Raw genomic sequence first — 72089 nt, forward strand, 5'->3', positions numbered from 1 at the left:
CTCTCTCTCGGAGGACCTGAGGCCTAGGACCATGCCTCAGGACTACCTGGCATGATGACTCCTTGCTGTCCCCAGTCCACCTGGCCGTGCTGCTGCTCCAGTTTCAACTGTTCTGCCTGCGGCTATGGAATCCTGACCTGTTCACTGTGATTACTATTATTTGACCATGCTGGTCATTTATGAACATTTGAACATCTTGGCCATGCATGTTCTGTTATAATCTCCACCCAGCACAGCCAGAAGAGAACTGGCCACCCCTCATAGCCTGATTCCTCTCTAGGTTTCTTCCTAGGTTTTGGCCTTTCTAGATAGTTTTTCCTAGCCACTGTGCTATATAAGAAGGGCGATAGGAGACGCACTGGAGACCAGATGCGCTGAGCCGGCTTCGTGGCACTTGGCTCGATGCCCGCTCTAGCCCGGCCGATACGAGGCGCTGCAATATACCGCACCGGGCTATGCACACGCACCGGGGACACCGTGCGCCTCACGGCATAACACGGTGCCTGCCCGGTCCGGTAAGCACGGGGAGTTGGCTCAGGTCTCCTACCTGACTTAGCCACATTCCCCGTGTGCCCCCTCAATAAAGTTTTGGGGCTGCCTCTCGGGCTTCCTTGCCAGCCGTGTTCCCTCGAAGCGCTGGTTCCCATGACCTGCTGCCTCCGCTCTCCTGGCTGCCTCCACCTGTTCCCATGGGAGGTGATCCCTTCCAGCCAGGATCTCCTTCCATGTGTAGCAACCCTTGCCGTCCAAAACGTCCTCCCATTTCCAGGAGTCCTGACATCGCTGCTGCCCGATACCACGCTGCTTAGTCCTTATTTGGTGGGTGGTTCTGTAACGCTTGTCGTCTGGGGAAGGAGAGGAGGACCAAGGTGCAGTGTGGTAAGTGTTCATATTTTAAAATATTTTAATGAACACTGAAAACAATTTTCAGCAAGTGTGTAACGCTTGTCATCTGGGGAAGGAGAGGAGGACCAAGGTGCAGTGTGGTAAGTGTTCATATTATTTAAATAAAATATGCAACACTAGACAAAACAACAAACACGACAAACAAACAGTCCTGAAAGGTGAAACAAAAACACTAAACAGGAAACAACCATCCCCAAAACACAATGGAAACAGGCTACCTAAATATGGTTCTCAATCAGGGACAACGATTGACAGCTGCCTCTGATTGAGAATCATATCAGGCCAAACACAGAAATAGAAAATCATAGACAAACTAACATAGACAACCCACCCAACTCACGCCCTGACCATACTAAAACAAAAGACAAAACAAAGGAACTAAGGTCAGAATGTGACAGCCTTGATAACAGCTTTGCACACTCTTGGCATTCTCTCAACCAGCTTCATGAGGTAGTCACCTGGAATGCATTTCAATTAACAGGTGTGCCTTGTTAAAAGATCATTTGTGGAATTTCTTTCCTTCTTAATGCGTTTGAGCCAATCATTTGTGTTATGACAAGGTAGGGGTGATATACCGAAGATAGCCCTATTTGGTAAAATACCAAGTCCATATTATTGCAAGAATAGCTCAAATAAGCAAAGAGAAACGACAGTCCATCATTACTTTAAGACATGAAGGTCAGTCAATCCAGAAAATGTCAAGAACTTTGAAAGTTAGAAAGAGGAGTGGGAGGCTCCGGTGCACAACTGAGCAAGAGGACAAGTGCATTTGAGTGTCTAGTTTGAGAAACAGACGCCTCACACGTCCTCAACTAGCAGCTTCATTAAATAGTACCCGCAAAACACCAGTCTCAACGTCAACAGTGAAGAGGCGAGTCTGGGATGCTGGCCTTCAAGGCAGAGTTCCTCTGTCCACTGTCTGTGTTCTTTTGCCCATCTTAATCTTTTATTTTTATTGGCCAGTCTGAGATATGTCTTTTTCTTTGCAACTCTGCATAAGATTCTGGAGGCATCAGAGCTTCCAAGATGGCGTAGCAGTCGGACATGTATTTGTCTTGTCCCGTGTGCATAGTCGTTTTCTTAGTATATATTTCATATATATATTTTAATCTCAATTTCCATCTACGGACTGAACATACTCTCCTACAACCCGCCTCACCCAATGTGGTACAGATCTGATATTTTTATACTTTAGAATCGGAACCCCCATCAGGAGCTAGCCAGCTAACTAGCTACTAGCTAGTAGTCTTCACTGTTAACTCGGACATCAGCCATCCTCAGCTTGGTCAATACCTGCCAGTCTGAACAGCTCGATATCAACCCAGAGCATATCGGACTGCTTTTTCTCTACCACATCTCCGGATTCCTACTGCAAGCTCTGAACCTTTACACCAGATCATCGCAGCTAGGTAGCTGCAATCTGAGTGGCTACTCTTGGCTAACGTCTCTGTCCCGAAGCAAGCACCAGTTAGCCTGGAGCTAGCCTCAAGCTAGGCCCATCTCCCAGCTAATCGAAAAGGTCTACCAGCAAATTCTTGGGCTACAATATCTCTTTTGTCAATTGGCCTGGACCGTTTATTGTCGACACGGAGCCTCGCCGATCCATCACACCTGGTCTGCCGATTTAATCGTCTGATGTGGTTTCAACAGGCTCTTCCGTTGCGACATCGACGGAGGCCCATCTGCTATCCCCGGCCCGCTGGCTGTCTGAATCGCTGTGTCTCCAGCTCGCCTAGCGTATTAGCAACTCCTGAATCAGGTCAATTGCTACTCATTGGGCCATATGATCACTTGGCTACACATGCCTCTCCCTAATGTCAATATACCTTGTCCATTGCTGTTCTGGTTAGTTATTATTGTCTTATTCCACTGTAGAGCCTCCAGCCCTGCCCAACATGCCTTAGATATCCCTTTTGTTCCACCCTCCACACATGTGGAGTCCTCACCTGGCTTAGCTGGTGCCTCTAGAGACAACCTCTCTCATCATCATTGATATGCCGTGTCTATTGCTGTTTTGGTTAGTTATTATTGTCTTATTCCACTGTAGAGCCTCCAGCCCAGCCCAACATGCCTTAGATAGCCTTTTTGTTCCACCCTCCACACATGTGGAGACCTCACCTGGCTTAGTTGGTGCCTATAGAGACAAAACCTCTCTCATCGTCACTCAATGCCAGGGTTTCCCTCCACTGTACTCACATCCTACCATACCCTTGTCTGTACATTATGCCTTGAATCTATTATTCCACGCCCAGAAACCTGTTCCTTTTACTCTCTGTCCCCAACGCACTAGACAACCAGTTCTTATAGCCTTTAGCTGTACCCTCATCCTACTCCTCCTCTGTTCCTCTGGGGATGTAGAGGTTAACCCAGCCCCCAGCACCCCTCCCATTCCCAAGGCGCTCACATTTATTGACTTCTGTAACCATAAAAACCATGCATGTTAACATTAGAAGACTCCTCCCTAAGTTTGTTTTATTCACTGCTTTAGCACACTCTGCTAAACGAGGACAGCGAGGAGAAACAATCGGAGACCGGTGCAGGGGTTTCGCACCCTGGTGCCATCGCTGGCGACACCCCCACCGCCGACATCAGTGCGAGGTGTGACTTCATTCGTGACATCTCAGATGGCGACGCGCCCAGTGACATCAGTGCTGACGTCACTCGTGACATCGTTGGTGACATCACTGGCCACGCCCTCATTGACATCGGTGCTGACGTCGTTGGTGACATCACTGGCCACGCCCTCATTGACATCAGTGGCGAAGTCCCCGGTGAAATGAGTGGTGACATCACTAGTAACATTACTTTTTGCACGTAGGAGGAGTGTTACTGGTCCAGAGTGTGTTCCTTCCTGTCTCGTGACTCCTCCCCTTCACCCTGACTGGCTGAGACACGCTGGCTTACTCCAAACCAATGTTTTTAAAGGGGGAGTGGACACAATTCAGAAAGAAGGGTTTAACCAGCCAAGGAGAGTTTGAACACAGAGGAAGAAATGTTGGTGTTGTATTTGCCATAACAATAGATTCATTATAAATAACTTTATAAATGATGTTTATAAAACACTAATGTCAAGTTTGGCATAATAATGTGATATAATTATGTTTCGTTACTATAATTACTATTGTTTTAATATTTTGTAATTAATCATTTTTGGATAACAATGCTATTTTATTGGCCGTATTTTGTCATTATCCGTTTTATTAATTTATTTAACATATATTAATACATACAACAATTCAATACTATATATATATATATATATATATATATATACACTGCAATAGACTGAACTACAGCTAATCATTATTACAGGCATGTTACAGAAGACAATACACAGCCTACTCACGCCATAGCAGACCATGCTTCTATTCAGCAGTAGGATGCCTTTGACTTGTCAGCTGATTTATTCAACGACCTTCTTCTGTTGTCTTGGTAATAAAACCATTATAAAACGTCATGGTGTCAGCTTGTCTGAATGGTGTTTACAACTTCCCCACAGTAGAATATCATGGTGTCAGCTTGTCTGAATGGTGTTTACAACTTCCCCACAGTAGAATATCATGGTGTCAGCTTGTCTGAATGGTGTTTACAACTTCCCCACAGTAGAATATCATGGTGTTAGCCTGTCTGAATGGTGTTTACAACTTCCCCACAGTAGAATATCATGGTGTTAGCCTGTCTGAATGGTGTTTACAACTTCCCCACAGTAGAATATCATGGTGTCAGCCTGTCTGAATGGTGTTTACAACTTCCCCACAGTAGAATATCATGGTGTCAGCCTGTCTGAATGGTGTTTACAACTTCCCCACAGTAGAATATCATGGTGTCAGCCTGTCTGAATGGTGTTTACAACTTCCCCACAGTAGAATATCATGGTGTCAGCCTGTCTGAATGGTGTTTACAACTTCCCCACAGTAGAATATCATGGTGTCAGCCTGTCTGAATGGTGTTTACAACTTCCCCACAGTAGAATATCATGGTGTCAGCCTGTCTGAATGGTGTTTACAACTTCCCCACAGTAGAATATCATGGTGTCAGCCTGTCTGAATGGTGTTTACAACTTCCCCATAGTAGAATATCATGGTGTTAGCCTGTCTGAATGGTGTTTACAACTTCCCCACAGTAGAATATCATGGTGTCAGCCTGTCTGAATGGTGTTTACAACTTCCCCACAGTAGAATATCATGGTGTCAGCCTGTCTGAATGGTGTTTACAACTTCCCCACAGTAGAATATCATGGTGTCAGCCTGTCTGAATGGTGTTTACAACTTCCCCACAGTAGAATATCATGGTGTTAGCCTGTCTGAATGGTGTTTACAACTTCCCCACAGTAGAATATCATGGTGTCAGCCTGTCTGAATGGTGTTTACAACTTCCCCACAGTAGAATATCATGGTGTTAGCCTGTCTGACTGGTGTTTACAACTTCCCCACAGTAGAATATCATGGTGTCAACCTGTCTGAATGGTGTTTACAACTTCTTTGATCGATAAATCGACATATTTCCAAGCAACTGGGAGAGAGTGAGCGGTCAGTTATGTACAAACAGCGAACCAATCAGCTGGTAAAGCGGCGCGGCGACATGAATCCAACGAGCCATGGAGGAAAAGGAGCAACTTGGAGAAGCAAACCAGAGTAATGAACAGCTGGAGGAGATCCAGGAAAACATCGCTAAAATGCTTTCAATGCTCACCACAACAAACTGTTACAATCGGTTGTTAAAAACATAGATTAGTTCATGTCAGTCACACACAAACAAAGAGTGCGCATGAATGAACAAGACAACAAAATTAACCTTTTGGAAACAAACTTGCAAACTTTAGAAGATGAATTGCACCGGCAAGAAAACATAATGAGACGAAACAACAAGCTAATGTAGTCCTTACCGGAAGATTAGGAAAAAAAGGCAACCTGGTCTCAGAGCATTTCGTATTGTTCTGTACGTAAATGAGACACTCCTTTTAGTATGATACGTTATGTTTGGTATGGTTACATAAGACATATAGTTACTTAAGGCAAACATTTAAGTTGGGTGGTTGGGTGTGTGTATAACACGAACGCCCCCCCCCCCCCCCCCTTAGTTGTGCCGTGGCGGAGATCTTTGTGGGCTATACTCGGCCTTGTCTCAGGATGGTAAGTTGGTGGTTGAAGTTATCCCTCTAGTGGTGTGGGGGCTGTGCTTTGGCAAAGTGGGTGGGGTTATATCCTGCCTGTTTGGCCCTGTCCGGGGGTATCATCGGATGGGGCCACAGTGTCTCCTGACCCCTCCTGTCTCAGCCTCCAGTATTTATGCTGCAGTAGTTTATGTGTCGGGGGCTAGGGTCAGTCTGTTATATCTGGAGTATTTCTCCTGTCTTATCCGGTGTCCTGTGTGAATTTAAGTATGCTCTCTCTAATTCTCTCTTTCTCTCTCTCGGAGGACCTGAGGCCTAGGACCATGCCTCAGGACTACCTGGCATGATGACTCCTTGCTGTCCCCAGTCCACCTGGCCGTGCTGCTGCTCCAGTTTCAACTGTTCTGCCTGCGGCTATGGAATCCTGACCTGTTCACTGTGATTACTATTATTTGACCATGCTGGTCATTTATGAACATTTGAACATCTTGGCCATGCATGTTCTGTTATAATCTCCACCCAGCACAGCCAGAAGAGAACTGGCCACCCCTCATAGCCTGATTCCTCTCTAGGTTTCTTCCTAGGTTTTGGCCTTTCTAGATAGTTTTTCCTAGCCACTGTGCTATATAAGAAGGGCGATAGGAGACGCACTGGAGACCAGATGCGCTGAGCCGGCTTCGTGGCACTTGGCTCGATGCCCGCTCTAGCCCGGCCGATACGAGGCGCTGCAATATACCGCACCGGGCTATGCACACGCACCGGGGACACCGTGCGCCTCACGGCATAACACGGTGCCTGCCCGGTCCGGTAAGCACGGGGAGTTGGCTCAGGTCTCCTACCTGACTTAGCCACATTCCCCGTGTGCCCCCTCAATAAAGTTTTGGGGCTGCCTCTCGGGCTTCCTTGCCAGCCGTGTTCCCTCGAAGCGCTGGTTCCCATGACCTGCTGCCTCCGCTCTCCTGGCTGCCTCCACCTGTTCCCATGGGAGGTGATCCCTTCCAGCCAGGATCTCCTTCCATGTGTAGCAACCCTTGCCGTCCAAAACGTCCTCCCATTTCCAGGAGTCCTGACATCGTTGCTGCCCGATACCACGCTGCTTAGTCCTTATTTGGTGGGTGGTTCTGTAACGCTTGTCGTCTGGGGAAGGAGAGGAGGACCAAGGTGCAGTGTGGTAAGTGTTCATATTTTAAAATATTTTAATGAACACTGAAAACAATTTTCAGCAAGTGTGTAACGCTTGTCATCTGGGGAAGGAGAGGAGGACCAAGGTGCAGTGTGGTAAGTGTTCATATTATTTAAATAAAATATGCAACACTAGACAAAACAACAAACACGACAAACAAACAGTCCTGAAAGGTGAAACAAAAACACTAAACAGGAAACAACCATCCCCAAAACACAATGGAAACAGGCTACCTAAATATGGTTCTCAATCAGGGACAACGATTGACAGCTGCCTCTGATTGAGAATCATATCAGGCCAAACACAGAAATAGAAAATCATAGACAAACTAACATAGACAACCCACCCAACTCACGCCCTGACCATACTAAAACAAAAGACAAAACAAAGGAACTAAGGTCAGAATGTGACAGCCTTGATAACAGCTTTGCACACTCTTGGCATTCTCTCAACCAGCTTCATGAGGTAGTCACCTGGAATGCATTTCAATTAACAGGTGTGCCTTGTTAAAAGATCATTTGTGGAATTTCTTTCCTTCTTAATGCGTTTGAGCCAATCATTTGTGTTATGACAAGGTAGGGGTGATATACCGAAGATAGCCCTATTTGGTAAAATACCAAGTCCATATTATTGCAAGAATAGCTCAAATAAGCAAATTGAAACGACAGTCCATCATTACTTTAAGACATGAAGGTCAGTCAATCCAGAAAATGTCAAGAACTTTGAAAGTTAGAAAGAGGAGTGGGAGGCTCCGGTGCACAACTGAGCAAGAGGACAAGTGCATTTGAGTGTCTAGTTTGAGAAACAGACGCCTCACACGTCCTCAACTAGCAGCTTCATTAAATAGTACCCGCAAAACACCAGTCTCAACGTCAACAGTGAAGAGGCGAGTCTGGGATGCTGGCCTTCAAGGCAGAGTTCCTCTGTCCACTGTCTGTGTTCTTTTGCCCATCTTAATCTTTTATTTTTATTGGCCAGTCTGAGATATGTCTTTTTCTTTGCAACTCTGCATAAGATTCTGGAGGCATCAGAGCTTCCAAGATGGCGTAGCAGTCGGACATGTATTTGTCTTGTCCCGTGTGCATAGTCGTTTTCTTAGTATATATTTCATATATATATTTTAATCTCAATTTCCATCTACGGACTGAACATACTCTCCTACAACCCGCCTCACCCAATGTGGTACAGATCTGATATTTTTATACTTTAGAATCGGAACCCCCATCAGGAGCTAGCCAGCTAACTAGCTACTAGCTAGTAGTCTTCACTGTTAACTCGGACATCAGCCATCCTCAGCTTGGTCAATACCTGCCAGTCTGAACAGCTCGATATCAACCCAGAGCATATCGGACTGCTTTTTCTCTACCACATCTCCGGATTCCTACTGCAAGCTCTGAACCTTTACACCAGATCATCGCAGCTAGGTAGCTGCAATCTGAGTGGCTACTCTTGGCTAACGTCTCTGTCCCGAAGCAAGCACCAGTTAGCCTGGAGCTAGCCTCAAGCTAGGCCCATCTCCCAGCTAATCGAAAAGGTCTACCAGCAAATTCTTGGGCTACAATATCTCTTTTGTCAATTGGCCTGGACCGTTTATTGTCGACACGGAGCCTCGCCGATCCATCACACCTGGTCTGCCGATTTAATCGTCTGATGTGGTTTCAACAGGCTCTTCCGTTGCGACATCGACGGAGGCCCATCTGCTATCCCCGGCCCGCTGGCTGTCTGAATCGCTGTGTCTCCAGCTCGCCTAGCGTATTAGCAACTCCTGAATCAGGTCAATTGCTACTCATTGGGCCATATGATCACTTGGCTACACATGCCTCTCCCTAATGTCAATATACCTTGTCCATTGCTGTTCTGGTTAGTTATTATTGTCTTATTCCACTGTAGAGCCTCCAGCCCTGCCCAACATGCCTTAGATATCCCTTTTGTTCCACCCTCCACACATGTGGAGTCCTCACCTGGCTTAGCTGGTGCCTCTAGAGACAACCTCTCTCATCATCATTGATATGCCGTGTCTATTGCTGTTTTGGTTAGTTATTATTGTCTTATTCCACTGTAGAGCCTCCAGCCCAGCCCAACATGCCTTAGATAGCCTTTTTGTTCCACCCTCCACACATGTGGAGACCTCACCTGGCTTAGTTGGTGCCTATAGAGACAAAACCTCTCTCATCGTCACTCAATGCCAGGGTTTCCCTCCACTGTACTCACATCCTACCATACCCTTGTCTGTACATTATGCCTTGAATCTATTATTCCACGCCCAGAAACCTGTTCCTTTTACTCTCTGTCCCCAACGCACTAGACAACCAGTTCTTATAGCCTTTAGCTGTACCCTCATCCTACTCCTCCTCTGTTCCTCTGGGGATGTAGAGGTTAACCCAGCCCCCAGCACCCCTCCCATTCCCAAGGCGCTCACATTTATTGACTTCTGTAACCATAAAAACCATGCATGTTAACATTAGAAGACTCCTCCCTAAGTTTGTTTTATTCACTGCTTTAGCACACTCTGCCAACCCGGATGTCCGAGCCGTGTTATAGACCACCTTCAGCCTCCAGCTGTGCCCTGGACACCAGGGTGAATTGTGAATTGATTGCCCCCCCATCTATCTTCAGAGTTCGTACTGTTAGGTGACCTAAACTGGGATATGCTTAATAACACCCCGGCCATCCTACAATCTAAGCTAGATACCCTCAATCTCACACAAATTATCAAGGAACCTACCAGGTACAACCCTATATCCGTAACCATGGGCACCCTCTTAGATACCATCCTGACCAACCTTCCCTCTAAATACACCTCTGCTGTCTTCAACCAGGATCTCTGCGATCACTGCCTCATTGCCTGCGTCCGTAATGGGTCTGCAGTCAAACAACCTCCACTCATCACTGTAAAACGCTCCCTAAAACACTTCTGCGAGCAGGCCTTTCTAATCGACCTGGCCGGGGTATCCTGGAAGCATATTGACCTTATCCTGTCAGTAGAGGATGCCTTGTTGCTCTTTAAAAGGGGTTTCCTTAAATAAGCAAAAATGTAGAACTAAGAACAGACAACACAGCCCTTGGTTTACCCCATACTTGACTGCCCTTGACCAGCACAAAAACATCCTATGGCGTTCTGCATCAGCATCGAATAGATATGCAACTTTTCAGGGAAGTCAGTAACCAATATACACAGTCAATTAGGAAAGCTAAGGCTAGCTTTTTCAAACAGAAATTTGCATCCTGTAGCACCAATTCCAAAAGGTTTTGGGACACTGTAAAGTCCATGGAGAACAAGAGCACCTCCCTACCAGCTGCCAATTGCACTGAGGCTAGGTAACACTGTCACTACCGATAAATCTACAATAATTGACCATTTAATTTATCATTTAAATAGGCATGCTTCTACGGCTGGCCATCCTTGCTTTCCACCTGGATACCCCCTACCCCGGCCAACAGCTCTGCACCCACAGCAGCAACTTGCCCAAGCCCCTCCCACTTCTCCTTCACCCAAATCCAGACAGCTGATGTACTGAAAGAGCTGCACAATCTGGATCTCTACAAATCAGCTGGGCTAGACAATCTGGACCCTCTCTTTCTAAAATTATCCGCAGAAATGGTTGCAACCCCTATTACTAGCCTATTCAACCTCTCTTTCGTATCGTCTGAGATCCCCAAAGAAAACTGACCATCCTACCGATCTTTGACTTCGGCAATGTCATTTACAAAATAGCCTCCAACACTTTACTCAGAAAACTGGATGTAGTCTAGGCTCTAGACTACATCCAGGCTCTCGTTGGCTGGCCCTTGCTACATATTCATCGCCAAACCCACTGGCTCCAGGTCATCTATAAGTCTTAGCTAGGTAAAGCCTCGCCTTATCTCAGCTCACTGGTCACCTTTGCAACACCCACCCATAGAACGCGCTCCAGCAGGTATATTGCACTGGTCATCCCCAAAATCAACACTCCCTTTGGCCGCCTTTCCTTCCAGTTCTCTGCTGCCAATGACTGGAACGAATTGCAAAAATCTGTGAAGCTGGAGACTCATATCTCCCTCACTAGCTTTAAGCACCAGCTGTCAGAGCAGATTACAGATCACTGCACCTGCACACAGCCCATCTGTAAATAGCCCACCCAACTACCTCATCCCCATATTGTTATTTATCTTCTTGCTCTTTTACACCCCAGTATCTCTACTTGCACATCATCATCTGCACCATCTATCACTCCAGTATTAATGCTAAATTGTAATTATTTCACCTCTATGGCCCATTTATGACCTTACCTCCCTATTCTTCTACATTTGCACACATGTACATACATAGTGTGGTGTACAGCAGGTCAGCCACCAGGGGGAGATTCGTCGAGACCTGGTAACAGATGAGGTAAACATCACGTGGCGATGGCTCCATCTGCTGGACGTGCCAGGTCTCGACGGGCTCTCCGGACAGGACTAATTGGGGCTGATTGGGAGCTGTAATCAAGACCCATAAACCTGCCAGAAGGGCAGCACACAGGGAGGGAAGAAAGGACTCCTGTGTTATTGTTGATGGTTGCAGAGGTAACGAGAGGGAGTTTTGTGCCTGACAGCCAGACCCGGAACCCAAAAGATGGAGAGGGTCTCATTTTCTTTTTGATCTATTATTGAAATAAACACCCTTGAAACTGAGCCTTCTCTTGTCAATTTCTGAAAACGTCTTGACCAAAACCCTGGTCTGATTTCTACTGTGTTATTGACTGTATGTTTGTTTATGTGTAACTCTCTGATGTTGTATGTGTCAAACTGCTTTGCTTTATCTTGGCCAGGTCGCAGTTGTAAATGAGAACTTGTTCTCAACTGGCCTACCTGGTTTAAATAAAGGTGAAATAAAAACACAGACACACACACAGAGTCAGACAGACAATCACACACACAGACCTCTTTGCTCTCAGAATCCTACAGTGAAACCACGAGGGGAGAGAGAGTGGTCTGGAAACTCATCTCTCATCGGACTACAAAAAAAAATAATGACGTGAAACCTGTTGTATTAAAACATTTAATGATGATTTTATTGGGATTAAAAAGTCTGTATGGAATGTCAGATATACAGTACTATAACACAGCAGTTAAACACAGGGTTGAATCCTAACTTCCACTTATTAATCAACATTGATAGTCAATGTTATAATTTGGCTTAAGAGGAAGGTAGAATTCTCCTCTTATAAAGCACCACTAGATTCTGAAATGACTAGTGGATTAGTACAGGCAGGTACACGGTTAAAAAATATATATTTGAAAAACTCTCTGATAAGTGGCTGGCTGGTGATCATCGTCCTAATTCCCGGTGGGGGAATTACCTTGTTGGTGATGTTCTGATATATATATGCCAAGTGATACAGTTGAAGTTTGAAGTTTACATACACTTAGAGTTGGAGTCATTAAAACTCGTTTTTCAATCACTCCACAAATGTCTTGTTAACAAACTATAGTTTTGGCAAGTCGGTTAGGACACCTACTTTGTGCATGACACAAGTCATTTTTCTAACAATTGTTTACAGACAGATTATTTCATTTATAATTCACTGTATCACAATTCCAGTGGGTCAGAAGTTTACATACACTAAGTTGACTGTGCCTTTAAACAGCTTGGAAAATTCCAGAAAATGATGTCATGGATTTTGAAGCTTCTGATAGGCTCATTGACATCATTTGAGTCAATTGGAGGTGTACCTGTAGATGTATTTCAAGGCCTACCTTCAAACTCAGTGCCTATTTGCTTGACATCATGGGAAAATCAAAAGAAATCAGCCAAGACCTCAGAAACAAAATTGTAGATCTCCACAAGTCTGGTTCATCATTGGGAGCAATTTCCAAACACCTGAAGGTACCACGTTCATCTGTACAAACAATAGTACGCAAGTATAAACACCATGGGACCACGTAGCTGTCATACCGCTCAGGAAGGAGACGCGTTCTGTCTCCTAGAGATGAACGTACCTTGGTGCGAAAAGTGCAAATCAATCCCAGAACAACAACAAAGGACCTTGTGAAGATGCTGGAGGAAACCGGTACAAAAGTATCTATATCCACAGTAAAACGAGTCCTATATCGACATAACCTGAAAGGCCGCTCAGCAAGGAAGAAGCCACTGCTTCAAAACCGCCATAAAAAAGCCAGACTACGGTTTGCAACTGCACATGTGGACAAAGATCGTACTTGTTGGAGAAATGTCTTCCGGTCTGATGAAACCAAAATAGAACTGTTTGGCCATAATGACCATCGTTATGTTTGGAGGAAAAAGAGGGATGCTTACAAGCCGAAGAACACCATCCCAACCGTGAAGCATGGGGGTGGCAGCATCATGTTGTTGGGATGCTTTGCTGCAGGAGGGACTGGTGCACTTCACAAAATAGATGGCATCATGAGGTAAGAAAATGATGTGGATATATTGAAGCAACATCTCAAGACATCAGTCAGAAAGTTAAAGCTTGGTAACAAATGGGTCTTCCAAATGGACAATGACCCCAAGCATACTTCCAAAGTTGTGGCAAAATGGGCTTAAGGACAACAAAGTCAAACTATTGGAGTGACCATCACAAAGCCCTGACCTCGATCTTATAGAACATTTGTGGGCTGAACTGAAAAAGCGTGTGAGAGCAAGGAGGCCTACAAACCTGACTCAGTTACACCAGCTCTGTCAGGAGGAATTGGCCAAAATTCACCCAACTTATTGTGGGAAGCTTGTGGAAGGCTACCTGAACCATTTGACCCAAGAAAATCAATTTAAAGGCAATGCTACCAAATACTAATTGAGTGTATGTAAACTTCTGACCCACTGGGAATGTGATGAAAGAAATAAAAGCTGAAATAAATAGTTCTCTCTACTATCATTCTGACATTTCACATTCTTAAAATAAAGTGGTGATCCTAACTAACCTAAAACAGGGAATTTTTACTAGGATTAAATGTCAGGAATTGTGAAAAACTGAGTTTAAATATATTTGGCTGAGGTGTATGTAAGCTTCCGACTTCAACTGTAGATTCAACAGGATTGGGTTTCAGTTCTGAAATATAATGTTTGCTCTATCTAGTAACTCCTTATCATACTCTGATGTAAACAGACAGCTTCGTCTCTCAAGATAACCACGTTGGTGAATGGTGGGTCAACACTCTCTCTCTCTTTACCCACACCAACTCAGTCTTTCTCTCTCTCTCTCTCTCACAGTCTCTCTAACACAGTCTCTCGCTCTCTCACAGTCTCTCTCTCTCTCTCTCACAGTCTCTCTCTAACACAGTCTCTCTCTCTCTAACACAATCTCTCTCTCTCTAACACAATCTCTCTCTCTCTAACACAATCTCTCTCTCTCTAACACAATCTCTCTCTCTAACACAATCTCTCTCTCTAACACACAGTGTACATCCATAGTCCTATTTGTAGGTGACAGGCAGAAGTGTCAGGTTGTTTTTGGGGACCTCGCCTCCTGCATCCCCCAGATACCACTCCTCATCTACTGCCTCCACCCGTTACCACCTCCCCCGCCTGGTAGAGAGAGGGGGGGAGATTTGGAGAAGGATTACGAGTGAGACAGAGGGAGAGAGAGAAAGAGGGGAGAGAGAGAGAGAGAGAGAGAGAGAGAAAGAGGGGAGAGAGAGAGAGAGAGAGAGAGAGAGAGAAAGAGGGGAGAGAGAGGGGGAAGAGAAAGAGGGAAGAGGGGAGAGAGAGTTTATTTTCCCTTTTGTACTTCAACTATTTGCACATCATTACAAAACTGTATATTCTATTCTATTTTACAGGCTGACTACACCGTGCGCGAGTGTTGCAAAATAAATGTAGAAATCCATGTTATTCAATTATTGCACCCACACTGCTCACACACGCCAACGAGCGTCTGCGTTGCCAAGGGCAAAAAGAGAAGTCAGTTCTATTTCTGACGCAGCGCTGCAAGTCCTGCCTCTCCCATCTCCTCATTGGTTTATAGAAGCACGTGCCATCTCCTCATTGGTTTATAGAAGCAGGTGGGTGACTGAAAGACGAACGAGGTCAGTGGCGGTAATGCACCTAATTTATGAAAGTTGCCAATCGCAATATAAAGTCAAGAGAAGAAAAGACCTGGAAGGAGGAGAGATGACTAGAAACAATTCAGGTGACTGTTTTATGTGTGGATTTGTCGGAGTAGAGGACCTTGTGCATTTCAGGTAAAAATAACAACTCAATGTTAATATCCCAGGACAAATTAGCTAGTAACAGCAAGCTCGCTAAATAAGACAAATTAACTAGCAAGTGCAAGCTAACTAGCTAACTAGCCATAAATGTTTAATGCTTTTCGATCTGTTCCCAAATTAATGTAATGAGTTAATGTAATGTAATGAGTTTGTTTTGATATTATAACCTGCGTGTCGTGATCGCGTTTGGTGTAGGGGGACAAAATACATTTACGCACGCCGCCACTTTGGGTTCCGTGTTGCCCTTGGCAACACAGACGCTCGTTGGTGCAATAATTGAATAACATAGATTTCTAAATTAATTTTGCAACACTCGCGAGGGGTGTGGTCAGCCTGTAACGGAAAAACCCTGAAACACACAGAGCTGAGCAAGCCTACCTTTAGTGAGAGTTTATCTTCACTCTGCACTGAAATCAAACAGGACCTTGGCCACGCCCTTGGCCACAGGCTGGTCCCTCATTGGCTGGGCTGCAGAGAGGAGCATGGAGCATGGTTAAACTCTGAACAACATGTGTGTGTGTGTTAGCCCAGGGTGAAGTCTCCCTTAGGTACAGATCTAGGATCAGCTTCCCCTTCTCCAATCCTAACAACCATTAGTGGGGGAAACACAAAACTGACCCAAGAGCAGTGTCTACGGGCAACTTCACCTGCGTTACAGGTGTGTGTGTAAGTAGTGGGGAACACTCCCTCCCCGTCCGTCCAGTGTTCCTCTGGTCCAGTCGACACGCTGCGTTACTCTGATCAGCGCCCTCTGCTGGAACCACAGATCCTTGTCCAGAGAAGACAAGGTGAGCGCTACCATCAGTCCTGTGTCATGCCAACAGTAAAGCATCCTGAGACCATTCATGTGTGGGGAGTGGGCTCACTCACATTTTTTGCAGGAACAATTTGGTGACGAACAATGCCTTTTCCAGTATGATGGAGCACCTTGCCATAAGGCAAAAGTGATAGCTAAGGGGCTCTGGGAACAAAATATCGATATTTTGGGTCCATGGCCAGGAAACTCCCGCGACCTTAATCCCATTGAGAACTTATGGTCAATCCTCAAGAGGCAAACAATAAGGACAAACAAAAATCCACAAATTCTGACAAACTCCAAGCATTGGAAGAATGCCATCAGTGGACTGCCATCAGTCAGGATGGGGCCCAGAAGTTAATTGACAGCATGCAGATTGCAGAGGTCTTGAAAAAGAAGGGTCAACACTGCAAATATTGTCTCTTTGCATCATCTTCATGTAATTGTCAATAAAAGCCTTTGACACTTATGAAATGCTTGTAATTATACTTCAGTATTCCATAGTTAACATCTGACAAAAAATTATAAAGACACTGAATCAGCAAATGTTGTGGAAATACATTTTTGTGTCATTCTCAAAACTTTTGGCCACGACTGTATATTTTAGCTTTGGTCAAGAAAGAAACGATTGTTGATTAAATGTCTGGAACTTAAAAGGCAAAGTCTAATCAAGGTCTTATAGTTGAGTAACTGAAGGACCGTGGGTCTAATCAAGGTCTTATAGTTGAGTAACTGAAGGACCTTGGGTCTAATCAAGGTCTTATAGTTGAGTAACTGAAGGACCTTGGGTCTAATCAAGGTCTTACAAGTGAGTAACTGAAGGACCGTGGGTATAATCAAGGTCTTATAGTTGAGTAACTGAAGGACCGTGGGTCTAATCAAGGTCTTATAGTTGAGTAACTGAAAGACCTTGGGTCTAATCAAGGTCTTATAGTTGAGTAACTGAAGGACCTTGGGTCTAATCACGGTCTTATAGTTGAGTAACTGAAGGACCTTGGGTTTAATCAAGGTCTTATAGTTGAGTAACTGAAGGACCGTGGGTCTAATCAAGGTCTTATAGTTGAGTAACTGAAGGACCTTGGGTCTAATCAAGGTCTTATAGTTGAGTAACTGAAGGACCTTGGGTCTAATCAAGGTCTTATAGTTGAGTAACTGAAGGACCTTGGGTCTAATCAAGGTCTTATAGTTGAGTAACTGAAGGACCGTGGGTCTCGCTCACCTGAGGAGTCCATCTTCGTGGTCTTCTCGACAACGGGCTGATTCCCTGCCGACGGAGGCGGTTCCTCAAGGACCTCCGTGAAGGCCAGAGGGAAGATTCCTATTCGCCCGTGGATCTGTCCCCGCCCCCACTCCTGACCAATCACCTCCGTCAGAGAGATGACATCACCCTCGTAGAAGGTCAGCTCGTCTTCCTCCTCCCCCTCGAAGTCGAACTGTGCAACACACCTCAGACCACTAGCTCACACAGAGAGGGGTCAACAATACATTACTGTCTGTCTGTCTGTCTGTCTGTCTGTCTCTGTCTGTGTGTCTCTGTCTCTCTGTCTGTGTGTCTCTCTGTCTGTCTGTGTGTCTCTCTGTGTGTCTCTCTGTCTGTCTGTGTGTCTCTCTGTCTGTCTGTCTGTCTGTCTGTCTGTCTGTCTGTCTGTCTGTCTGTCTGTCTGTCTGTCTGTCTGTCTGTCTGTCTGTGTGCCTTACCTGACAGGTGCTGTGACCAGCTGGGACTTCTCTCCACTGGGTTGAGATGGAAGGATGGGCTGAAGGAGGACAGATGATTGGCTGTTGTTATCAGAAGGAGGCTAAGATTGGCTGTTGTCCTCAGAGGTGGGATCCAAGACCCTTCAGACATGATTATATGATTATGATTATATGATTATATGATTATGATTATATTATACATTCAGACACTGATTATACCTAGCAGGCCCTTCAGACATGCTAACATTCTAACACTGATTATACCTACCAGACCCTTCAGACATGCTAACATGCTAACACTGATTACACCTACCAGACCCTTCAGACATGCTAACATGCTAACACTGATTATACCTACCAGACCCTTCATAAGAAGAAAGAAAAACCCTTGAATGAGTAGGTGTCCAAGCTTTGACTTGTACATATACAACCATATATGGTCCTAAGGTGCATTCAGAAATTTCCGTTTCCTTTTCCACATTTTGTTACCTTACAGCCTTATTCTAAAATGGATTCAATAGTTTTTTTCAATCTACACACAATACCCCATAATGACGAAGCAGAAACAGGTTTATAGAAATGTTTGTAAATGTATTAAAAGCGACCTGAAAATATCTGTTCAGCGACGCTCCCCATTCAACCTGACAGAGCTTGAGAGGATATGCAGAGAAGAATGGGAGAAACTCCCCAAATACAGGTGTGCCAAGCTTGTAGCGTCATACCCAAGAATGCTGGAGGCTGTAATCGCTGCCGAAGGTGCTTCAACAAAGTACAGGGTCTGAATACTTATGTAAATGTGATATTTACATTTTTTATTTTTTATAAATTTAAATGCTACCAGACCATTCAAATATCACACTTTGTCATTATGTGGTATTGTGATGTCATTATGAGGTAGTGTGATGTCATTGTGGGGTATTGTGATGTCATTGTGTGGTATTGTGATGTCATTGTGGGGTATTGTGATGTCATTGTGGGGTATTGTGATGTCATTGTGTGGTATTGTGATGTCATTGTGGGGTAGTGTGATGTCATTATGAGGTAGTGTGATGTCATTGTGGGGTATTGTGATGTCATTATGGGGTATTGTGATGTCATTGTGGGGTATTGTGATGTCATTATGGGGTATTGTGATGTCATTATGGGGTATTGTGATGTCATTATGGGGTATTGTGATGTCATTATGGGGTATTGTGATGTCATTATGGGGTATTGTGATGTCATTCTGGGGTATTGTGATGTCATTCTGGGGTATTGTGATGTCATTATGGGGTATTGTGATGTCATTATGGGGTATTGTGATGTCATTCTGGGGTATTGTGATGTCATTCTGGGGTATTGTGATGTCATTCTGGGGTATTGTGATGTCATTATGGGGTATTGTGATGTCATTATGGGGTATTGTGATGTCATTATGGGGTAGTGTGATGTCATTATGAGGTAGTGTGATGTCATTGTGGGGTATTGTGATGTCATTATGGGGTATTGTGATGTCATTATGGGGTATTGTGATGTCATTCTGGGGTATTGTGATGTCATTATGGGGTATTGTGATGTCATTCTGGGGTATTGTGATGTCATTATGGGGTATTGTGATGTCATTCTGGGGTATTGTGATGTCATTATGGGGTATTGTGATGTCATTATGGGGTATTGTGATGTCATTCTGGGGTATTGTGATGTCATTCTGGGGTATTGTGATGTCATTATGGGGTATTGTGATGTCATTATGGGGTATTGTGATGTCATTCTGGGGTATTGTGATGTCATTCTGGGGTATTGTGATGTCATTCTGGGGTATTGTGATGTCATTATGGGGTATTGTGATGTCATTATGGGGTATTGTGATGTCATTATGGGGTAGTGTGATGTCATTATGAGGTAGTGTGATGTCATTGTGGGGTATTGTGATGTCATTATGGGGTATTGTGATGTCATTATGGGGTATTGTGATGTCATTCTGGGGTATTGTGATGTCATTATGGGGTATTGTGATGTCATTCTGGGGTATTGTGATGTCATTATGGGGTATTGTGATGTCATTCTGGGGTATTGTGATGTCATTCTGGGGTATTGTGTGTAGATTGATGAGGGGGAAAAAAACTATTGAATACATTTTAGAATAAGGCTGTAACGTAACAAAATGTGTAAAAAGTCAAAGGGTCTGAATACTCTGTATATATTTAAAGCCAATGTATAGCCAAAGTAGATGTTTGTGATTACCATGTAACTCTTGTACAGGGGGTGTCCAGGCCTGGGTCGGAGGGGTAGAGGGGGGCCTTTCTTTGGTGCTCTCTGAACCTGCGGCTGATTGGCTGATGGAGTGGTGCAGGGGCCAGGGACAGCCTGTTGGTTGGCTGATGTAGAAGCGAGGGCGGCTACAGCCTGGGCAGGGGGTGGCTGATTGGATGATGTGGTAGAGTAGGAGGAGGAGACAGCCTGGAGAGGTGGGTGTCGACCAGGAACAGTCTTCATGGGAGGGGGGCGGAGAGGGAGCATCTTAAACACTCCCTGGGGTCTGACATACACGGAGAGGAGAGGAGAGAGTTATTATGTAAGAAATGAATGCTGACGTTCTGTACATTACCTTGGAAATAATGGACGACGCAGAGAACTACAGAGGGTCTAAGGGTATGAGGACCACAGAAGACTAGAGAGGGTATGAGGACCACAGAAGACTAGAGAGGGTATGAGGACCACAGAAGACTAGAGAGGGTATGAGGACCACAGACGACTAGAGAGGGTATGAGGACCACAGAAGACTAGAGAGGGTATGAGGACCACAGAAGACTAGAGAGGGTATGAGGACCACAGAAGACTAGAGAGGGTATGAGGACCACAGACGACTAGAGAGGGTATGAGGACCACAGAAGACTAGAGAGGGTATGAGGACCACAGAAGACTAGAGAGGGTATGAGGACCACAGAAGACTAGAGAGGGTATGAGGACCACAGAAGACTAGAGAGGGTATGAGGACCACAGAAGACTAGAGGGTATGAGGACCACAGAAGACTAGAGAGGGTATGAGGACCACAGAAGACTAGAGAGGGTATGAGGACCACAGACGACTAGAGAGGGTATGAGGACCACAGAAGACTAGAGAGGGTATGAGGACCACAGACGACTAGAGAGGGTATGAGGACCACAGAAGACTAGAGAGGGTATGAGGACCACAGACGACTAGAGAGGGTATGAGGACCACAGACGACTAGAGAGGCTCTGAGGACTACAGAAGACTAGAGAGGCTCTGAGGACTACAGAAGACTAGAGAGGGTATGAGGACCACAGACGACTAGAGAGGGTATGAGGACTACAGAAGACTAGAGAGGGTATGAGGACCACAGAAGACTAGAGAGGCTCTGAGGACCACAGACGACTAGAGAGGCTCTGAGGACCACAGACGACTAGAGAGGCTCTGAGGACCACAGACGACTAGAGAGGCTCTGAGGACTACAGAGTAGTTCATGTACAGGACGGAATTGTTTTTCCCGCTCATACCACAGTTACCAAACAAAACAACACTAAAACACACATTTACCGGTATAAATAAACATTGGTATTTTATAAGATAATTAATCATTTCTCATCTTTTGGTTGCTAATCGTTCATTCTATTAGTTCTATATTTAAGGACACCACCCAGTTGTTCATTCCATATTTAAGGACACCACCCAGTTGTTTATTCTATATTTAAGGACACCACCCAGTTGTTCATTCTATATTTAAGGACACCACCCCGTTGTTCATTCTATATTTAAGGACACCACCCCGTTGTTCATTCTATATTTAAGGACACCACCCAGTTGTTCATTCTATTAGTTCTATATTTAAGGACACCACCCAGTTGTTCATTCTATATTTAAGGACACCACCCAGTTGTTCATTCTATTAGTTCTATATTTAAGGACACCACCCAGTTGTTCATTCTATATTTAAGGACACCACCCAGTTGTTCCTTCTATTAGTTCTATATTTAAGGACACCACCCAGTTGTTCATTCTATATTTAAGGACACCACCCCGTTGTTCATTCTATATTTAAGGACACCACCCAGTTGTTCATTCTATATTTAAGGACACCACCCCGTTGTTCATTCTATATTTAAGGACACCACCCAGTTGTTCCTTCTATTAGTTCTATATTTAAGGACACCACCCAGTTGTTCATTCTATATTTAAGGACACCACCCAGTTGTTCATTCCATATTTAAGGGCACCACCCAGTTGTTTATTCTATATTTAAGGACACCACCCAGTTGTTCATTCTATATTTAAGGACACCACCCAGTTGTTCATTCTATATTTAAGGACACCACCCAGCTGTTCATTCTATATTTAAGGACACCACCCAGTTGTTCATTCTATTAGTTCTATATTTAAGGACACCACCCAGTTGTTCATTCTATATTTAAGGACACCACCCAGTTGTTCATTCTATTAGTTATATATTTAAGGACACCACCCAGTTGTTCATTCTATATTTAAGGACACCACCCAGTTGTTCATTCTATATTTAAGGACACCACCCGGTTGTTCATTCTATATTTAAGGACACCACCCAGTTGTTCCTTCTATTAGTTCTATATTTAAGGACACCACCCAGTTGTTCATTCTATATTTAAGGACACCACCCGGTTGTTCATTCTATATTTAAGGACACCACCCAGTTGTTCATTCTATTAGTTCTATATTTAAGGACACCACCCAGTTGTTCATTCTATATTTAAGGACACCACCCAGTTGTTCATTCTATTAGTTCTATATTTAAGGACACCACCCAGTTGTTCATTCTATATTTAAGGACACCACCCAGTTGTTCATTCTAGATGAACTTGTCCCGTGCTAGCCAACTAGCTACAGCTAACACATTCACGACCTCTGCAGCCAGAATAACAGCAAAGTAACTGTACTTGCATTTGTTTAAGCTGTTGTCTATTGACATTAATTTGGAAACATCCATAACAATGAGCTGATGATGCCTGATTTTGCCTGGTAGAGGGCCATCTCATCAGGACACTTGTCGACACTGACTGTTCATTACGAGGAGAACGCATTGCATATCAAACACTAGGCTAGAAGCTAGCCCAAATACACTGCTCAAAAAAATAAAGGGAACACTAAAATAACACATCCTAGATCTAAATGAATGAAATATTCTTATTAAATACTTTTTTCTTTACATAGTTGAATGTGCTGACAACAAAATCACACAAAAATTATCAATGGAAATCAAATGTATCAACCCATGGAGGTCTGGATTTGGAGTCACACTCAAAATTAAAGTGGAAAACCACACTACAGGCTGATCCAACTTTGATGTAATGTCCTTAAAACAAGTCAAAATGAGGCTCAGTAGTGTGTGTGGCCTCCACGTGCCTGTATGACCTCCCTACAACGCCTGGGCATGCTCCTGATGAGGTGGTGGATGGTCTCCTGAGGGATCTCCTCCCAGACCTGGACAAAGCATCCGCCAACTCCTGGACAGTCTGTGGTGCAATGTGGTGTTGGTGGATGGAGCGAGACATGATGTCCCAGATGTGCTCAATTGGATTCAGGTCTGGGGAACGGGCGGGCCAGTCCATAGCACCAATGCCTTCCTCTTGCAGGAACTGCTGACACACTCCAGCCACATGAGGTCTAGCATTGTCTTGTATTAGGAGGAACCCAGGGCCAACCGCACCAGCATATGGTCTCACAAGGGGTCTGAGGATCTCATCTCGGTACCTAATGACAGTCAGGCTACCTCTGGCGAGCACATGGAGGGCTGTGCGGCCCCCCAAAAAATGCCACCCCACATCATGACTGACCCACCGCCAAATCCTCCGTCATGCTGGAGGATGTTGCAGGCAGCAGAACGTTCTCCACGGCGTCTCCAGACTGCCACGTCTGTCACGTGCTCAGTGTGAACCTGCTTTCATCTGTGAAGAGCACAGGGCGTCAGTGGCGAATTTGCCAATCTTGGTGTCCTCTGGCAAATGCCAAACGTTCTGCACGGTGTTGGGCTGTAAGCACAACCCCCACCTGTGGATGTCGGGCCCTCATACCACCCTCATGGAGTCTGTTTCTGACCGTTTGAGCAGACACATGCACATTTGTGGCCTGCTGGAGGTCATTTTGCAGGAATCTGGCAGTGCTCCTCCTGCTCCTCCTTACACAAAGGCGGAGGTAGCGGTCCAGCTGCTGGGTTGTTACCCTCCTACGGCCTCCTCCACGTCTCCTGATGTACTGGCCTGTCTCCTGGTAGCGCCTCCATGCTCTGGACACTACGCTGACAGACACAGCAAACCTTCCTGGATGAGCTGCACTACCTGAGCCACTTGTGTGGGTTGTAAACTCAGTCTCATGCTACCACTAGAGTGAAAGCACCGCCAGCATTCAAAAGTGACCAAAACATCAGCCAGGAAGCATAGGAACTGAGAAGTGATCTGTGGTCACCACCTGCAGAACCACTCCTTTATTGGGGGTATCTTGCTAATTGCCTATAATTTCCACCTGTTGTCTATTCCATTATTCCACTAAACTAGAAACATGAGGGAGGATTTGACAGCATAGTGACACTAAACTAGAAACATGAGGGAGGATTTGACAGCATAGTGACACTAAACTAGAAACATGAGGGAGGATTTGACAGCATAGTGACACTAAACTAGAAACATGAGGGAGGATTTGACAGCATAGTGACACTAAACTAGAAACATGAGGGAGGATTTGACAGCATAGTGACACTAAACTAGAAACACGAGGGAGGATTTGACAGCATAGCACCACTAAACTAGAAACATGAGGGAGGATTTGACAGCATAGCACCACTAAACTAGAAACACGAGGGAGGATTTGACAGCATAGCACCGCTAAACTAGAAACATGAGGGAGGATTTGACAGCATAGCACCACTAAACTAGAAACACGAGGGAGGATTTGACAGCATAGCACCGCTAAACTAGAAACACGAGGGAGGATTTGACAGCATAGTGACACTAAACTAGAAACATGAGGGAGGATTTGACAGCATAGCACCACTAAACTAGAAACACGAGGGAGGATTTGACAGCATAGTGACACTAAACTAGAAACATGAGGGAGGATTTGACAGCATAGCACCACTAAACTAGAAACACGAGGGAGGATTTGACAGCATAGTGACACTAAACTAGAAACATGAGGGAGGATTTGACAGCATAGTGACACTAAACTAGAAACACGAGGGAGGATTTGACAGCATAGTGACACTAAACTAGAAACACGAGGGAGGATTTGACAGCATAGTGACACTAAACTAGAAACACGAGGGAGGATTTGACAGCATAGTGACACTAAACTAGAAACACGAGGGAGGATTTGACAGCATAGCACCACTAAACTAGAAACACGAGGGAGGATTTGACAGCATAGTGACACTAAACTAGAAACACGAGGGAGGATTTGACAGCATAGCAACACTAAACTAGAAACACGAGGGAGGATTTGACAGCATAGTGACACTAAACTAGAAACACGAGGGAGGATTTGACAGCATAGCAACACTAAACTAGAAACACGAGGGAGGATTTGACAGCATAGCAACACTAAACTAGAAACACGAGGGAGGATTTGACAGCATAGTGACACTAAACTAGAAACATGAGGGAGGATTTGACAGCATAGCGACACTAAACTAGAAACATGAGGGAGGATTTGACAGCATAGCGACACTAAACTAGAAACACGAGGGAGGATTTGACAGCATAGTGACACTAAACTAGAAACACGAGGGAGGATTTGACAGCATAGCAACACTAAACTAGAAACACGAGGGAGGATTTGACAGCATAGTGACACTAAACTAGAAACATGAGGGAGGATTTGACAGCATAGCGACACTAAACTAGAAACATGAGGGAGGATTTGACAGCATAGCGACACTAAACTAGAAACATGAGGGAGGATTTGACAGCATAGCGACACTAAACTAGAAACACGAGGGAGGATTTGACAGCATAGCAACACTAAACTAGAAACACGAGGGAGGATTTGACAGCATAGTGACACTAAACTAGAAACACGAGGGAGGATTTGACAGCATAGTGACACTAAACTAGAAACACGAGGGAGGATTTGACAGCATAGCAACACTAAACTAGAAACACGAGGGAGGATTTGACAGCATAGTGACACTAAACTAGAAACATGAGGGAGGATTTGACAGCATAGCGACACTAAACTAGAAACATGAGGGAGGATTTGACAGCATAGCGACACTAAACTAGAAACATGAGGGAGGATTTGACAGCATAGTGACACTAAACTAGAAACACGAGGGAGGATTTGACAGCATAGTGACACTAAACTAGAAACACGAGGGAGGATTTGACAGCATAGCACCACTAAACTAGAAACACGAGGGAGGATTTGACAGCATAGTGACACTAAACTAGAAACACGAGGGAGGATTTGACAGCATAGCAACACTAAACTAGAAACACGAGGGAGGATTTGACAGCATAGTGACACTAAACTAGAAACACGAGGGAGGATTTGACAGCATAGTGACACTAAACTAGAAACACGAGGGAGGATTTGACAGCATAGCAACACTAAACTAGAAACACGAGGGAGGATTTGACAGCATAGTGACACTAAACTAGAAACATGAGGGAGGATTTGACAGCATAGCGACACTAAACTAGAAACATGAGGGAGGATTTGACAGCATAGCGACACTAAACTAGAAACATGAGGGAGGATTTGACAGCATAGCGACACTAAACTAGAAACATGAGGGAGGATTTGACAGCATAGTGACACTAAACTAGAAACATGAGGGAGGATTTGACAGCATAGTGACACTAAACTAGAAACATGAGGGAGGATTTGACAGCATAGTGACACTAACCATTTCAGTTTGTGTGGTTGTTGGTTTATCTTTGTGTAACTTTGTAGCAAGTACGGTCTGCATGTGTAAGTGGCAGGTAGCCTAACGGTTAGAGCGTTGGGCCCGTAATTTAAAGTCGCTGGTTGAAATACCCAAGCCGAGACAAGGTGGAAAATCTGTGTGCCCTTGAGAAAGGCAGTTAACCTTAATTTGCTCCAGGGCCGGCATACTACTACGGCTGACCCTGGAAAACAACACATATCACCCATCCAAGGTGTCCCCGGTATCTTTTCCAACTGTCCCTATAGTTGGTTTTAATGTCCATTCTAGAATGCCCCTTCTAGCCAATCACAAAGGAGTATTAAAACAATGCTGTGGTATTCACCATTTTTAATAGTATTCTATGTGTCAACTGGAGAGCAGCTACAAACTCAAAGTCTATCAGGAGTCCAGGACACACACACACACACACTTACCGAGGAGGAAGAGGAGGTTCACACTCTGAGGAGACCAGTGGGGTTTTCTTTTGGGCTGGAGCTGAGGATAAGACTGGAGGTCTAGGACCCATTGGGGGTGGAGCCAGGGCCAGGGTTAGGGGTACTAGGGATGTGGGTATGGGGGTCTGGATGGAGGGTTTAGAGACCAGAGAGGGTCTCCTGTTGTCAGGTACGGCTAGTCCGGACGCAGATAGGGGCACTGGAGAGAGAAGAGGAGAAGGTTGAAAACTCTCAGTTAGTGAGAGAAAATGTATGCTTTTACAGTCACAGGTAACAGTTATGTCCATAACTTGATGTTCACACAGGAAACTGAATGACTGACTAAGACACACACACACACACACACACACACACACACGTAGTTATGTTTACACACGATCAGGCATTTTCTTGCTTTACACGGTGGGTTGCTTTACAATCACTAGTGGTTAGAGCGCTGGGCCAGTAACCGAAAGTTTGGTGGATCGAATCCCTGAGCTGACAAGGTAAAAATATGTAGTTCTGTAGCTGAACAAGGCAGTGTAGGGTGTGTTTGTGTAGGGTGTGTTTGTGTGTGCTGTGTTTGTGTAGGGTGTGGTGTGTTTGTGTTGTTTGTGTTTGTGTAGGATGTGTACAGTGCATTCAGAAAGTATTCAGACCCCTTGATTTTTTCCACATTTTGTTAAGTTACATCGTTGTTCGGCAGGTAGCCTAGTTGTTAGAGTTTTGGACTAGTAACCAAAAGGATGTAAGATCAAATCCCTGAGCTGACAAGGTAAAAAAAAAGATCTGATGTTCTGCCCCTGAACAGGAAGTTAACCCACTGTTACTAGACCAGTTAACCCCACTGTTCCTAGACCAGTTAACCCACTGTTCCTAGACCAGTTAACCCACTGTTCCTAGACCAGTTAACCCACTGTTCCTAGACCAGTTAACCCACTGTTCCTAGACCAGTTAACCCACTGTTCCTAGACCAGTTAACCCACTGTTCCTAGGCCAGTTAACCCACTGTTCCTAGACCAGTTAACCCACTGTTCCTAGACCAGTTAACCCACTGTTCCTAGACCAGTTAACCCACTGTTCCTAGGCCAGTTAACCCACTGTTCCTAGACCAGTTAACCCACTGTTCCTAGGCCAGTTAACCCACTGTTCCTAGACCAGTTAACCCACTGTTCCTAGACCAGTTAACCCACTGTTCCTAGGCCAGTTCACCCACTGTTCCTAGGCCAGTTAACCCACTGTTCCTAGACCAGTTAACCCACTGTTCCTAGACCAGTTAACCCACTGTTCCTAGACCAGTTAACCCACTGTTCCTAGACCAGTTAACCCACTGTTCCTAGGCCAGTTAACCCACTGTTCCTAGACCAGTTAACCCACTGTTCCTAGGCCAGTTAACCCACTGTTCCTAGACCAGTTAACCCACTGTTCCTAGGCCAGTTAACCCACTGTTCCTAGACCAGTTAACCCACTGTTCTCTGGTAGACCGTCATTGTAAATAATAATTAGTTCTTAACTGACTTGTTAAATAAAGGTTAAAAATAAGAAGTATCTTAAAGCAGTCTAAGGATAAGGACAGACTGAATTTATACTACGGTTGGGTTCGTAAATTCAATCTGGAGTGGGTTTACTAATGCCCAGAGCGCTGTCAGATTGTACGTTCCGTTCAGTGGATGCTCCGGCAGAGTAGGGTTGATCCGAGCGTTCTGACCTAACAATAGCTAAAGTTGGCTAACTACTTCCAGACACAAATAAGAGAACCGCTCACCCTAGCAGAGCTGGTTAAGCTGTTTTTATGATACCCAGAGTGTTGGTGACTGTAACTGTGCTGCTGGTAACAATTGAATTCATTTTTTTCCCTCCAACGTTTACTGACACCGGCCATATTCAACGTGTGTTGAGCGTTCGTAAATTCACCAGTTATCCTGCGCTCTGGCACTCTCAGACGAGAGTGCTCGGACATCAGAGTAGATAGACAGAGTGAATTCACCAGTCATTCTGTGCTCTGGCACTCTCAGACGAGAGTGCTCGGACATCAGAGTAGATAGACAGAGTGAATTCACCAGTCATTCTGTGCTCTGTCAGACTCAGACGAGAGTGCTCTGAAATCGGAGTAGATAGACAGAGTGAATTCACCAGTCATTCTGTGCTCTGTCAGACTCAGACGAGAGTGCTCTGACATCAGAGTAGATAGACAGAGTGAATTCACCAGTCATTCTGTGCTCTGTCAGACTCAGACGAGAGTGCTCTGAAATCGGAGTAGATAGCCAGAGTGAATTCACCAGCTACGTCTATCGACAGTTGTCGCAGTGACATCATGAACATTCTATTGAAATGGTTACTTGCATAGTGGAATCTTTTGTTTAGACATCTAGCTAGCTAAACAATTAACCATAATCCAAACTCATAACGTTACTACCCTGATAGCTAACTAACATATAGGCTAATAACTAGCAATGCAAATGGCTGTCTGAGATACAAATAATATTACTACACAGATCATACATGTAGCGTTAGCTAACGAGCCAGCCAGTTAACGTTAGCTAGCTAGCTAACAGTACGCTTTAACTTGAAATGAAAACAACTTTCTGACAAAATTAGAAACGTGTAGTTTCTGAAAATGTAGCTAGCTAGACTATCTTACCCGTATACATGGATGGACGCTTCTCCCTCTCTGTCACGGACGCCATTGTTGCCCTTAGTTTGAAGATGTAATCCGGAGACAGGTGTTTTAAAACAACAGCCTTCTCTGTGTGTTCTCTTTTCGACTCTGTCGGCATATTTGCAATCGAACAGCAGAATTTTCTCCATCTCCTTATATATCATACTCTGATTCCACTGATTTCAAAACTCGGTCCTCCAGAAAGTGGAGATCAACACTGATGCAGTTATACTACGTGATGTCTTTAAAAAGCTGCGTTAGATTTCCTACATATACCGACCAGCTCACATTATAGACAGAAACGTGCTACAATCCAAACTCATCTCTCGGCATGTCCAGCCCACCCATTATCTCAGCCAATCATGGCCATCGAGAAGTTTCCTGTCTTTTACTGTGGCTATGTGATTGATGTGATGGTGTGTTAGATTTAGTTGGCTAGCTTGCAAAGGAGAAGTAGCTAGCCTGCATAGAAACATGCCAAGGTTTTGTTTTGCATAGCAACCATTGTAAACAGGACGGATAGAATGAACGACTAGCCTGTTTGGTTACCAACTTCTGAATCTCAGAACTGGCTTTCCCCCGGGACTATAGCCTGTTTGGTTACCAACTTCTGAATCTCAGAACTGGCTTTCCCCCGGGACTATATTTTCTGTTGGAAGGATAAAATATAATACATTTACTACTGAAAACATGTCATTCATCTTTTGTAAATATGTCGCCAACCGTTTTATAAAAGCAGTAAGGCCTGAGAACTATTATGGTCTGTTCTAAAACCGCGTTCAAGTGCTAGTCGGAACTTGGAAAATTACAATCTAGCTAACTGGTTGAACACGGCACCTTACACCTACATTCAGTTAGCAAGTCGGAAATGTCAGAGTTTCCTAGTTGCACGTGAACGCGGCATGAGGCCCAACGCGAAGCCTATGGCTGCCTTAACTGTCTTAAGCTTAGTGCTTAACACTCACACACACACACACGGACACGGACACGGACACACACACACACACACACTTACCACTCGCTCTACGGGATGATGACATGGCATTGTGCTTCTGAGCAACACTTGGTCTAATGTTGTTGCTGTGGAGGTCTATGGAAAGTTTAAGGGGTAACGCTGGTGTTGGTAGGTCGACCACAGTGCTTCTCTCCTGGGGTACCATGGCCCCGTTGGTCCTGGGTGCTACTGGAGGTCTTGGAGGGGGACGGAGTAGGGAGGTCCCTTCTGTCTGCCTTACCTGGGGGTCTGGTCTTTGGGGTTCAGAGGGGGGCTTTCTAGGAAGCAGGGGTAGGGGTGCGAGGACTGGGACAGGGGTACTTGAGGGGGTCTTGGTAGGTTTGGGAGAGGGGTCAGTGGGTGTGGGTTGGGAGGTGGTAACTGTATCAACAGTCAAGTTCAAGTCTATCGCAAGTGAGCTTCCATCTTCCCACAATCCTTTGCGGGAGGATGTCTTGGCAGAGAGGGAGGGTTTCCGGGAGATGACTGGGGCCGGTTTGGGGAGTGCTTGTACTCGGGGGTGGGGTTCAGGTTTCCCACCCCCTAGCAACGCTCCATCTCCATGGTCACTGTCTGCATGGTTACCATGGTCCTCCTGTTGCTGCTGCAGCTCAAAGGCTTGTATCCTGGCTCTCATATCTTCTTCCTCCTCCTCCTCCTCCTCCTCTTCTTCTTCTTCTCTTCTCAAGTCGCTCTCTACTTCGTCGTTGCTATGGTGATCAGGGAAGCCCCAATCGTCGGAGCTGAAGGCGTCCAGGAGATCCTGAAGGTACTTCCCCCCCTGATGACTCACTTCTTGGTTCTCTGTGACCTCACATCCTGTCTGTCCCAGCCTCACCAGGGTCTGAACTTTGACCTCTCTCCTGATTGGTCGAAGGCTATTCTTTGTGCGAGGTCGTGGCCTGGGCTGGTTATGGGGCAGAGGAGGGTCGGAGGGCATTGTCAAGACAGTGGAATGAGGGGGGAGGACGAAGGAGGACTGCTCCCATTGGTCAGTTTGGCTGCCAGGGGCAGAGGTCAGAGGTGAGAAAGGATCAGAGGTCAAGAGGTCATAGTGAAACGCTGTCGCCTCTGTGTGTATGACGGTGTGTCTGCTGGTCTGAGTGTGTGTGCGAAGTGCTGGACTGTCTTCTAGGAAGATGAGTGAGTCATCAGCTTGCGACGTCGTGTCATCAGCTTGCGACGTCGTGTCATCAGCGTGCGACGTCGTGTCATCAGCGTGCGACGTCGTGTCATCAGCGTGCGACGTCGTGTCATCAGGGTGCAACGTTGTGTCATCAGGGTGCAACAGTTTGGCTGTAAAGGAATAGGAAGGTCTGGGAGGCCTTGGAGGTCTCCTGGCTACACAAACACAACACATGATCTAATATTAATAATCATTCTATATCGTGTCCCTTTCAGCTAATGTCTCTTGGATCACTTTCCTAATGTACGATTCCTCACCCTAAACAACCCCTCTCTTACCCACAGAGCCTCTCTGGTTGGGGGCGTGGGCCACTGCTGAGAATTCTAGTCCAGTGTCAGTCTGCGTGGCGATGGTAGTTGTGGAGACAGAGCGTTGGGGGGAGAAGGAGGGAGGCAACATCTGGACCTGTACCTGACTCGTCTCTCTAATCACCTCGTCATAAGAAGGAGGGGAATGGAGAGAGGGAGGGAAATCGTCAACACAACTATGAATGACTCACACCTGAAATAACAGAACCCAGAGTATAGCATCCCATCAGCCACAGGAATTGAAACCTTGAAAGGTACAGATAATACCGTAAGTTACCTGGTCAGGTGTGGTAGGATAGGCTATATTACCTGTATGGTCTGACTAGATAATGTACAGGTAGGTAGGTGGTAAGATACCTGGTCAGGTGTGGTAGGAAAGGGTATATTACCTGTATGGTCTGACTAGATAAGGTATAGGTAGGTAGGTGGTAAGTTACCTGGTCAGGTGTGGTAGGATAGGGTATACTATCTGTATGGTCTGACTAGATAAGGTACAGGTAGGTGGTAAGTTACCTGGTTAGGTGTGGTAAGGTATATTACCTGTATGGTCTGACTAGATAAGGTACAGGTAGGTAGGTAGGTGTTAAGTTACCTGGTCAGGTGTGGTAGGATAGGGTATATTACCTGTATGGTCTGACTAGATAAGGTACAGGTAGGTAGGTAGGTGTTAAGTTACCTGGTCAGGTGTGGTAGGAAAGGGTATATTACCTGTATGGTCTGACTAGATAAGGTATAGATAGGTAGATGGTAAGTTACCTGGTCAGGTGTGGTAGGATAGGGTATACTACCTGTATGGTCTGACTAGATAAGGTACAGGTAGGTGGTAAGTTACCTGGTTAGGTGTGGTAAGGTATATTACCTGTATGGTCTGACTAGATAAGGTACAGGTAGGTAGGTAGGTGTTAAGTTACCTGGTCAGGTGTGGTAGGATAGGGTATATTACCTGTATGGTCTGACTAGATAAGGTACAGGTAGGTGGTAAGTTACCTGGTCAGGTGTGGTATGATAGGGTATATTACCTGTATGGTCTGACTAGATAAGGTATAGGTAGGTAGGTGGTAAGATACCTGGTCAGGTGTGGTAGGATAGGGTATATTACCTGTATGGTCTGACTAGATAAGGTGCAGGTAGGTGGTAAGTTACCTGGTAAGTTACCTGGTCAGGTGTGGTATGATAGGGTATATTACCTGTATGGTCTGACTAGATAAGGTACAGGTAGGTGGTAAGTTACCTGGTCAGGTGTGGTAGGATAGGGTATATTACCTGTATGGTCTGACTAGATAAGGTACAGGTAGGTGGTAAGTTACCTGGTCAGGTGTGGTATGATAGGGTATATTACCTGTATGGTCTGACTAGATAAGGTACAGGTAGGTGGTAAGTTACCTGGTCAGGTGTGGTATGATAGGGTATATTACCTGTATGGTCTGACTAGATAAAGGTACAGGTAGGTGGTAAGTTACCTGGTCAGGTGTGGTATGATAGGGTATATTACCTGTATGGTCTGACTAGATAAGGTATAGGTAGGTAGGTGATAAGTTACCTGGTCAGGTGTGGTAGGATTGGGTATATTACCTGTATGGTCTGACTAGATAAGGTGCAAGTAGGTGGTAAGTCACCTGGTCAGGTGTGGTAGGATAGGGTATATTACCTGTATGGTCTGACTAGATAAGGTACAGGTAGGTGGTAAGTTACCTGGTCAGGTGTGGTAGGATAGGGTATATTACCTGTATGGTCTGACTAGATAAGGTACAGGTAGGTGGTAAGTTACCTGGTCAGGTGTGGTATGATAGGGTATATTACCTGTATGGTCTGACTAGATAAAGGTACAGGTAGGTGGTAAGTTACCTGGTCAGGTGTGGTATGATAGGGTATATTACCTGTATGGTCTGACTAGATAAGGTACAGGTAGGTGGTAAGTTACCTGGTCAGGTGTGGTATGATAGGGTATATTACCTGTATGGTCTGACTAGATAAAGGTACAGGTAGGTGGTAAGTTACCTGGTCAGGTGTGGTATGATAGGGTATATTACCTGTATGGTCTGACTAGATAAGGTACAGGTAGGTGGTAAGTTACCTGGTCAGGTGTGGTATGATAGGGTATATTACCTGTATGGTCTGACTAGATAAAGGTACAGGTAGGTGGTAAGTTACCTGGTCAGGTGTGGTATGATAGGGTATATTACCTGTATGGTCTGACTAGATAAAGGTACAGGTAGGTGGTAAGTTACCTGGTCAGGTGTGATATGATAGGGTATATTACCTGTATGGTCTGACTAGATAAGGTATAGGTAGGTAGGTGGTAAGATACCTGGTCAGGTGTGGTATGATAGGGTATATTACCTGTATGGTCTGACTAGATAAGGTACAGGTAGGTGGTAAGTTACCTGGTCAGGTGTGGTATGATAGGGTATATTACCTGTATGGTCTGACTAGATAAGGTATAGGTAGGTAGGTGGTAAGATACCTGGTCAGGTGTGGTATGATAGGGTATATTACCTGTATGGTCTGACTAGATAAAGGTACAGGTAGGTGGTAAGTTACCTGGTCAGGTGTGGTATGATAGGGTATATTACCTGTATGGTCTGACTAGATAAGGTATAGGTAGGTAGGTGGTAAGATACCTGGTCAGGTGTGGTATGATAGGGTATATTACCTGTATGGTCTGACTAGATAAGGTACAGGTAGGTGGTAAGTTACCTGGTCAGGTGTGGTATGATAGGGTATATTACCTGTATGGTCTGACTAGATAAAGGTACAGGTAGGTGGTAAGTTACCTGGTCAGGTGTGGTATGATAGGGTATATTACCTGTATGGTCTGACTAGATAAAGGTACAGGTAGGTGGTAAGTTACCTGGTCAGGTGTGGTATGATAGGGTATATTACCTGTATGGTCTGACTAGATAAGGTATAGGTAGGTAGGTGGTAAGTTACCTGGTCAGGTGTGGTATGATAGGGTATATTACCTGTATGGTCTGACTAGATAAGGTACAGGTAGGTGGTAAGTTACCTGGTCAGGTGTGGTATAATAGGGTATATTACCTGTATGGTCTGACTAGATAAAGGTACAGGTAGGTGGTAAGTTACCTGGTCAGGTGTAGTATGATAGGGTATATTACCTGTATGGTCTGACTAGATAAGGTATAGGTAGGTGGTAAGTTACCTGGTCAGGTGTAGTATGATAGGGTATATTACCTGTATGGTCTGACTAGATAAGGTATAGGTAGGTAGGTGGTAAGTTACCTGGTCAGGTGTAGTATGATAGGGTATATTACCTGTATGGTCTGACTAGATAAAGGTACAGGTAGGTGGTAAGTTACCTGGTCAGGTGTGGTATGATAGGGTATATTACCTGTATGGTTTGACTAGATAAGGTATAGGTAGGTAGGTGGTAAGTTACCTGGTCAGGTGTGGTAGGATAGGGTATATTACCTGTATGGTCTGACTAGATAAGGTACAGGTAGGTAGGTGGTAAGTCACCTGGTCAGGTTCTGTTGTTAGAAGTGGATTTATATGTTTTATATATTTTATACGTTTGTCTTAAAAAATATCAGTCACTTGTCAGTTGAGGCTGGTGGGAGGAGTTATAGGAGGATGGGCTCATTGTAATAGCTGGAATGGAATTAATGGAACGGTATCAAACACATCAAACGTATGGAAACCAGATGTTTGACTCCGTGAATTCCATTCCAGCCATTACAATGAGCCCATCCTCCTATAACTCCTTCCACCAGCCTCCACTGTCACTTCAGCATAAAGAGAGATATTTTGTTGGGAAAGTTACTAATAACTAATGAAGGGGATTTTCTCTCTCTCAAACCCAAGCCAGTGAGCCAGTCCCTCCTTTACAGCTCACCAAGAGATTAAAATGGAAAGAAAGACACAAACAGGCTCTTAAGGTGGACATGCCATAAATTGTACAATGATAAATTGGGTAACTAATGACTATGACCTATGATAACTAATAACCAGGCGGATGAGGCCTTAACAAAACATGCTAGTTTAAACTTTAATAACCAGCACCATACTACTATAACACAAAAAGCAACATGTATTCGGAGACAGAAGAGCAATATAAATGTGATGACAGACGACTGATATGCAATTAGTTTACCCTCGTGGTTCTCAGAGAGTGTATCTCTTCACATACAGCACCAGTCAACAGTTTGGACACACCGACTCTTTCTAGGGTTTTTCTTAATTTGAACTATTTTATACATTAAAACTCTATGAAAAAAAACACACAGGGAACCTAAAAAGTGTTAAAACAAATCAAAATATAGATTCTTCAAAGTAGCCACCCTTTGCCTTGATGACAGTTTTCCATACTCTCTGCATTCTCTCAACCAGCTTCATGAGGTAGTCACCTGGAATGCATTTCAATTAACAGGTGTGCCTTGTTACAAGTTCATTTGTGGAATTTCTTTCCTTCTTGATGCGTTTAAGCCAATCAGTTGTGTTGTGACAAGGTAGGGGTTGAATGCAGAAGAGTCCACATTATGGCAAGAACAGCTCAAATAAGTAAAGAGAAAAAGACAGTCCATATTTACTTTAAAGACATGAAGGTCAGTCAATCCGGAAAATTTCAAGAACTTTGAAAGTTTCTTCAAGTGCAGTCGCAAAAACCATCAAGCGCTATGATGAAGCTGGCTCTCATCAGGACCACCACAGGAAAGGAAGATCCAGAGTTACCTCTGCTGCAGAGGATAAGTTCATTAGAGTTAACTGGCTCTCATGAGGACCGCCACAGGAAAGGAAGACCCAGAGTTACCTCTGCTGCAGAGGATAAGTTCAGTATAGTTAACTGCACTTCAGATTGCAGCCCAAATAAATGCTTCACAGAGTTCAAGTAACAGACACATCTCAACATCAACTGTTCAGAGGAGACAGTGTGAATCAGGTCTTCATGGTCGAATTACTGCAAAGAAAACACTACTAAAAGGACACCAATAATAAGAAGAGACTTGCTTGGACCAAGAAACACAAGTAATGGACATTAGATTGGTGGAAATCTGTCCTTTGGTCTGATGAGTCCTAATTTGAGAGTTTTGGTTTTAACCGCCGTATCTTTGTGAGACGCAGAGTAGGTGAACGGATGATCTCCGCATGTGTGGGTCCCACTGTGAAGCATGGAGGAGGAGGTGTGATGGTGTGGGCGTGCTTTGCTGGTGACACTGTCTGTGATTTATTTAGAATTCAAGGCACACTTAACCAGCATGGCTACCACAGCCTTCTGCAACAATACGCCATCCCATCTGGTTTGCGCTTAGTGGAACTAGCATTTGTTTTTCAACAGGACAATGACACAAAACACACCTCCAGGCTGTGTAAGGGCTATTTGACCAAGAAGGAGAGTGATGGAGTGCTGAATCAGATGACCTGGGCTCCAAAATCACTCAACCTCAACCCAATTGAAATGGTTTGGGATGAGTTGGACTGCAGAGTGAAGGAAAAGCAGCCAACAAGTGCTCAGCATATGTGGGATCTCATTCAAGACTGTTGGAAATGCATTCCAGGTGACTACCTTACGAAGCTTGTTGAGAGAATGCCAAGAGCGTGCAAATCTGTTATCAAGGCAAAGGGTGGCTACTTTGAAGAATCTCAAATAAACTCAGCACAAAAAGAAAACGTCCCTTTTTCAGGACCCTGTCTTTCAAAGATAATTCATAAAAATCTAAATAACTTCACAGATCTTCATTGTAAAGGGTTTAAACACTGTTTCCCATGCTTGTTCAATAAACCATAAACAATTAATAAGCATGCACCTGTGGAACGGTCCTTAAGACACTAACAGCTTACAGACGGTAGGCAATTAAGGTCACAGTTACGAAAACTTAGGACACTAAAGAGGCCTTTCTACTGACTCCAAAAGAAAGATGCCCAGGGTCCCTGCTTATCTGCGTGAACGTGCCTTAGGCATGCTGCAAGGAGGCATGAGGCCTGCAGATGTGACCAGAGCAATAAATTGCAATGTTCGTACTGTGAGACGCCTAAGACAGCTCTACAGGGAGACAGGACGGACAGCTGATCGTCCTCGCAGTGGCAGACCACGTGTAACAACACCTGCACAGGATCGGTACATCCAAACATCACACCTGCGGGACAGGTACAGGATGGCAACAACAACTGCTAAAGTTACACCAGGAACGCACAATCCCTCCATCAGTGCTCAGACTGTCCGCAATAGGCTGAGAGAGGCTGGACTGAGGGCTTGTAGGCCTGTTGTAAGGCAGATCCTCACCAGACATCACCAGCAACAACGTCGCCTATGGGCACAAACCCACCGTCAGGACTGGCAGAGGGTGGTCTTCACTGAGGAGTCGTGGTTTTGTCCCACCAAGGGTGATGGTCGGATTCACGTTTATCGTAGAAGGAATGAGCGTTACACCGAGGCCTGTATCCTGGAACGGAATCGATTTGGATGTGGAGGGTCCGTCATGGTCTGGGGCGGTGTGTCACAACATCATCGGACTGAGCTTGTTGTCATTGTAGGCAATCTCAACGCTGTGCGTTACAGGGAAGACCTCCTCCCTCATGTGGTTCCCTTCCTGCAGGCTCATCCTGACATGACCCTCCAGCATGACAATGCCACCAGCCATACTGCTAGTTCTGTGCATGATTTCCTGCAAGATAGGAATGTCAGTGTTCTGCCATGGCCAGCGAAGAGCCCGGATCTCAATCCCATTGAGCACGTCTGGAACCTGTTGAATCGGAGGGTGAGGGCTAGTGCCATTCCCCCCAGAAATGTCCGGGAACTTGCAGGTGCCTTGGTGGAGGAGTGGGGTAACATTTCACAGCAAGAACGTGCAAATCTAGTGCAGTCCATGAGGAGGAGATGCACTGCAGTACTTAATGCAGCTGGTGGCCACACCAGATACTGACTGTTACTTTTGATTTTGACCCCCCCCCCATTTGTTCAGGGACACATAATTAAATTTTTGTTAGTCACATGTCTGTAGAACTTGTTCAGTTTATGTCTCAGTTGTTGAATCTTGTTATGTTCATACAAATATTTACACATGTTAAGTTTGCTGAAAATAAATGCAGTTGACAGTGAGAGGACATTTATTTTTTATAAAATATAAAATATATTTTGATTTGTTTAACACTTTTTTGGTTACTACATGATTCCATATGTGTTATTTCATAGTTTTGATGTCTTCACTATAATTCTACAACGTAGAAAATAGTAAAAATAAAGAAAAACCCTTGAATGAGTAGGTGTGTCCAAACTTTGACTGGCATTGTCCATCATCGTATTAAAGATGACGTGGGTGTCCATCATATTAATGATGACGTGGGTGTCCATCATCATACTAAAGGAGATGACGTGGGTGTCCATCATATTAATGATGACGTGGGCGTCCATCATATTAATGGTGACGTGGGTGTCCATCATATTAATGATGACGTGGGTGTCCATCATATTAATGGTGACGTGGGTGTCCATCATATTAATGGTGACGTGGGTGTCCATCATATTAATGGTGACGTGGGTGTCCATCATATTAATGGTGACGTGGGTGTCCATCATATTAATGGTGACGTGGGTGTCCATCATATTAATGATGACGTGGGTGTCCATCATATTATAGAAGATGACGTGGGTGTCGATAAGAAGATTAAATTGTTGTGGTGGGAGGAGGGGGAAGAGGAGGGTTAGTTACCTGTATAGTAAGAGGTATAGTACTGCCCCAGATCATAGTGGTGGGAGGAGGAAGAGGAGGGTTAGTTACCTGTATAGTAAGAGGTATAGTACTGCCCCAGATCATAGTGGTGGGATGAGGAAGAGGAGGGTTAGTTACCTGTATAGTATGAGGTATACTACTACCCCAGATCATAGCAGCAGGAGGAGGGGGCGGAGGGAATCCCCCAGAAGCCCCGGGGAACCAGGTGTTGGACGCCAGTGGCCCAGCTGATAGGATGGTGATCTCTGGACGGCTTTAATAACATGGAGAGGACATCAGTATGCCACAGGCCAGAGGTATGCCACCTGCCAGAGGTATGCCACCGGCCAGAGGTATGCCACCGGCCAGAGGTATGCCACAGGCCAGAGGTATGCCACAGGCCAGAGGTATGCCACAGGCCAGAGGTATGCCACAGGCCAGAGGTATGCCACAGGCCAGAGGTATGCCACCGGCCAGAGGTATGCCACAGGCCAGAGGCATGCCACCGGCCAGAGGCATGCCACCGGCCAGAGGCATGCCACCGGCCAGAGGCATGCCACCGGCCAGAGGCATGCCACAGGCCAGAGGCATGCCACAGGCCAGAGGCATGCCACCGGCCAGAGGTATGCCACCGGCCAGAGGTATGCCACAGGCCAGAGGTATACCACAGGCCAGAGGCATGCCACAGGCCAGAGGCATGCCACAGGCCAGAGGTATGCCACAGGCCAGAGGTATGTAATCAAAGCTCAATCTATAATGATGAAAACACCAGAAAGCTAAACTTGGGTGTATCGGATCTGATCTGATCTGTGAAATGCGTCACTAAACTCAGCCGTAAACTTACCTCCTGTCTCTGGGGTTGCTCTCGCACAGGGAAGTGGATCTAGTTGATGCTGAGACAGAGAAACACCGTTTTTTATTGAACCAGGAAGAACTATTAAGGTCTGAGAAACCTCTTTCACAAGGGACAGACACCTGGTCAAGAGGGGCAATTTAGCCATCACACTCATTATAAAGCTCATAACATAAGATGGCCTAGTCATAATGCCGTGTTCAAAACAACTGGGAACTTGGAAATCTCAGACTTCCAACTTCAGCGTGTTCAAGACAACTGGGAACATGGAAATATCAGACTTCCAACTTCAGCGTGTTCAAGACAACTGGGAACTCAGGAAAAAAAACTGGTACAACTGGCTAAAATGGTTTTTGAAGAGTAATCCAACTCTGGAACTCAGGCCTCTTTCTAGAGCTCTGACTTTACGACCTGCAGATCACTGACGCCACGATTTGACCTCGTATTTTTCCAGTTCCTAAGTTGTCTTGAAAGCGGCAAGTGCTAATAACACCAGGGAAGATTTCTTTATAGCTCTAACAACAGTTCCCCTAGCCTACACACTGATCTTGGGTCAGCTTTGTATTTTTCCCCACTAACGATTAAGGTTATGCTTTGTTGAAGGGAAGCTGATCCTAGATCTGTACCTAGGGGAAACTTCATCCAGGAGCAGCTCCTATATACAGACAAGTCATCCGTTGTTGTGTAGAGTAATAAAGGGAAAAAGACAGGGATACTCACTCCTCTTAATGGCGGCCCTGATGGAGGACAGAGGACCTTGGCTGGAGGAAAGGAAGAAGGAAAGAATCAAGGGAAAGAGAAAGTTCACCTGCTATCTTACTCCATTACAGATTACACAGTGCAGGTTTCCTTCTAGAAACACAGCTAAGGTGTGTGTGTATTTATTATGGATCCCCATTCGTTATAACATCTACAGAAAAGACAGGAATGCCAGTGGTGGAGGTGCTGCTGTTTATATTCAGAACCACATTCCTGTAAAGATTAGAGAGGAGCGCAGGTTAAATACTGTTGAAGTAATATGGCTACAGGTTCATCTGCCTCAACTAAAACCCATTCTGGTGGGAAGCTGCTATAGACCACCAAGTGCTAACAGTCAGTATCTGGATAATGTTAAATACTGTTGAAGTAATATGGCTACAGGTTCATCTGCCTCACCTAAAGCCCATTCTGGTGGGAAGCTGCTATAGACCAGCGAGTGTTAACAGTCAGTATTTGGATAACGTGTGAAATGCTTGATAATGTATGTGATATCAACAGAGAGATATATTTTCTGGGTGATTTAAATATTGACTGGCCATCATCAAGCTGCCCACTCAAGGAAAAAGCTTCAAACTGTAACCAGTGCCTGCAACCTGGTTCAGGTTATCAGTCAACCTACCAGGGTATTTACAAACAGCACAGGAATGAAATCATCAATATGTATTGATCACATCTTTACTAAAACTGCAGAAATTTGCTTTAAAGCGGTATCCAAATCCATCGGATGTAGTGATCACAATATAGTAGCCATATCTAGGAAAACCACAGTTCCAAAGGCTGGGCCTAATATAGTGTATAAGAGGTCAGGCTGGGCCTAATATAGTGTATAAGAGGACAGGCTGGGCCTAATATAGTGTATAAGAGGACAGGCTGGGCCTAATGTAGTCTATAAGAGGTCAGGCTGGGCCTAATATAGTGTATAAGAGGTCAGGCTGGGCCTAATAGAGTGTATCAGAGGTCAGGCTGGGCCTAATATAGTGTATCAGAGGTCAGGCTGGGCCTAATATAGTGTATAAGAGGTCAGGCTGGGCCTAATAGAGTGTATCAGAGGTTAGGCTGGGCCTAATATAGTGTATAAGAGGTCAGGCTGGGCCTAATATAGTGTATAAGAGGTCAGGCTGGGCCTAATATAGTGTATAAGAGGTCAGGCTGGGCCTAATATAGTGTATAAGAGGTCAGGCTGGGCCTAATATAGTGTATAAGAGGTCAGGCTGGGCCTAATATAGTGTATAAGAGGTCAGGCTGGGCCTAATATAGTGTATCAGAGGTCAGGCTGGACCTAATATAGTGTATAAGAGGTCAGGCTGGGCCTAATATAGTGTATCAGAGGTCAGGCTGGGCCTAATATAGTGTATAAGAGGTCAGGCTGGGCCTAATATAGTGTATAAGAGGTCAGGCTGGGCATAATATAGTGTATAAGAGGTCAGGCTGGGCCTAATATAGTGTATAAGAGGTCAGGCTGGGCCTAATATAGTGTATAAGAGGTCAGGCTGGGCCTAATATAGTGTATCAGAGGTCAGGCTGGGCCTAATATAGTGTATCAGAGGTCAGGCTGGGCCTAATATAGTGTATCAGAGGTCAGGCTGGGCCTAATAGAGTGTATCAGAGGTCAGGCTGGGCCTAATATAGTGTATAAGAGGTCAGGCTGGGCCTAATAGAGTGTATCAGAGGTCAGGCTGGGCCTAATAGAGTGTATCAGAGGTCAGGCTGGGCCTAATATAGTGTATAAGAGGTCAGGCTGGGCCTAATATAGTGTATAAGAGGTCAGGCTGGGCCTAATATAGTGTATAAGAGGTCAGGCTGGGCCTAATATAGTGTATAAGAGGTCAGGCTGGGCCTAATAGAGTGTATCAGAGGTCAGACTGGGCTTAATATAGTGTATAAGAGGTCAGACTGGGCCTAATATAGTGTATAAGAGGTCAGGCTGGGCCTAATATAGTGTATAAGAGGTCAGGCTGGGCCTAATATAGTGTATAAGAGGTCAGGCTGGGCCTAATATAGTGTATAAGAGGTCAGGCTGGGCCTAATATAGTGTATAAGAGGTCAGGCTGGGCCTAATATAGTGTATAAGAGGTCAGGCTGGGCCTAATATAGTCTATAAGAGGTCAGGCTGAGCCTAATATAGTGTATAAGAGGTCAGGCTGGGCCTAATATAGTGTATCAGAGATCAGCCTGGGCCTAATACAGTGTATAAGAGGTCAGGCTGGGCCTAATATAGTGTATCAGAGGTCAGGCTGGGCCTAATATAGTGTATCAGAGGTCAGGCTGGGCCTAATAGAGTGTATCAGAGGTCAGGCTGGGCCTAATATAGTGTATAAGAGGTCAGGCTGGGCCTAATAGAGTGTATCAGAGGTTAGGCTGGGCCTAATATAGTGTATAAGAGGTCAGGCTGGGCCTAATATAGTGTATAAGAGGTCAGGCTGGGCCTAATATAGTGTATAAGAGGTCAGGCTGGGCCTAATATAGTGTATAAGAGGTCAGGCTGGGCCTAATATAGTCTATAAGAGGTCAGGCTGGGCCTAATATAGTGTATAAGAGGTCAGGCTGGGCCTAATATAGTGTATAAGAGGTCAGGCTGGGCCTAATATAGTGTATCAGAGGTCAGGCTGGACCTAATATAGTGTATAAGAGGTCAGGCTGGGCCTAATATAGTGTATCAGAGGTCAGGCTGGGCCTAATATAGTGTATCAGAGGTCAGGCTGGGCCTAATATAGTGTATAAGAGGTCAGGCTGGGCATAATATAGTGTATAAGAGGTCAGGCTGGGCCTAATATAGTGTATAAGAGGTCAGGCTGGGCCTAATATAGTGTATAAGAGGTCAGGCTGGGCCTAATATAGTGTATCAGAGGTCAGGCTGGGCCTAATATAGTGTATCAGAGGTCAGGCTGGGCCTAATATAGTGTATCAGAGGTCAGGCTGGGCCTAATAGAGTGTATCAGAGGTCAGGCTGGGCCTAATATAGTGTATAAGAGGTCAGGCTGGGCCTAATAGAGTGTATCAGAGGTCAGGCTGGGCCTAATAGAGTGTATCAGAGGTCAGGCTGGGCCTAATATAGTGTATAAGAGGTCAGGCTGGGCCTAATATAGTGTATAAGAGGTCAGGCTGGGCCTAATATAGTGTATAAGAGGTCAGGCTGGGCCTAATATAGTGTATAAGAGGTCAGGCTGGGCCTAATAGAGTGTATCAGAGGTCAGACTGGGCTTAATATAGTGTATAAGAGGTCAGACTGGGCCTAATATAGTGTATAAGAGGTCAGGCTGGGCCTAATATAGTGTATAAGAGGTCAGGCTGGGCCTAATATAGTGTATAAGAGGTCAGGCTGGGCCTAATATAGTGTATAAGAGGTCAGGCTGGGCCTAATATAGTGTATAAGAGGTCAGGCTGGGCCTAATATAGTGTATCAGAGGTCAGGCTGGGCCTAATAGAGTGTATCAGAGGTCAGGCTGGGCCTAATATAGTGTATAAGAGGTCAGGCTGGGCCTAATATAGTGTATAAGAGGTCAGGCTGGGCCTAATATAGTGTATAAGAGGTCAGACTGGGCTTAATATAGTGTATAAGAGGTCAGACTGGGCCTAATATAGTGTATAAGAGGTCAGGCTGGGCCTAATATAGTGTATAAGAGGTCAGGCTGGGCCTAATATAGTGTATAAGAGGTCAGGCTGGGTCTAATATAGTCTATAAGAGGTCAGGCTGAGCCTAATATAGTGTATAAGAGGTCAGGCTGGGCCTAATATAGTGTATAAGAGGTCAGGCTGGGCCTAATATAGTGTATAAGAGGTCAGGCTGGCCTAATATAGTGTATACGAGGTCATAAAATATGTTTTGTAGTGATTCCTATGTTGTTGATGGATAAAGAGTTACCTGTCTAACAGAACACAGAGGGTGTTCTTTAATGGAATCCTCTCCAACATAATCCAGGTAACAGAACACAGATGGTGTTCTTTAATGGAATCCTCTCCAACATAATCCAGGTAACAGAACACAGATGGTGTTCTTTAATGGAATCCTCTCCAACATAATCCAGTTAGAATCAGGAATTCCCCAGGGCAGCTGTCTAGGCCCCTTACTTTTTTCAATCTTTACTAACAACATGCCACTGGCTTTAAGTAAAGCCATTGTGTCTGTGTGTGCTGATGACTCAACACTATACACGCCAGCTACTACAGCAACTGAAATGATTGCAACACTTAACAAAGAGTTTTAGTTAGTTTCAGAATGGGTGGTAAGGAATAAGTTAGTCCCAAATATTTCCCTAAACCTCAACTAAATCTTGTAATGAATAATGTGGAAATTGAGCAAATTGAGATGACCCTGGATTGTAAACTGTCATGGTCAAAACATATTGATACAACAGATGCTAGCAGCACTGCTGGCCCTTGGATGAACACAGAGAGCTAACATCAATAATATGTATGTAAATCTCTCCTGGCTCAAAGTGGAGAAGAGATTGACTTCATCACTAATTGTATTTATGAGAGGAATTGACGTGTTGAATGCACCAGTGGTCTGTTTAAACTACTGGCACACAGCTCAGACACCCATGCATACCCCACAAGACATGCCACCAGAGGTCTCTTCACAGTTCCCAAGTCCAGAACAGACTATGGGAGCAGCACAGTACTACATAGAGCCATGACTACATGGAACTCTATTCCACAGTACTACATAGAGACATGACTACATGGAACTCTATTCCACAGTACTACATAGAGCCATGACTACATGGAACTCTATTCCACAGTACTACATAGAGCCACGACTACATGGAACTCTATTCCACAGTACTACATAGAGCCATGACTACATGGAACTCTATTCCACAGTACTACATAGAGCCATGACTACATGGAACTCTATTCCACAGTACTACATAGAGCCATGACTACATGGAACTCTATTCCACAGTACTACATAGAGACATGACTACATGGAACTCTGTTCCACAGTACTACATAGAGCCATGACTACATGGAACTCTATTCCACAGTACTACATAGAGCCATGACTACATGGAACTCTATTCCACAGTACTACATAGAGTCATGACTACATGGAACTCTATTCCACAGTACTACATAGAGCCATGACTACATGGAACTCTATTCCACAGTACTACATAGAGCCATGACTACATGGAACTCTATTCCACAGTACTACATAGAGCCACGACTACATGGAACTCTATTCAACAGTACTACATAGAGCCATGACTACATGGAACTCTATTCCACAGTACTACATAGAGCCATGACTACATGGAACTCTATTCCACAGTACTACATAGAGCCATGACTACATGGAACTCTATTCCACAGTACTACATAGAGCCACGACTACATGGAACTCTATTCCACAGTACTACATAGAGCCACGACTACATGGAACTCTATTCCACAGTACTACATAGAGCCATGACTACATGGAACTCTATTCCACAGTACTACATAGAGCCATGACTACATGGAACTCTATTCCACAGTACTACATAGAGCCATGACAACATGGAACTCTATTCCACATTACTACATAGAGCCATGACAACATGGAACTCTATTCCACAGTACTACATAGAGCCATGACTACATGGAACTCTATTCCACAGTACTACATAGAGCCACGACTACATGGAACTCTATTCCACAGTACTACATAGAGCCATGACTACATGGAACTCTATTCCACAGTACTACATAGAGCCATGACTACATGGAACTCTATTCCACAGTACTACATAGAGCCATGACTACATGGAACTCTATTCCACAGTACTACATAGAGCCATGACCACATGGAACTCTATTCCACAGTACTACATAGAGCCATGACTACATGGAACTCTATTCCACAGTACTACATAGAGCCATGACTACATGGAACTCTATTCCACAGTACTACATAGAGCCATGACAACATGGAACTCTATTCCACAGTACTACATAGAGCCATGACTACATGGAACTCTATTCCACAGTACTACATAGAGCCATGACTACATGGAACTCTATTCCACAGTACTACATAGAGCCATGACTACATGGAACTCTATTCCACAGTACTACATAGAGCCATGACCACATGGAACTCTATTCCACAGTACTACATAGAGCCACGACTACATGGAACTCTATTCCACAGTACTACATAGAGCCACGACTACATGGAACTCTATTCCACAGTACTACATAGAGCCACGACTACATGGAACTCTATTCCACAGTACTACATAGAGCCACGACTACATGGAACTCTATTCCACATCAGGTAACTGATGCAGCAGGAGAATCAGATTAAAAAACAGATAAAAATACACCTTATGGAACAGGGGGGACTGTGAAGAGACATACACAATAACATGCCCACTATACACACACAATAACATACCCACTATACACACACACACACACAATAACATACCCACTATACACACACAATAACATACCCACTATACACACACAATAACATGCCCACTATACACACAATAACATACCCACTATACACACACAATAACATACCCACTATACACACACAATAACATGCCCACTATACACACAATAACATACCCACTATACACACACAATAACATGCCCACTATACACACACAATAACATACCCACTATACACACACAATAACATACCCACTATACACACACACACAATAACATGCCCACTATACACACACAATAACATACCCACTATACACACACAATAACATGCCCACTATACACACACAATAACATACCCACTATATACACACACAATAACATACCCACTATACACACACAATAACATGCCCACTATACACACACAATAACATACCCACTATACACACACAATAACATGTCCACTATACACACACACACAATAACATACCCACTATACACACACACACAATAACATGCCCACTATACACACACAATAACATGCCCACTATACACACACAATAACATACCCACTATACACACACAATAACATACCCACTATACACACACAATAACATGCCCACTATACACACACAATAACATGCCCACTATACACACAATAACATACCCACTATACACACACAATAACATACCCACTATACACACACAATAACATGCCCACTATACACACAATAACATACCCACTATACACACACAATAACATGCCCACTATACACACACAATAACATGCCCACTATACACACACAATAACATACCCACTATACACACACAATAACATACCCACTATACACACACAATAACATACCCACTATACACACACAATAACATACCCACTATACACACACAATAACATACCCACTATATACACACACAATAACATACCCACTATACACACACAATAACATACCCACTATACTCACACAATAACATGCCCACTATACACACACAATAGCATACCCACTATACACACACAATAACATACCCACTATACACACACACACAATAACATGCCCACTATACACACACAATAACATACCCACTATACACACACAATAACATGCCCAATATACACACACAATAACATGCCCACTATACACACACGATAACATACCCACTATACACACACAATAACATGCCCACTATACACACACAATAACATACCCACTATACACACACAATAACATACCCACTATACACACACAATAACATGCCCACTATACACACACAATAACATGCCCACTATACACACACAATAACATACCCACTATACACACACAATAACATACCCACTATACACACACAATAACATACCCACTATACACACACAATAACATACCCACTATACACACACAATAACATACCCACTATATACACACACAATAACATACCCACTATACACACACAATAACATGCCCACTATACACACACAATAACATACCCACTTTACACACACAATAACATACCCACTATACACACACAATAACATACCCACTATACACACACACAATAACATGCCCACTATACACACACAATAACATACCCACTATACACACACAATAACATGCCCACTATACACACACAATAACATACCCACTTTACACACACAATAACATACCCACTATACACACACAATAACATACCCACTATATACACACACAATAACATACCCACTATACACACACAATAACATGCCCACTATACACACACAATAACATACCCACTATACACACACAATAACATACCCACTATACACACACAATAACATACCCACTATACACACACAATAACATACCCACTATACACTCACAATAACATACCCACTATACACACACACACAATAACATACCCACTATACACACACAATAACATGCCCACTATACACACAATAACATACCCACTATACACACACAATAACTTGCCCACTATACACACACAATAACATGCCCACTACACACACACAATAACATACCCACTATACACACACAATAACATACCCACTATACACACACAATAACATGCCCACTATACACACACAATAACATACCCACTATACACACACACTAACATACCCACTATACACACACACAATAACATACCCACTATACACACACAATAACATGCCCACTATACACACACGATAACATACCCACTATACACACACAATAACATGCCCACTATACACACACAATAACATACCCACTATACACACACAATAACATACCCACTATACACACACAATAACATACCCACTATACACACACAATAACATGCCCACTATACACACACAATAACATGCCCACTATACACACACAATAACATACCCACTATACACACACAATAACATACCCACTATACACACACAATAACATACCCACTATACACACACAATAACATACCCACTATACACACACAATAACATGCCCACTATACACACACAATAACATACCCACTATACACACACACACACACACAATAACATGCCCACTATACACACACACAAACACACAATAACATGCGCATTATACAGACACATACAAGGATTTTCTATTGTAAATATGTGGTCGTAGAGTAGAGGGCACACACTTAATTGGCAGGAACTAATGGGGATCCATAATAAACACCAGGAAGAGTAGCTGCTACCTTGACAGGAACTGTCAAGGCAGCAGCTACTCTTCCTGGGGTTTATTAAGTATCTCCATTAGTTCCAAGGCAGCAGCTACACTTCCTGAGGTCCTGCTAAATTGGTTTATTGGAGGAAGTCAGATAGACTACTACACTTGTTCGGGAGGGAAATTCCTCACCCAACCACTAGCCCTGTTAATACCTCCTAACCTGATAGCCACGTGTTTGTGTGTGTGTGTCAAGCAAGGTAATAATTAATATGACAGTTATCTGTCAGAACTCACCTCAGTCTGTGTTCCTTGTGCCTCTCTGAGAGCAAGAGAGGGAGAAAGAGAGAGAGAGAAGAGAGGGAGAAAGAGAGAGAGAGAAAGAGAGCGAGAGAAGAGGGGGAGAAAGAGAGAGAGAGAAGAGGGGGAGAAAGAGAGAGATGGAAGAGGGAGAAAGAGAGAGAGGGAAGAGGGAGAAAGAGAGAAGAGAGGGAGAAAGAGAGAAGAGGGAGAAAGAGAGGGAGAAAGAGAGAAGAGAGGGAGAGAGAGAGAGAGAGAGAGAGAGAGAGAGGGAGAAAGAGAGAGAGAGAAAGAAAGAGAGGGAGAAAGAGAGAGAGAGAGAAGAGGGAGAAAGAGAGAGAGAGCGAGAAGAGAGAGAGAGAGAAGAGAGGGAGAAAGAGAGAGAGAGCGAGAAGAGAGAGAGAAGAGAGAGAGAGAAGAGCATGGTTACTGAGAGAACAGTAGCTACAGTTTACCTGGCCACTCTTAACACCCTGGAGATGATCAGCTTCCAACAGGCGTATTCCCCCTTTAACTCCCCCGTTCTCAAGTCAACTTACCTGGTCCAATAGAATAAAGATAGATAACTCCCCTGGTCCAATAGAATAAAGATAGATAACTCCCCTGGTCCAATATAATAAAGATAGATAACTCCCCTGGTCCAATAGAATAAAGATAGATAACTCCCCAGCATCTAAAGTTCCTCTGTCAGTGCTTCGGATAAAACAAAAAATCCACAGAAATTTTACAGCAGAACTCCAACAGTTCTTGTGGATCCAATCTCTTCCAGAATGTAGTAAACTGAAGAAAGTCCAACGCTGTCCAACGGAACTCTCTCTCTGGGTTCCAGAAAGCAAGGCTTTGTCCCTAATGGAAACCCATGTAGTGCACTACAGTGCATTCGGAAAGTATTCAGACCCCTTCACTTTGTCCACATTTTGTTATGTTTACAGTCAAACTGAGCAATCGGGGGAGAAGGGCCTTGGTCAGGGAGGTGACCAAGAACACGATGGTCACTCTGACAGAGCTCCAGAGTTCCTCTGTGGAGATGGGAGAACCTTCCAGAAGGACAACCATCTCTGCAGCACTCCACCAATCAGGCCTTTATGGTATATTGGCCAGACGGAAGCCACTCCTCAGTGAAAGGCACATGACAGCCAGCTTGGAATTGGTCAAAAGGCACCCAAAGACTCTCAGACCATGAGAAACAAGATCCTCTGGTCTGATGAAACCAAGAATTGAATTCTTTGGCCTGAATGCCAAGCGTCACGTATGGAGGAAATCTGGCACCATCCCTACGGTGAAGCATGGTGGTGGCAGCATCATGCTGTGGGGATGTTATTCAGCGGCAGGGACTGGGAGACTAGTCAGGATAGACGCAAAGATGAACGCAGCAAAGTACAGAGAGATACTTGATGAAAACCTGCTGCAGAGTGCTCAGAACCTCAGACTGGGGTGAAGGTTCACCTTCCAATAGGACAACAACCCTAAGCACACAGCCAAAACAATGCAGGGGTGGCTTCGGGAAAAGTCTCTGAATGTCCTTAACTGGCCCAGCCAGAGCCTGGACATGAACCCGATCGAACATCTCTGAAGAGACCTGAAAATATCTGTGCAGCAACGCTCCCCATCCAACCTGACAGAGCTTGAGGGGATCTGCAGAGAAGAATGGGAGAAACTCCCCAAATACAGGTGTGCCAAGCTTGTAGCGTCAAACCCAAGAAGACTCGAGGCTGTAATCGATGCCAAAGGTGCTTCAACAAACTACTGAGTAAAGGGCCTGAATACTTAAGTAAATGTGATATTTCAGTTTGACATATTTTATAAATTTGCAAAAATGTCGATTTTTTTTGTTGTTGCTTCGTCATTATGGGGTATTGTGATGTCATTATGGGGTATTGTGATGTCATTATGGGGTATTGTGATGTCATTATGGGGTATTGTGATGTCATTATGGGGTATTGTGATGTCATTATGGGGTATTGTGATGTCATTATGGGGTATTGTGATGTCATTATGGGGTATTGTGATGTCATTATGGTGTATTGTGATGTCATTATGGGGTATTGTAATGTCATTATGGGGTATTGTGATGTCATTATGGGGTATTGTGATGTCATTATGGGGTATTGTGATGTCATTATGGGGTATTGTGATGTCATTATGGGGTATTGTGATGTCATTATGGGGTATTATGTGTAGATTGATGAGGGGAAAAAACAATTGAATCCATTTTAGAATAGGGCTGTAAAGTAACAAAATGTGGAAAAGGGGTCTGAATACTTTCCAGAAGCCCGGTATTTAGGGTGCCATTTGGTACACAACCTAATTGCTCTTAGTGTGAATGCTTACAGTTTAATTATGCATGAGCTATAATGCATTATAACGCTGATATGAAGGATTTATTTAGGAATATCTGAAACAGCATGTCAGGCTTCACCACATTTGTGTGTGTGTGCAGGTGTGTGCGTGCGTGTGTGTGTGTGTGCGTGTGTGTGTGTGCATGCGTGCGTTTGTGTGCAGGTGTGTGTGTGTGCGTGCTCTGAGAGGAGGTACCAGGGAGAGCTGATTCACCCCAGGAATGCAGAGGGTAGGCCCTGCCAGGACACACACACACACACACACACACACACACACACACACACACACACACACACACACACACACACACACACAGAGTTAGCAAATGTGGTGACTGTGGACAGTATCTAGGCCTAGATCTTTTCACTCTGGCCCAGAGAGCAATTCTACTTGATGCCTGCAGGATGTGTTTGTGTCTTCCCTGCCAGGCTGAAGGAATGTGAGGATTTGTTGTGTTTTGCATCCTCCCTAGCAGTGTCTGAAACAGCACCCTATTCCCTATGTAGTGCACTATTTTTGACCTGGGCTCTGATCAAAATGAGTGCACTATCTAGGAAATAGGGTGCCATTTGGGATGAAATCCTAGTCCTCCTCCTCCTCCTCCTCCTATCCAACAGAGACCAGCCAACCATACCAGGTATCAAATGGAAGAAAACCTACTGAAACAGGACTGACAGAACAAACAAGAAACACTATTTTTTGTGTGTTCCGTTGCAAAACGTTTTTCTACAGTGTGCACTAATGAATATAAACAGAGATTGTGGGGAAGGTTGTTTGGTGAGATATTTTACCTCCAGATGAGTTGGTCGGTCTGGGTTGGCGTCTTATAACAGGTTCCCTCGGCTCTCCTCTCAAACTCTCCCGCTCCTCGTCCTCCATTCTCCTCGCCTCAGCCATCGCAGAGAGACAATATCCTAGTGTGAGAACGAAGACGACTGGCTAGTGCGACAACTCCAATACAATGGATACCAGCAACATTTCCCTAATTAGTCGAGAAACCGACTGGCTGCCGGAGACGTGCGCGAAAGGCTCCCCAACTTTTACCAAAACAACACAACTCGCATAACTTGTCACAAAATAAGTAATTCGCCACCGTTGGTATTGTTTAAAACTATCATCAAAAAATGAAAAACAATAGTTATTTGTTGATAATAATAGCCGGAGAGACATTCGAATAATAGTTAGTCTGGCATCTCTCGCTCCAAGGCGTGTGTGTCGTGAGCAGCAATAGTGGAATCGACGGTTTGCCTTCAAATTAAAAGTTTCCCATTGATACTGATACAAACGGATGAAAATAGTGGGAATCGTGCCACAATTGAACTAGATAATGCTAGACAAAGTTGCAATGTTGTTATATAAAAACAACCAAATACAATAATTAGTTAATTTTATTTTTTTTAAAGATACAAATCTGTTGAATTCGCTGTGGATGTATCGTCCTCAGGATTGCGTTGTGGCATAGGATCTGGGATATCAGCCTACTCAGTGACACCCACAGAACACAACTATAAATAAGTGTCACTTATATCCAGGATATTTGTGTTTTTACTATGTGCTACCACAACAAATGTGGCTTCATGAAAAAATAATTGTTCTACTTCTTAAAACACCAAATCGAATCAAATTGTATTTGTCACAACAGGTGTCGACTTTATCATGAACTGCTTAATGACAAGGCCTTAAGTAAGGCTGTAGATTTAGTTTCTGAGTAACGGTTCATGTACCAATGTTTAATGTAACCAATGTTGTTCCTGGAATGTACTTTTTATTTGATTTTAAATGACATTTATCTGAAAATGTGATTTACACGTGACAATTCATATGTGTCCTTGTTTTGTTTAGAGGAAAATGTGGAGGCAAATTGCTTTGTGTTGTCGTGTCCGTCTTTACTAGTAATGTCTTGTGTTCATGGATTACAAAGCTGTGAGAAATATTGCAAGACTTATTGCACATGCTCCCACTCCGATGGGTTATTTGTAGTGCAAGACAGCCTCCGATCCCATCATCTGAAACGTCTCTTAGTTCAAGGAGGAGATATTTTCTATTCCTGCCGTTAACATCTGTTTTCACACCGACTGCAAATGAGAAAATCTAGACTGAGAATATAGAGCAGATCGTTTGCTAATGAGAACATCTAGACTGAGAATATAGAGCAGATCGTTTGCTAATGAGAACATCTAGACTGAGAATATAGAGCAGATCGTTTGCTAATGAGAACATCTAGACTGAGAATATAGAGCAGATCGTTTGCTAATGAGAACATCTAGACTGAGAATATAGAGCAGATCGTTTGCTCATGAGAACATCTAGACTGAGAATATAGAGCAGATCGTTTGCTAATGAGAACATCTAGACTGAGAGTATAGAGCAGATCGTTTGCTAATGAGAACATCTAGACTGAGAGTATAGAGCAGATTGTTTGCTAATGAGAAAATCTAGACTGAGTATAGAGCAGATCGTTTGCTAATGCGAACATCTAGACTGAGAATATAGAGCAGATCGTTTGCTAAGAAACTTACTGGAAACATTTATTTATTCAAAGTTCTCAATAATTTCTCTCACATCACCGTATTTGACTTGTTGATGAATCGACCACTGATTGCATTGATTTGACTTGTTCAACGGCTTCAGGACAAAGTCGATAACTGTGCTCCCGAATAGCACTTTGTAATCTAGAATGACGTTCTTTTAAAGATTCAACAAATACATTCTGAAACGGTTGAAGAACAATCCTTAGCATGTTTTGGAGTTCTCTGGGGTCTGCATGAAAGCAATATCTGGATATCAAGGTCAGGTCCCCAATTAAAGGCCATGGTCAGGTCCCCAATTAAAGGCCATGGTCAGGTCCCCAATTAAAGGCCTTGGTCAGGTCCCCCATTACAGGCCATGGTCAGGTTCCCCATTAAAGGCCATGGTCAGGTCCCCAATTAAAGGCCTTGGTCAGGTCCCCAATTAAAGGCCTTGGTCACGTCCCCCATTACAGGCCATGGTCAGGTTCCCCATTAAAGGCCATGGTCAGGTCCCCAATTAAAGGCCTTGGTCAGGTCCCCCATTACAGGCCATGGTCAGGTTCCCCCATTAAAGGCCATGGTCAGGTCCCCCATTACAGGCCTTGGTCAGGTCCCCCATTACAGGCCTTGGTCAGGTCCCCCATTAAATGCCTTGGTCAGGTCCCCCATTAAAGACCATGGTCAGGTCCCCCATTACAGGCCATGGTCAGGTTCCCCATTAAAGGCCTTGGTCAGGTCCCCAATTAAAGGCCATGGTCAGGTCCCCAATTAAAGGCCTTGGTCAGGTCCCCCATTAAAGGCCATGGTCAGGTCTCCCATTACAGGCCTTGGTCAGGTCCCCCATTAAAGTCAGGTCCCTCATTACAGGCCTTGGTCAGGTCCCCCATTAAAGGCCTTAGTCAGGTGCCAATTTAAAGGCCTTAGTCAGGTGCCCCATTAAAGGCCATGGTCAGGTCCCCCATTACAGGCCTTGGTCAGGTCCCCCATTAAAGACCATGGTCAGGTCCCCCATAAAAGGCCTTGGTCAGGTCCCCCATTACAGGCCTTGGTCAGGTCCCCAATTAAAGGCCATGGTCAGGTGCCCCATTAAAGGCCATGGTCAGGTCCCCCATTACAGGCCTTGGTCAGGTCCCCCATTAAAGACCATGGTCAGGTCCCCCATAAAAGGCCTTGGTCAGGTCCCCCATTACAGGCCTTGGTCAGGTCTCCCATTAAAGGCCTTAGTCAGGTCCCCCATTACAGGCCTTGGTCAGGTCCCCCATTACAGGCCTTGGTCAGGTCCCCCATTACAGGCCTTGGTCAGGTCCCCAATTAAAGGCCATGGTCAGGTGCCCCATTAAAGGCCATGGTCAGGTCCCCCATTACAGGCCTTGGTCAGGTCCCCCATTAAAGACCATGGTCAGGTCCCCCATTACAGGCCTTGGTCAGGTCCCCCATTAAAGACCATGGTCAGGTCCCCCATAAAAGGCCTTGGTCAGGTCCCCCATTACAGGCCTTGGTCAGGTCTCCCATTAAAGGCCTTAGTCAGGTCCCCCATTACAGGCCTTGGTCAGGTCCCCCATTACAGGCCTTGGTCAGGTCCCCCATTACAGGCCTTGGTCAGGTCCCCCATTAAAGGCCTTAGTCAGGTCCCCCATTACAGGCCATGGTCAGGTCCCCCATTACAGGCCTTGGTCAGGTCCCCCATTAAAGACCATGGTCAGGTCCCCCATAAAAGGTCTTGGTCAGGTCCCCCATTACAGGCCTTGGTCAGGTCTCCCATTAAAGGCCCTAGTCAGGTCCCCCATTACAGGCCTTGGTCAGGTCCCCCATTACAGGCCATGGTCAGGTCCACCATTAAAGGCCTTAGTCAGGTCCCCCATTAAAGGCCATGGTCAGGTCCCCCATTAAAGGCCTTGGTCAGGTCCCCCATTACAAACGTCATAGGAACATATCTCTCCGGCTGTGTTCTCATTGTTCTTGGAAATCTTGGACTAGAGCAGTGTTGGAAGGTGGAGCTGGACTAGAGCAGTGTTGGAAGGTGGAGCTGGACTAGAGCAGTGTTGGAAGGTGGAGCTGGACTAGAGCAGTGTTGGAAGGTGGAGCTGGACTAGAGCAGTGTTGGAAGGTGGAGCTGGACTAGAGCAGTGTTGGAAGGTGGAGCTGGACTAGAGCAGTGTTGGAAGGTGGAGCTGGACTAGAGCAGCCACACTAAGGAGTCTGACACCAAATTTGATGGACCCAAGTTCCCTATGTAAGGCTGGACATTACAATATGAATGTCCAATACACACAATAGGATGACTGGGAAGGTGATTTCCAACTGTTAAAGTCCTGAAATTAGAGCTACGACACTAATATGCATGAAAGTTCTTCACAGTTCACTGAGTAGGCTGATACCCCATTTCATGGACCCCAGATCCATAGGGAAGGCTGTACATTGCAATAGAAGTATGCCCCCAATGCAATTCTGAAGTCAACATCCACAATGCAATTTCAACTTTTTTTTGCGTCAAATTAACTCATTATTGTCTTTTGTTAAATTTATATAACAACATTCCAACTTTATTTAGCATGATCTAGTCCAATTGTGGCATGAATCCACCATTTTTATGAGTTTTCATTGCTTACAATGGTGACTTTAATTTTGAAGGCGAACCGCCGATTCCACAATTGTTATTTAAACTGATGTTGTTCAGGATACAGTGGTCTCTCCAAGCACGTTCCCACGTCTTTACGTCAGAGCAGCAAGAGATCGAAGGGGTCGTCACTAGTGGGTCGTAACTATTTACCACAGCCACAAAGTCATAAACTTCGCCTATTTCTAAAATGCCTCTTCTTAAAATGGGATATAAAACCTAACTCAAACATTAACCACACGTTTAACCTTATGCCTAACCTAAAATTCAGACCAAAAAGCACAATTTTGTTTTTATTAATTTTACGACACAGACAATTTTTACTTGGTGGCTGTGGTAACTAGCGGAAACTGAGGGATATGGATAAGAGCGAGAGAGATCAAGACAACAAGGAAACTCGGTTAAACGAGGTCAAATGATCACTTCGGTGATCTTCAGGTCAGCTATTCGGAGCTCTATCAAGATACCAGAGTTTCCGAAAAAAAATTCAGTGTTGGATGACCGTTCAAAACGATTTTGCCCAGTCTGACCTTGTTTTTTATATCGGGTTCCCAGTTGTCTTGAACGCAATGAAGTCATAGGTCGAAGATTTCCGAGTTCCCAGTTGTTTTGAACGTAGTGGCGCTAAAGCGTGACTGCAATGTTGAAATATGTAAACAATTAGTTAGTTGTGTTTCTAAGATATTGCTCAACAGTTTCATGAGAAGTATGCTTGACAATTCGTTTTAGTTTGCCATTTTGCACTGAAGTAGCCTTGGTCTACACACCTCCTGTGACTGCAGACATATGGGACAGTTAAAGTAAAGAGGAATACGGCTGTTAAATGACTGGCTTGGTCACTGACATGTTTAGACTGGTGTGGAAGAATGTGTTATTATGCTACTGTCTGTCAGGCATTCAGGCCTATGGGTCCAGGTTCCAAAAGGGTTCTTTGGCTGTCCCCATAAGATAATCCTTTTTTTGGTTCCAGGTAGAACCCTCTATTGAAAAGGGTTCCAGCTAGCACAGTTGGTTCCTGGACGTTTTATTAACGTTCTGAGAATAGAAATTATAGGTTATTTGAAGGTAATTAAAGAACGTTCTGAGAACATGTTTCAATAAGACTTTTAAATAGCACTGCTGGCTTAGTTTGGTTTAACTGTTTTGAACTCCCAGCACAGATAGGACACATGGAAATTCATTTCAGTTGAATGCATTCAGTTGGACAACTGACTAGGTATCCCCCTTTCCCTTCCCTATAATCTTCTCTTCTCTAGTCAAAGGATTTGTCCACTGCGTCACCAGCAAGCCATGTTTTTTTTTAAACTAATACAAGGCTGTTCATTTTCAAAGGTGTACGTTTTTAAATAACGTACTTTGAACGTTCCTAATGTTTTCTTGTTGTTTTTAATTGAACATTTTTCTTTTAAAAAATATAACATTTTTCTTTTAAATAGAACCATGAGGAAACTTGCAGAAAACGTTATGCTGAAGTACTGAAATTCCCGCCTAAGAAACATATGGTTCTCAGAACGTTATGCTGAAGTACTGAAATTCCCGCCTAAGAAACACATCGTTCTCAGAACGTTATGTGCTAGCTGGGTATCCTGAACCGTTCCCAGATTGTTGTGGGAAGCCTGTATGCAAAATAACCGTAGGACAACCATGCTCTCACCAAGCTCTAACAAACATATGTACTGTATGTGTTGTCTCTGCCTTCTTGCCCTTTATGCTGTTGTCTGTGCCCAATAATGTTTATACCCTGTTCTGTGCTGTTACCATGTTGTGCTGCTGCCATGTTGTATTGCTACCATGTTGTTGTCATGTTGCGTTGCTAACATGCTGTGTTGTTACCATGTTGTTGTCATGTTGTGTTGCTACAATGATGTGTTATCATGTTGTGTTGTTACCATGTTGTTGTCATGTTGTGTTGTTACCATGTTGTTGTCATGTTGTGTTGTTACCATGTTGTGTTGTCATGTAGTGTTGCTACCATGCTGTGTTGTCATGTTGTGTTGTTACCATGCTGTGTTGTCATGTTGTGTTGTTACCATGTTGTGTTGTCATGTTGTGTTGTTACCATGTTGTTGTCTTGTTGTGTTGTTACCATGTTGTGTTGTCAGGTTGTGTTGTTACCATGTTGATGTCATGTTGTGTTGTTACCATGCTGTGTTGTCATGTTGTGTTGCTACCATGTTGTGTTGTTACCATGTTGTGTTGTCATGTTGTGTTGCTACCATGCTGTGTTGTCATGTTGTGTTGTTACCATGCTGTGTTGTCATGTTGTGTTGTCATGTTGTGTTGTTACCATGCTGTGTTGTCATGTGGTGTTGTTACCAAGCTGTGTTGTCATGTGGTGTTGCTACCATGTTGATGTCATGTGGTGTTGTTACCATGCTGTGTTGTCATGTTGTGTTGCTACCATGTTGATGTCATGTGGTGTTGTTACCATGTTGTGTTGTCATGTTGTGTTGTTACCATGCTGCGTTGTCATGTGGTGTTGCTACCATGTTGATGTCATGTTGTGTTGCTACCATGTTGATGTCATGTTGTGTTGCTACCATGTTGATGTCATGTGGTGTTGTTACCATGCTGTGTTGTTATGTGCTGCTACCATGCTGTGTTGTTGTCGTAGGTCTCTCTTTATGTAGTGGCTCTCTTGTCGTGAAGTGTGTTTTGTCCAATATTGAAATGTTTTATAACAGCCCCAGTCCCGGCAGGTCCAGTCCCGGCAGGTCCTGTCCCGGCAGGTCCAGTCCCGGCAGGTCCTGTCCCGGCAGGTCCAGTCCCGGCAGGTCCAGTCCCGGCAGCCCCAGTCCCGGCAGGTCCAGTCCCGGCAGGTCCAGTCCCCGCAGGTCCAGTCCCCGCAGGTCCTGTCCCGGCAGGTCCAGTCCCGGCAGGTCCAGTCCCGGCAGGTCCAGTCCCGGCAGGATGCCTTTTGGTAGTCTGTCAGTGTAAATAAGAGTTCTACATGCAACCAAAAAGGGTGCTCCATCCCGTAGGGGATTCTTAGAGAATCCAACCAGCAGGACTAAGACACAGCATTTTATAGCAAAGTCCATCCTCCTGGATGTTCATGACAAATCACAGATGAGAGAATTTATACAAAGGTACATTTTGCTCTCATGCAACAGACATCAAGATTTTACACGGTGTCAAATGTCAGTTTTCTAGTTCATTTACTGCTTTCTTATACAGAAATACTAATGAAAGCTTAGACACTAGGTCCTTTCCTTAAATAACCTGGAGATTGTGTCCCCCTGGTACCGACCGACAGGCACACAGACACTAATCATGGGATGGAATGTTGTCTTATCACCAAGCCACCGTAAATCTACAGTCAGCGTTAAAATCTCAGCGGCTTCTCTCTCTTCACACAGACACATAGAGTTCTAGGAAGCCTATTCTGTTGGCTCTAGATCAAACAGATAGTGTGAATGTACTCATGTAGGGATACATTCTAATGTAAAAGTAATGTGATTAATATAAGGCTGTAATTCTACAACAAGGCATTTCACTGTGAGGTCTACTACACCTGTTGTATTCAGCATTTCACTGTGAGGTCTACTACACCTGTTGTATTCAGCATTTCACTGTAAGGTCTACTACACCTGTTGTATTCAGCATTTCACTGTAAGGTCTACTACACCTGTTGTATTCAGCATTTCACTGTAAGGTCTACTACACCTGTTGTATTCAGCATTTCACTGTAAGGTCTACCACACTTGTTGTATTCAGCATTTCACTGTGAGGTCTACTACACCTGTTGTATTCAGCATTTCACTGTAAGGTCTACCACACCTGTTGTATTCAGCATTTCACTGTGAGGTCTACAATACCTGTTGTATTCGGCATTTCACTGTGAGGTCTACTACACCTGTTGTATTCAGCATTTCACTGTGAGGTCTACTACACCTGTTGTATTCAGCATTTCACTGTAAGGTCTACTACACCTGTTGTATTCAGCATTTCACTGTGAGGTCTACTACACCTGTTGTATTCAGCATTCCACTGTAAGGTCTACTACACCTGTTGTATTCAGCATTTCACTGTGAGGTCTACTACACCTGTTGTATTCAGCATTTCCCTGTGAGGTCTACTACACCTGTTGTATTCAGCATTTCACTGTAAGGTCTACTACACCTGTTGTATTCAGCATTTCACTGTAAGGTCTACTACACCTGTTGTATTCAGCATTTCACTGTGAGGTCTACTACACCTGTTGTATTCAGCCTTTCACTGTAAGGTCTACTACACCTGTTGTATTCAGCATTTCACTGTGAGGTCTACTACACCTGTTGTATTCAGCATTTCACTGTGAGGTCTACTATACCTGTTGTATTCAGCATTTCACTGTAAGGTCTACTATACCTGTTGTATTCAGCATTTCACTGTGAGGTCTACTACACCTGTTGTATTCAGCATTTCACTGTAAGGTCTACTATACCTGTTGTATTCAGCATTTCACTGTGAGGTCTACTACACCTGTTGTATTCAGCATTTCACTGTGAGGTCTACTACACCTGTTGTATTCAGCATTGCACTGTGAGGTCTACTACACCTGTTGTATTCAGCATTTCACTGTAAGGTCTACTACACCTGTTGTATTCAGCCTTTCACTGTGAGGTCTACTACACCTGTTGTATTCAGCATTTCACTGTAAGGTCTACTACACCTGTTGTATTCAGCATTTCACTGTGAGGTCTACTACACCTGTTGTATTCAGCATTTCACTGTAAGGTCTACTACACCTGTTGTATTCAGCCTTTCACTGTAAGGTCTACTATACCTGTTGTATTCAGCATTTCACTGTAAGGTCTACTACACCTGTTGTATTCAGCATTTCACTGTGAGGTCTACTACACCTGTTGTATTCAGCATTTCACTGTAAGGTCTACTACACCTGTTGTATTCAGCCTTTCACTGTAAGGTCTACTATACCTGTTGTATTCAGCATTTCACTGTAAGGTCTACTACACCTGTTGTATTCAGCATTTCACTGTGAGGTCTACTACACCTGTTGTATTCAGCATTTCACTGTGAGGTCTACTACACCTGTTGTATTCAGCATTTCACTGTAAGGTCTACTACACCTGTTGTATTCAGCATTTCACTGTAAGGTCTACTACACCTGTTGTATTCAGCATTTCACTGTAAGGTCTACTACACCTGTTGTATTCAGCATTTCACTGTGAGGTCTACTACACCTGTTGTATTCAGCATTTCACTGTAAGGTCTACTATACCTGTTGTATTCAGCCTTTCACTGTAATGTCTACTATACCTGTTGTATTCAGCATTTCACTGTGAGGTCTACTACACCTGTTGTATTCAGCCTTTCACTGTAAGGTCTACTATACCTGTTGTATTCAGCATTTCACTGTAAGGTCTACTACACCTGTTGTATTCAGCCTTTCACTGTAAGGTCTACTACACCTGTTGTATTCAGCCTTTCACTGTAAGGTCTACTACACCTGTTGTATTCAGCATTTCACTGTGAGGTCTACTACACCTGTTGTATTCAGCATTTCACTGTGAGGTCTACTATACCTGTTGTATTCAGCATTTCACTGTGAGGTCTACTATACCTGTTGTATTCGGCATTTCACTGTAAGGTCTACTACACCTGTTGTATTCAGCATTTCACTGTAAGGTCTACTACACCTGTTGTATTCAGCATTTCACTATGAGGTCTACTATACCTGTTGTATTCAGCATTTCACTGTGAGGTCTACTATACCTGTTGTATTCAGCATTTCACTGTGAGGTCTACTATACCTGTTGTATTCGGCATTTCACTGTAAGGTCTACTACACCTGTTGTATTCAGCATTTCACTGTAAGGTCTACTACACCTGTTGTATTCAGCATTTCACTGTAAGGTCTACTACACCTGTTGTATTCAGCATTTCACTGTGAGGTCTACTACACCTGTTGTATTCAGCATTTCACTGTAAGGTCTACTACACCTGTTGTATTCAGCATTTCACTGTAAGGTCTACTATACCTGTTGTATTCAGCCTTTCACTGTAAGGTCTACTATACCTGTTGTATTCAGCATTTCACTGTAAGGTCTACTACACCTGTTGTATTCAGCCTTTCACTGTAAGGTCTACTACACCTGTTGTATTCAGCCTTTCACTGTAAGGTCTACTACACCTGTTGTATTCAGCATTTCACTGTGAGGTCTACTACACCTGTTGTATTCAGCATTTCACTGTAAGGTCTACTACACCTGTTGTATTCAGCCTTTCACTGTAAGGTCTACTACACCTGTTGTATTCAGCATTTCACTGTGAGGTCTACTACACCTGTTGTATTCAGCATTTCACTGTGAGGTCTACTATACCTGTTGTATTCAGCATTTCACTGTGAGGTCTACTATACCTGTTGTATTCGGCATTTCACTGTAAGGTCTACTACACCAGTTGTATTCAGCATTTCACTGTGAGGTCTACTACACCTGTTGTATTCAGCATTTCACTGTAAGGTCTACTACACCTGTTGTATTCAGCATTTCACTGTGAGGTCTACTACACCTGTTGTATTCAGCATTCCACTGTAAGGTCTACTACACCTGTTGTATTCAGCATTTCACTGTAAGGTCTACTACACCTGTTGTATTCAGCATTCCACTGTAAGGTCTACTACACCTGTTGTATTCAGCATTTCACTGTGAGGTCTACTACACCTGTTGTATTCGGCGCACGTGACAAATAACCTTTGAATAGATTTTTTTATAAGTTATGTTATGTCAGGAAAATAGTTTCTCCAACCTGTAGGACAACAGCATGTGTGTTACAGTTCAAAGACACTATGCAATTATCCATATTGATATTGATCCATATTGATATTGATCCATATTGATATTGATCCATATTGATATTGATCCATATTGATATTGATCCATATTGATATTGATCCATATTGATATTGATCCATATTGATATTGATCCATATTGATATTGATCCATATTGATATTGATCCATATGGATATTGATCCATATTGATATTGATATTGATCCATATTGATATTGATCCATATGGATATTGATCCATATTGATATTGATATTGATCCATATTGATATTGATCCATATGGATATTGATCCATATTGATATTGATATTGATCCATATTGATATTGATCCATATTGATATTGATCCATATTGATATTGATATTGATCCATATTGATATTGATCCATATTGATATTGATCCATATTGATATTGATCCATATTGATATTGATCCATATTGATATTGATCCATATTGATATTGATATTGATCCATATTGATATTGATCCATATTGATATTGATCCATATTGATATTGATATTGATCCATATTGATACAGTACAGGACAACCCCAGTTAACTCACAACTAAAATCTGACATAATTGGTCAGCCCAGCTGTTATGTTTACGTAACACGAGAGAGATGACTCTATGGATATCTTCCATCCATCACTTCTGTTGTAGTTATATCATTTGAACACTAGATGTCACTACAGTGCTGCAGCAGGCCACAGTGTGAGAGAAATAATATCTGACAGCATGTTTTTTGACGGACTGCTCATTCCAGGGGTAATGATGGAATAATAGAACCTGGTTACCTCAGCGTGCCACCCCATGTTTTGTGGGCATCTCCTGTGGGAAACAATGAGCAGGCTGTGTATGTATTCACGTGGCCACAGACATCCATGAAAAACAGCAGAACAGGCATGTCTTTATAAGTCAGTCCCAGAGGGGAACATTGGCTTGTACCTGGAGAATTAGTCTTATTTAGTTCTATAGGTCCATCGCTGAGCTATCATTGATTACGTTTCATTATTTTTTCAATATCCTGCATTGGAGGTTTAAAACAACCCCTGTTATTTGTGAGGCTCATACTGTTCACGGATTGGTTGTTTTTTCTCTCCAGAAATAGTTAGAAGGTCAATAATTAATATCTCTTATGAACCATTAGTTAGAAGGTCAATAATTAATATCTCTTATGAACCATTAGTTAGAAGGTCAATAGTTAATATCTCTTATGAACCATTAGTTAGAAGGTCAATAGTTAATATCTCTTATACTTTAAACAATGCTACCTTATATAATGTTACTTACCCTACATTATTCATCTCATATGCATACGTATATACTGTACTCTATATCAGCGACTGTATCCTTATGTAATAATACATGTATCACTAGCCACTTTAAACTATGCCACTTTGTTTACATACTCATCTCATTTGCACATACTGTACTCGATACCATCTACTGTATCTTGCCTATGCTGCTCTGTACCATCACTCATTCATATATCCTTATGTACATATTCTTTATCCCCTTACACTGTGTACAAGACAGTAGTTTTGGAATTGTTAGTTAGATTACTTGTTATTACTGCATTGTCGGAACTAGAAGCACAAGCATTTCGCTACACTCGCATTAACATCTGCTAACCATGTGTATGTGACAAATAAAATTTGATTTGATTTGATTTAAACCATTAGTTAGAAGGTCAATAGTTAATATCTCTTATCAACCATTAGTTAGAAGGTCAATAGCGGTACGTTGTCCCTCCCTATGATGAAATCACGGAGGGGGCTGTGGATCTGGCGCCGTCCGTAGTACTTTTGTATGTTTGTAAATTCGTCACAAGCAATATTTTGGACGGCACTTGGCCGATTTGGACGAATGTTGCGTCTTGCCATAGAGATCCGGTATTGACGAAATGACACAGATTGGCCCAAGGAGGGCGCTATAGCAGTCCGCTGGAATTCCAAATGTGGAACAGGCATGTCTTCTGTCCCGTGTTGTCATGACCATTGGTTCCCCTCACGAGAAGCATGTTTCCTATAACGACCTATATAATATCAGGCACTTACAAATTAAATGTCTTTCCTCATCCCTTTAATTGGTGCTGGCTGCATCCCTTTAATTGGTGCTGGCTGCATCCCTTTAATTGGTGCTGGCTGCATCTCTTTAATTGGTGCTGGCTGCATCCCTTTAATTGGTGCTGGCTGCATCCCTTTAATTGGTGCTGGCTGCATCTCTTTAATTGGTGCTGGCTGCATCCCTTTAATTGGTGCTGGCTGCATCCATATGAAATCTATTTCCACATCCCTTTAATTGGTGCTGGCTGCATCCCTTTAATTGGTGCTGGCTGCACCCATATGAAATATATTTCCACATCCCTTTAATTGGTGCTGGCTGCATCCATATGAAATCTATTTCCACATCCCTTTAATTGGTGCTGGCTGCATCCCTTTAATTGGTGCTGGCTGCATCCATATGAAATCTATTTCCACATCCCTTTAATTGGTGCTGGCTGCATCCCTTTAATTGGTGCTGGCAGCATCCATATGAAATCTATTTCCACATCTTCCACAGACTTGTGAAAATGCACGACCAAAAACGTGTTAATCCACACAACATAAATTGAAATAAACTTAATTCATTGTCGCACAACAAATGTCAAATAGATAGTCAAATGCATATTTTTATTTAACTAGGGAAGTCAGTTAAGAACAAATTCTTATTTTCAATGACGGCCTATCGAGGAACAGTGGGTTAACTGGTCTAGGAACAGTGGGTTAACTGGTCTAGGAACAGTGGGTTAACTGCCTGTTCAGGGGCAGAACGACAGATTTGTACCTTGTCAGCTCAAGGATTTGAATTTGCTACCTTTCGGATACTAGTCCAACACTCGAACCACTAGGCTACCCTGCCACCCCACTGCCTCTACTACAGGAGCAGAACAAGACTGCCTCTACTACAGGAGCAGAACAAGGCTGCCTCTACTGGTCAAACTACAGGAGCAGAACAAGGCTGCCTCTACTAGTAAAACTACAGGAGCAGAACAAGGCTGCCTCTACTAGTCAAACTACAAGAGCAGAACAAAGCTGCCTCTACTAGTCAAACTACAGGAGCAGAACAAGACTGCCTCTACTGGTCAAACTACAGGAGCAGAACAAGACTGCCTCTACTGGTCAAACTGCAGGAGCAGAACAAGGCTGCCTCTACTGGTCAAACTACAGGAGCAGAACAAGGATGCCTCTACTGGTCAAACTACAGGAGCAGAACAAGACTGCCTCTACTAGTCAAACTACAGGAGCAGAACAAGACTGCCTCTACTAGTCAAACTACAGGAGCAGAACAAGACTGCCTCTACTAGTCAAATACAGGAGCAGAACAAGACTGCCTCTACTACAGGAGCAGAACAAGACTGCCTCTACTGGTCAAACTACAGGAGCAGAATAAGACTGCCTCTACTAGTCAAACTACAGGAGCAGAACAAGACTGCCTCTACTGGTCAAACTACAGGAGCAGAACAAGGCTGCCTCTACTAGTCAAACTACAGGAGCAGAACAAGGCTGCCTCTACTGGTCAAACTACAGGAGCAGAACAAGACTGCCTCTACTGGTCAAACTACAGGAGCAGAACAAGACTGCCTCTACTAGTCAAACTACAGGAGCAGAACAAGACTGCCTCTACTGGTCAAACTACAGGAGCAGAACAAGGCTGCCTCTACTAGTCAAACTACAGGAGCAGAACAAGACTGCCTCTACTAGTCAAACTACAGGAGCAGAACAAGGCTGCCTCTACTGGTCAAACTACAGGAGCAGAACAAGGCTGCCTCTACTAGTCAAACTACAGGAGCAGAACAAGGCTGCCTCTACTGGTCAAACTACAGGAGCAGAACAAGGCTGCCTCTACTAGTCAAACTACAGGAGCAGAACAAGGCTGCCTCTACTAGTCAAACTACAGGAGCAGAACAAGGCTGCCTCTACTAGTCAAACTACAGGAGCAGAACAAGACTGCCTCTACTACAGGAGCAGAACAAGGCTGCCTCTACTAGTCAAACTACAGGAGCAGAACAAGGCTGCCTCTACTAGTCAAACTACAGGAGCAGAACAAGGCTGCCTCTACTAGTCAAACTACAGGAGCAGAACAAGACTGCCTCTACTACAGGAGCAGAACAAGGCTGCCTCTACTAGTCAAACTACAGGAGCAGAACAAGGCTGCCTCTACTAGTCAAACTACAGGAGCAGAACAAGGCTGCCTCTACTAGTCAAACTACAGGAGCAGAACAAGACTGCCTCTACTAGTCAAACTACAGGAGCAGAACAAGGCTGCCTCTACTAAACGATGACTTTTTCACTGTCTTTGTTTCTATAATGTTGTTGCCTTGGGGGGGGGGGTGTTCTGTGTCTCCAAATTCACAGACACCCAAATATCACCTGTGTACATGTTGACATGGCCTGTTGATTAACCAGACACTCTATTTCTCTTGTTATTCTGTGCTATAATTTACCATTTACCTTGAAACATATAACTCTAATTGTATTATATTGTTGTGTCTCAATGGGCCACTTGGCTATAAAGAGGAACTAAATGGTCAGGTCACTGAGGAAGAGGTCAGCTATATGTTGAGCTGTCAGTCACCTGTCTGCATCCTGTACAGTGGATTAAAATGAGCAATAAGAAATCAATATCTGCCTTTAATTGTTTTTGGTGAGTGGTGTAACTACTTTTCATACTCAAATTAGTCCTATTGGAAGTGTGTCTTGGTGAGCCATCCTTGTGTTTCCCGTAGACTTGTTTTAACGCTAAATCAGTCGGAGGAGACACGGCAGCTGTCTCGAGGTCTATGAAACAAACGGGTGTTTATGGCTTTAACTGACAACAAAGGCCACGGTAAAGCAGGAGCTGTCCTTCCATTCAAGGCTGCACGCCACCTAACCTATGAAGCAGGCGTAAAAAGAAACACCTGAAACTAGATCCCCTACACACTGGTCTTCACCAATGATGTGTAGAAACCCTGGATGACTGACAGGGGGCGCAGTATTGAAGCCACCACACAGCCATCTTGGTATTCCTGTATTGAAGCCACCACACAGCCATCTTGGTACTCCTGTATTGTTGTACCTGGCAGCCATCTTGGTATTCCTGTATTGAAGTGCCCACACAGCCATCTTGGTATTCCTGTATTGAAGCCACCACACAGCCATCTTGGTACTCCTGTATTGACGTACCTGGCAGCCATCTTGGTATTCCTGTATTGAAGCCACCACACAGCCATCTTGGTATTCCTGTATTGAAGCCACCACACAGCCATCTTGGTATTCCTGTATTGAAGCCACCACACAGCCATCTTGGTATTCCTGTATTGAAGCCACCACACAGCCATCTTGGTATTCCTGTATTGAAGACATCACACAGCCATCTTGGTATTCCTGTATTGAAGCCACCACACAGCCATCTTGGTATTCCTGTATTGAAGCCACCACACAGCCATCTTGGTACTCCTGTATTGAAGCCCCCACACAGCCATCTTGGTATTCCTGTATTGAAGCCACCACACAGCCATCTTGGTACTCCTGTATTGACGTGCCTGGCAGCCATCTTGGTATTCCTGTATTGAAGCCACCACACAGCCATTTTGGTATTCCTGTATTGAAGCCACCACACAGCCATCTTGGTATTCCTGTATTGAAGCCACCACACAGCCATCTTGGTATTCCTGTATTGAAGCCACCACACAGCCATCTTGGTACTCCTGTATTGAAGCCACCACACAGCCATCTTGGTATTCCTGTATTGAAGCCACCACACAGCCATCTTGGTATTCCCGTATTGAAGCCACCACACAGCCATCTTGGCACTCCTGTATTGACGTACCTGGCAGCCATCTTGGTATTCCTGTATTGAAGCCACCACACTGCCATCTTGGTACTCCTGTATTGACGTACCTGGCAGCCATCTTGGTATTCCTGTATTGAAGCCACCACACAGCCATCTGGGTATTCCTGTATTGACATACCTGGCAGCCATCTTGGTATTCCTGTATTGACGTACCTGTCAGCCATCTTGGTACTGCTGTATTGACGTACCTGGCAGCCATCTTGGTCCTCCTGTATTGACGTACCTCGCAGCCATCTTGGTCCTCCTGTATTGACGTACCTGGCAGCCATCTTGGTCCTCCTCCTCCTCAATTGTAAAACAGATTTAGGTAGCTATAGAAGAGCATTTACATAATGTCTACATTAATTTTAACACGTTTATTCTATTACAGACACTTTAATTCGGACTCCCGAGTGGCGCAGCGGTCTAAGACACCACATCTTAGGGCTAGAGGCATCACTACAGACCCCGGTTCAATTCCAGGCTGTATCACAACTGGCTGTGACTAGGAGTACCATAGGGCGGTGCACAATTGGCCCAGCATCATCTGGGTTAGGGTTTGGCCGGGGTAGGCCGTCATTGTAAATAAGAGTTTGTTTTTAACTGACTTGCCTAGTTAAATAAAGGTTAATTAAAATAATTTTAAATTATATTATAGCACAATTACAGCAGCCATGAAGGTTTTAAGTGATATCACTGAAGCCCTGGACAAAAAACAGCACTGTGTCTCACTTTTTATTGATCTCTCTAAGGCTTTTGATACAGTTGATCATGCTATACTAAGACAGAGATTGTCGAGTGTAGGTCTTTCGTAACATGCAGTTGCATGGTTTGCCAACTATCTGTCTGATAGAACTCAGTGCACTCAATTTGATGGGCTCATGTCTGTTAAATTGTCTGTCTTTAATGGTGTGCCCCAAGGCTCTGTACTTGGTCCTCTCTTATCCACTATTTATATAAATGATTTAGACAAAAATGTCCAAAATGC

The 72089-nt window shown here is 44.1% G+C and overlaps 1 protein-coding gene across 2 annotated transcripts; it reads right to left on the minus strand.

Annotated features, from left to right (window-relative positions):
• Positions 1 to 14450: 14450 nt before the first annotated feature.
• LOC110500819 (SH3 domain-containing protein 19-like) lies at positions 14451 to 54569 on the minus strand. Of its 2 annotated transcripts, XM_036958386.1 has the most exons (13): positions 54113 to 54568; positions 50979 to 51003; positions 41593 to 41633; positions 40864 to 40912; positions 40158 to 40293; positions 32326 to 32500; positions 30883 to 32202; positions 27209 to 27428; positions 20107 to 20401; positions 17884 to 17942; positions 17405 to 17640; positions 15768 to 15857; positions 14451 to 14706 (listed from the first exon to the last, which is right to left on the minus strand). In XM_036958386.1, exons 1-12 carry the CDS (start codon positions 54216 to 54218, stop codon positions 15787 to 15789), a joined length of 2733 nt encoding a protein of 910 aa, XP_036814281.1. In that variant the 5' UTR covers positions 54219 to 54568; the 3' UTR covers positions 14451 to 14706; positions 15768 to 15786. The 2 variants fall into 2 exon arrangements, with proteins under 2 accessions (XP_036814281.1, XP_036814282.1); XM_036958387.1 differs by lacking the exons at positions 14451 to 14706; positions 15768 to 15857 and adding an exon at positions 16600 to 17346 and having other exon boundaries at positions 17389 to 17640; positions 54113 to 54569.
• Positions 54570 to 72089: the final 17520 nt, after the last annotated feature.

The sequence above is a fragment of the Oncorhynchus mykiss genome, chromosome 21 (genome assembly GCF_013265735.2).
Source record: "Oncorhynchus mykiss isolate Arlee chromosome 21, USDA_OmykA_1.1, whole genome shotgun sequence".
Lineage (NCBI taxonomy): Eukaryota > Metazoa > Chordata > Actinopteri > Salmoniformes > Salmonidae > Oncorhynchus > Oncorhynchus mykiss.

Excerpts from the sequence above, each read along its gene's own strand:
- LOC110500819 (XM_036958386.1), bottom strand. The coding sequence starts at position 54,218 with ATGGCTGAGGCGAGGAGAATGGAGGACGAGGAGCGGGAGAGTTTGAGA. Across the intron at positions 27,429-30,882 it reads ATCATCCCGTAGAGCGAGTG|TGCCCCTATCTGCGTCCGGA; the intron begins GTAAGTGTGTGT and ends TTCTCTCTCCAG. Across the intron at positions 17,641-17,883 it reads CTGGTCACAGCACCTGTCAG|TGGTCTGAGGTGTGTTGCAC; the intron begins GTAAGGCACACA and ends TGTGTGAGCTAG.